General features: G+C 38.6%; 1 pseudogene; it reads left to right on the forward strand.

Moving 5' to 3' along the window:
• The first annotated feature begins 1,219 nt into the window (after window positions 1–1,219).
• Window positions 1,220–16,817, forward strand: LOC124992836 (phospholipid scramblase 1-like; annotated as a pseudogene).
• Window positions 16,818–72,089: the final 55,272 nt, after the last annotated feature.

The raw sequence follows: 72,089 nt of genomic DNA on the forward strand, positions 1-72,089 counted from the left end.
GCTTTTTAGTTTGAGTACATCCTATTTATTGATTCTTGCTTTGATTTCTTGTGCTTTGGGAGTCTCGTTAAGGAAGTCTGATCCTAACCCAACATGATGAAGATTCCTCATAGAAATAGAGAAAGCAATCATGAACTTCATCTGGAAGAATAAGAGACCTTGAATAACCAAAAAATCTGAATAGGAAAAGTGAAGCGGGAGGTATCAGAATACCAGGTCTTAAACTATACTACAGAGCAATAGTAACAAAAATGGCATGGCATTGGCACCAAAATAGACAGGCAGATCAATAGTACAGAATAGAAGACACAGAAACCCACATAAATACAGTTACCTCGTACTAGACAAAGGAGCCAAAAACATACAATGGAGAAGAGAAAGCCTGTTCAACAAATGGTGCTGGCAAAACTGGAAATCCATATGTAGTAAAATAAAATTAAACCTCTATCTCTCACCCTGCACACAAAACTCAACTTAAAATGGATCAAGGACTTAGGAATTAGACCACAGACCCTGCACCAAATAGAAAACAAAGTAGGCCTGAATCTTCATCATGTTGACTTAGCCTATGTTTTATTTTCTCTTCCTAGAAATTCTGTGCAAGAGAATAATCTCTGACCACAAGACACGTCAGTGCTGAATGTCTTAGTTGGTACTCATTAGACAAGGACTCGCACGCACAAAGTGTGTCCAGCCTTTCCATATTTGTTGCGCAAGTTGTGCAGAACAGACGATGGGATGTGGAACTTCTATCCGCAGTCACACAGGGTTCCCCAGGAGTTCCCCTTTCTTGCTCCCCTGCTGGTCTGTACCTGGATCCCAGCTCAGAGGCGGCACGCTGGACCACATACTTCCATTGGATGTGTAGGTCATGAAGGCTGCATTTTTTAGCTTGGTTCACAGTTGGGGTCATAGGCTCACAGTGTCCCTTCATAACTTTCGGCATCATCGGATCCTCTCCCCAAAGCCTTTTAGAAAGTGTCTGCCATTGTGGGTTACCCAACATCTTCTGAAGTTCTACTCAGAAGCAGCATGGGAAATAGGGTCAGACCCAAAGGTTTAAAGGACTGGAAGAGGCTAGATCACACTAATACAGAGGACAATGACATGAATGTCACTGTGTAGTTTTAGAGTACCTTGTTTCAACAGTCAGTTTTGAACTATAAACTTGTAGATATTGTGCTAACATCACATCTTCTTTTTCAGAACTGTGTAAACCATGGATAAGCAAAGTAAGTAATTGTGTTCTTTCCTCCCTATATTAAATCTATGGTTAACGTGTCTTCCTCATGCAGTTTTCTTTCTTTTTTTAAAATATTTCTGAAAGGTTGTCATTTGTATCTGTGTTTAGGGCCTAACGTTCAGCATTTCTAAAACCTTTGTGAGATGTATATGACAGATCTCACCTTCTTGCTCAGAATCCTCCAATACCTGCCAATCACACTTAGAAGAAAATACCAGCTCCTTCCTAAGGACCCCAGAGATGAATTGTTTCCTACTGTACTGCTGACAGTCATTCCTATTCTCTTGTTGATGCTTCTGTTTTCCTAACACACCACATTCATTCCCAAAGTCGGGGTTTTTGCATTTTTCTTTTCCTTCCTCCTGGAACTGTTCTCACTAGAGTTTGTCATCTTTTGGGTCACAACAGGAATTCTATCTGCCCAAAGTAACTGCCTCATACCCTGCAGACTACCTCATGTGTTTTTGCTCTCAGGTGAATCCAAAAGCTTTTTTGAAAATTTATTTTCTTTCTACCTGAGGATAACTGTCAGCTGCCAGAGAGCGATAACAATTTCTCCTCATTCTTCAACAGATCTTGTCACGTTACCAATCATCTGTAAACATTCTTTCATTTTAAAAAGGATGAAATCCAAAAGTGATATTGATAAGTTGCTAATATGATCTTTAATGTTTGTGAAATTTATTTTTTTTAGTGCTATGTGAATTCATTTTCAGTTTTCCATTCAATTTATTTTCTGTTCTAAGTATTTTGTATGACTCAGTGCTGTAATCTTGTGGACCACAGGCTTTTGAAATTATATTCTGTTCCTCAGGAGTTGTCACTCTGTGGACTATTATTCAGCCATAAAGAAGAGTAATATTATGGCATTTGCAGATAAATGGATGGAATTGGAGAATATTATGCTAAGTAAAATAAGCCAATCCCAAAAAACCAAAGGCCGAATGTTTTCCCTGATTAGTGGATGACAATATATAATGGGGGTGGGGGAATGAGGGGTGAGAGAAGAATGGAGGAACTTTAGATTATGTACAGGGAAATGAGGGGGAGGGGAGTATGAAAAATGGTGGACTGAGACAGACATTATTACCCTATGTAATGTATGATTACACGAATGTGAATCTACATTGTGCACAACCATAGAAATGAAATGATGTATCCCATTTGTGTTCAAAGAATCAAAATGCAGTCTGTAAAAATAAAAAAAGTAAAAAGAAAAAAAATAAGCCCGTGAAGAAGCACTGTCAACTCACATTTCCATGCAATATGAAGAATATACTTACCAAATTCCTTCCTCTATTCTGCTTCATAAATACTCACCAAATGCTGCTCCAGCTTTTTGCCTTTGTTGTTTTCCAAATTACATTTTTCAAATAACTGATAGCACAAAATTGTGAAATTTAAATTTCTAACCAAAATATTATAATTGGTTTTTTTTTTAAGTATTGAAAATAACATAGGAAGAGAATACTCTACAGACTGAAACCCCAGACAAATACTTGGAATGAACTAGCAGGAAGGATGTGCTTTTCTCTACATACTGGGCTTTCTATAATATTTGGACTGAACAATTCTCATTATCTGGGAAACGTTTTGGGTGTTTCCAAATGTATAGCAATATCCCTGGCTTCTACCTACCAGATGCCAGTCTTACCTTTCTGTCAAACTGTGACCAAAAGGAAAAAAAAAAAAAAAATGATTATAGACTTTGTCAAATATCCTTATGGAGGCAAACATTCCCTTGTTCTATACCAATAGAATACAACATTGGCTGTAATTCAGAATTATTCCTTTTCACAGGACACATAGTTGTGTTTGTGTGCAACAAGGAAGGGATTGAGTTAAACCAAACCAGAATGATCCTTTCCCTGAGACTTTGGATTCTGACTTCTATACTTCCCATTCCTGTACAGAAGTTCAAAGATATTTGCAAGTGCTGTATTGTGAACACTGCCAAACAGCTTTCCACACTGAAGGAAAGTCAGTAGAAATACTGACTCATAGTCTTTATTTGGGTTTCCCAATGGACAACTCCATTTTTCATGAAGACAAGCCAGAATCTTTTTTACAGCTTATTCTCTGCCGTTGTTGATGCTCTTTCACATTCTCAAGTATTAAAGCATATTTTCCACCTAAGATGGAAAGAGCAGAAGGGAAGCCTCTGGGTTAACTCTGTGCATAGCCACCGTCCTCAAAGTAGAGGAGGATGTGAAACCAAGTATATTTCATATAAAAAGCTCTGAAAAATAAAATCACACTTTACATTTCACAGACATAGGATTTCTGAGTGGAGAGTTTAATTTATAGCTAAGTAATTCGGAAAGGATTTGCAATTCCATTTTTCTGTGTAACTACAAATTATTCCCCTTGTCATATTTCAGGAACTTTAGAACAGTCTGCCAACCCAGAGCTGCAAGGTGGCTTCTCAGGCACCAAGAGTGGCCACCCAAGACCCCAGGCTGGCTTCCTACTCCCACCAGCTGGCTTTTCACAGCCCAGTGGACACCCTGGGTGCCTGTGCCACTTTTTCTACTGAACTGCCCACCTGGATTAGAATATTTAAGTCAGGTAATTTCAAATACATAAAATATTCATAAAGACAGAACTGGGCTTCTAGTTTACTTACCCAGATTAGTTATAATAATAATAAAATGATGAAAGTATAATGATAAAATGATTAGTTATAATGATAAAGCAATTATCTTCTCTTTATTAATTATCTTTGGAAATGGTAAACATCATGTTTGGTTAATAGATCACTCCAACCCTTCTAGATTCAGTTCACTTTGAAACAGAATATCCGTGTCTTTGCTAATTGTGCTTTCTATAACTTGGATATGATTTGTGATTAAAATCAAAAGCAGACATTTGTTTAGCACTATTTCCTAGGCTTTGTTCTAAGCATAATGCAGGCTTACACTCTGTGAATCCTTACACTCTGTGATGTGTGGAAGCTATAATTATTCTGTTTTACACAAGATGAAACTGAAGTCCAGAGACAATAAACAGCTTGCTCAGTGTTTAAAACCTAAGGAAGCAGGGCTGGCTTTTTTTATCCTGGTACCTTGATTCTGGATCCTATGCCTTTTAATATTAATACTGAATAATTTCCTTGCCATTTGAAAAAAACTTTTTATAAATCCTAGAGAGTTCAGCTTCAGTAAGTGGTATCAAAAAGAGAGTTAATGTTTCCTGCATAACATGGTGACCTTATTCTTATAATTATTAAATTATATTTTTTATCAATACTGTGTTTATTATTGGACTCATTTTTATAAATATCAACAACAAGGTAGAAAGAAATGTTGGATTTTGCAGTACTATATGATAGCTTACTCGGCAATGTGAGGTTTGCTTTGGGTTAGTAATCAGGTAAGTAAAATAGCACTATGAAGCTCTATATGTCTGATCTATACACAAAAAGATAATTCCATGATAAAAATCGAAGTTTGGGGAAATGAGTTTTCTCTTTTTTACCAGCTTAATTTCTCATAATGCACTTGAGTAGTGCAAAGAGTATTTAACCACTCACATTTCTCCATAAAATACCCTGAAAACATACGTATTTTTTTAAAATCAAGGTCATAAAATACTGCTGAAATCTTACCACAAATGATATCAAGTACACTTAAAAGAATAATTTTGAAACTTGCAGAAAAAGTTCTTTAAGTGGATTAAAAAGTATTCATATTTCATATACCTCATCTCAAAAGAGCACTTGCTCTAATTTTTATAGATTCCAGAGTAAGTGAATTTTAATTCTCCTAAATTTGTCTCCATTAATAGTGAATATTTTCAAATACATATTTTCAATTAAAAACATGTTAACTGTAATTTATACTAAAAAATAACAAACTATAATAGAAATTTGATATGAATAAATGTTAACATGTAGTATTAAACAATAAAATATGAATATTGATTGATTGGCTGAAACATTTGAATTCTTAATTTTCTTTTCACTATAGTAGATATAACTTGATTCATTAGCAAGTTGACCTTTTGGAAGGTATGTATTCACTGTATTCATCACATTTCTAGAAAGACAGAGGTTATGCAGAGAAAAGTATATGAGCTCCCACAAATACTTTAGATGACATGGGATTGTAAACCTAGTTCTGTGCAAATGTCTCTTCAGAATAATCAAACCGTGAATGTTATCAGCAATTCATTTCTAATCAAATAACATTTACAATAGGTGTTATTTACAGTACTAAATGTTGTTATGGTAAATGTTAAAATAGTAAATGTTATTATGACTGACATCTGTCCTTACAATGTAGAGACTAACAGAAGGAAACAATCAAGACTTAATTTTGCTCTTCTCTCTCTAAGTGACTCTAAAAGTTTTTATCACTTTACTGGTTTCTAAAAGCTCAGCTCTGTTCTCCCAGTTTGAGATCACTGAGAATGGCACATAATCACAAGCAGTAGTTCAGCTGCGTTAGTATATTTCCAAAGTGAGTGATCTTTGGAATTCAAATGGGGATGTCTTGGAAAAATTGTTGTGCATGCCCACAGTTTCTCTTGGGAGATGAAATGAACCCTGTGGAATGTGCGTTCCATGGGCTGAGGGTTGGCAGCGGGTATGGGGACCGTGCAGGATTGGCAGATGCTCACCACAGGTCTGAGCCCTCTTCCTGCAAGAGCGCCTCTGCTCCTGAGAGGGCCCAGTGCATCCAGATGCCTCCTGGGATCCAGGGCCCACAAGTTCAGGAAAAAACCTGGGAAGGCACAGGATGCTTCAGGATGTTTGCCAGGGAAAGAGACCCTGGTCGATGCATGAATGATGGTATCTTCCTTCTACATATTAGGACATAATAGAAACTCTGCTGGTTCATTAAACCCATATTCACCTTTTCCACTGGTGGAAATTAGAACACGAACTGTACAATCAGAGTAATGAATTTTTTCAAAATACATAATTGTCCTCCTTCACATTTAAATTGCTTATAATATGAATAATTCAACATTTGTAATGTTTTGCTGTGGTTACCATTCTCTAAAATACTTTTTTCTTTAGAAAAGGAACAACTTTTTAAGTAATTTGTATTTTGAATTTTTAGAAATATTCCATTCTATGGGATATATTATTGGGACTCTAAAACCCAAAAAACCAGTCACTATATTTTATATAGCACTCCAATTCTATTTTTTAGAAATATAAGCTTTATATATTTTTCAGTATATGTGTTCAATGTAGTTTTTAATTCTTTTTTTTTTTTTTTTTTTTTAACCAATAAAGGGATACAACTTTATTTGGACTAACAGTAGGGAGAACACTCACTAATGAGGAATGTATCAAAGGTGTAAGCAGGTTTTATGGATGCAGGTAAACAAGGCGGCTGTCCACAAGTCTTATGGGAGTCTTGAGAAAGTGTGAACAGCAAGTTATATCTGAGTCCTGTGAGGAAGAGTAGTTCTTTGCAGTTAGCTCTTCCCTTCCCAGAGCATAAGACAGTGAGAGAAGTTCGGAAAATTCAAAAGTGGCGGGGGTCGGGGGTGGTTGGGGGTTCTTAACATAGCTATTTCCTGATGAGCTCAGGTAAAGGTCACGAGTTGCTGGCAGTAATTCTCAGTGGAGGTGACTCTTCTCCATACAGTGTATCTTTCCAATTGGTGGGAGCAGGGAGTCAAGGAGTGGAGCACTCTTGGATAGCTATAGTAAAGAGAGGGCACTGCTAATATGTAGTGCTAAGAGTACTTCTGTAGTATGCAGGACAGTACTACACAGCAAAGAAATCCTCTGTCCCCAAAAAGATTTGAGTATATATTCTGAGATACAATATTTGCACATCTTTATGGTGTATAGTATAATAATTCTTTTACTTTTAAAAAGAGATGTCTTTAAGTTCATCTACTATGAGTAATAAGAAAAGAGAAGTGTATGTTTATTTTTTGGCACCTGAGACTATGACAGGCACTTATACCTTCGTCTAACTGAAAACTTAATAGATGCTAACAATAAAACTGGAGATTCTTTTGTTTCATTTTTTCATGTAACTGAAAGGAAACTTGAGATTTTGAAAGACTGTCGATCTCATTTTACAGATCCGGGTATAAAAGTTTTGAGATTAAGCTACATAATCAAGCAACACGTTGTTTAACAGATGCCCTCTCAGAAATAAATCTAATTTTTAAAATTAGTTTTAAGCCTTTTCGGAAACCTTAGATTGTGGCAGATGTTGAGACTAGGGATGGTTCTTTAAAGGCCAAGTCTAGGCCATTTTGAGTCTCCCCCAAATCCTTGAGGAAGTCTACAGTGAAAGGACTTGTGAAGGACAATTTCGACTCTTCATTGTCCCTTCTGGCTGCACATAAGGTTTCCACCCTGTGGACCCATGTGGAAAGTCCTTTGGTAAGGGGACATTTTGGTGTCAGCATCCATCACCCTCCTTTTCTCCCATGAAGTGACGGGTCACAGGAGGTGCAGAGGTCACCTCGGGATGCCCGTGGTCTAGATATTCTGAATTGAAGCCCTAGTTCCCCAGCCTGTTCCTGTCCCTTCCCTCCTGCCTAATACCCATCTCCCACTTCTCAACCATACTGCTGAGCTGACCAAGGGTGCCCTGCGCCTGATGGGACGCTCTATCCACCTTCCACTTTCACTCTCTGCCTTTTGACATGGGGACATGGAGAGCAACCCCCACCTGTTGCCTCTTTGCTCAAATACAAGGGCAAAAAAACAAGACATAAGCATGGTTTATGAAACAAATCTCAAACCCATTGATTTCATGTAGTATTTCACAGAATATAAATACAGCCCACATCTCAGAAACCCTCCATAGCGTGTGAAAACCACCACTATGTGGACACTTTATCTATGCAGCCAGTACTACTGTGCCCACCTACAGACACCAGGAGAGTGACATTTTTTTCTTTTCCATATTTCACATAATGACTCAAATTCTTTTTACATGAACATATCTTCTCCTCTTCCCGCCCCCCACCCCCCTTTTTTTTTCAGTGCTGGGGATTTGAACCCAGGGTCTTGTGCTTGCAAGGCAAACACTCTAGCAACCGAGCTATACCACCAACTCCTCTTTCCTGTTTGCCAGGGTCCAACCTTAGCAGCCATCGGGGGTCCTAGGGGGATGGGAGGCATTGGCGCAGTGGAGAAACAGCACACAGAGACACCAAGTGGTCTGAGGCTGAATCTCCATCTTTATTTTTCTGCCAGCATTTTTATACATGTTTTCTTTAGTAATGATTATATCATTTTATGGTTAGTTTAAAATAAGAAAAACCTTCAAAAGTACAATCTATGCTTCTTCTCAAAGTACACCTTCCCTCTGTACGACAGCCCAGACCAAAACAAACTATTTCCCAGCCAGAACAAAACAACCCCATCCCCCAGCCAAACCGAGGACACCACGATCTGCCAACCTCCAACCTCCAGAGCAAACACATCACTAGATTTTCTGAGAAACCACCCCCACCATGAACTCCAGTTTTAACAGTGAAAAGCTTTTACTATTATTAACAAAAGGCAAAGAAATCAACTTATAGTTAATATTTAGTCTATTCTATTTCATATAATGGTGGACTACAATCTTATTTGATTCTCAAAGAATTAGGCTAAACATAGGAAAAACACAAATTATATTTATGACTAACCTAAATGTTTTTATTCTGTAAAGTATCTCTAGAATCAACTATTAAAACTAGGGAAGCAACATAGGTTAAACATTGCATCCAAGCTCAGAGCAATGCCTCTTTATCCATCTATATTTAGAAATTATTATACTAAAGCAATCACAGGCTCTAAACTCGAGCAGAGCTACAATTATTTTCATATATTTTATCTATGTATTACTGCTAAATTTTTTGTGTACTATTTTGTGTCCCAATACAGTAAAACCTTCCCAATGTTTTTCCAATGTTTCTGATGATATATTGATTATTAATAGCAACTACACATGGAGACATGCCATGCCTATGGCCCCCAAGAGGGAGGATGATCAACAGAACCGTGTCAAGTGTTGGATCCTCTACTCCAACAGAGCTGTGTCAAGTGTTGGAGTGGCAGGAAATAGATGCGGCACTCTTTGCTTTGTTTTTCACTCTGAACATCTCTGAACAATTTCCCTTTGTCCTTTCTCCCCTTGTACTTGGAATATCATCCACAACGAATCTAGCTAGACATTACAATGTCTTAAGACAAATTCAATATTTTCAACATACTGGTGACTGATTTCTTCTTTTTCTCTTTAGCCATCACAAGTCTTGAAACTAATAACAAATATGAAATAAAGAACCACTTTAGAACAGGGGTCTATTTTGCGGAGGGAGAGACTGATGGCTGCACTTGTATTTGCTGTGGGTATTCCAGTGTTTTACCAAAAAAATTCTTGCTAATACAGCTCAAGAAGTTGTAATTCTGAAGAGACCACGACGATGTAACAGTTATTTCTTCCCGTGATGCCTACAAAAGTTCTGTAAGTGGTTATCAGGGAAGTCTGTAAAGTAGTTCAGTAAGAATTTTCACCCTTTTCATGAAACTTGTATAATCAAATGAGATCTAAAGGCAGAGTGATCCATGAGCTATATAGTTAGTCTCCAGTCAACTGCATAGGAAGGCATGTGATCAACAGTCCTCTGTCCCCAAATGGTTTGCCCTATAGGGTTGACCAACATCTCAGAGACAAGAGAATTCTTCATACCTTATATACCTGATGACTAGGACAGGCATGGTCAAAATTGATGGAGTTGTACCTTTGAGAATATTATGGAACACCAGCACAGGGAAGAATGAGTGGAGTCCCGCTGGCCTGCAGCTTAGCCATTACTGAGAAAGCATGACACAGAGATAACAGGCAAATAGTTATTCAGGGTCTCAACACTGTGTATACTTTGAGAGGATAGCTGAATTATTCCCATCAAGTTATTCCTATCATTAATTATTCATTAATTACTTTGCTTTCCACATCATTTGAGATAGGAATAATTTAATACAAATTTCAGAGTCAAAGAGTTTGGTGGGAAAGGCCCTGTGTTGAACAGTGCATTTACATGCATCACATTAGATATACAGGTGATTAATAAATATATGAAGAAGTGTTCAACATCTCTAGTAATTACAGAGATGCAAATTAAAACAACTCTAAGATTTCATCTTGCTCCAATTAGAATGACTATTATCAAGAACACAAACAATAATAGATGTTGGCAAAGATGTGGGGGAAAAGGCACACTTTTACATTGCTGGTGGAGTTGCAAATTGGTGCAGTCACTCTAGAAAGCAGTGTGGAGAATTCTCAGAAAACTTGAAATGGACCCACCTTTTGAACCAATTATCCCACTCCTTGGTTTATATCCAAAGGACTGCAGTAACACAGCCACATCAATGTTTATAGCAGCTCAATTCACAATAGTTAGATTGTGGAACCAACCTAGATGCTCTTCAACAGATGAATGGATAAAGAAACTGTGGTGGAATATTATTCAGCCATAAAGAAGAATAATATTATGGCATTTGCAGATAAATGGATGGACTTGGAAAATATCATGCTAAGTGAAATAATCCAATCCCAAAAAATCAAAGGCCGAGTGTTTTCCCCGATAAGTGGAGGATGATATATAATGGGAGTGGGAGTGGGGGGTGAGAGAAGAATGGAGGAACTTTAGAATACATAGAGGGAAATGAGAGGGAAGAGGGGGCGGGGGTATGAAAGATGGTGGACTGAGGCAGACATCATTACCCTATGTACATGTATGATTACACAAATGGTATAAACCTACATCATGCACAACCATAGAAATGAAAAAATGTACCCCATTTGTGTACAATGAATCAAAATGCAGTCTGTAAAAATTTTAAAAAAGAAATAAAATAAAATTAACTGTGTGGAAAAAAGAAATGCATCACCTTACCCGGAACTTTGGGAAAGGTCATTCCAGGTGAGCATAGTAAGGCATGGTCACGCTCACCCAGCTAATGAATGAGTCAAAATTCTTTTCATTACAGCAACATGGTCACTCATGTTTGAAAACTGCCCCAGTGAGCAGAGCTCTGTGCATACATATAAGCCACTGCTTTTAAAGGAGTTTAAGAAAACAGTTCCTTAATAATTTAGACAGTTTTTGTAAGTAGGGAACTTGAAAAACATAAGCAGAGATCAATGTGTTAGAGCACCAGGTATGTAGTCTGCCTCAATTTCTGCTCATCTCTTCCATGAACTGAGAAATCTGATGCAAATGTGTTTACCCCTGTCTTCCTCAGTTAGGTCCTCTGTAAAGGAGGGAAAGGAATAGTACTCACCTAGTAAGGCAGTACTCACCTGGCAAGAATGTGTTGTGAAGTGGAACAATATCTGGCATTGAAAAAGTGCTCAGTAAGTGAGAGTTACTAGTAGACATTATTGTTATGACAGTGATAATTACATTCACAAATATTCTTTTTTTTTTTTTTCCTTGGTACATAGAAGTTCAAGCTCCTCCGGGCATACCCATAGATTACGTTACTCAGAACTGGCACCCATATATTCCCAAGTTCAGTGCTCAAAATGAGAAGAGAGAGGAAGTATTGAAAATTACTGGTCCCCCTGTGGTGTGTAGCTGCGGTGCAGATGTTGATTTTGAGTTAACAGATGGGATGGTTTGCTTTCCTAATATAAAAAGAATATATTTTTTCACAAGACGAAACAAATACCTTAAAGAAGTATTTGTGTATAGATACTTCAAGAGAGAGATACTGTGCTCATATATTTATTTTGGGCCAGAGACGTATTTATTGATCCAGTTAAAGGTCAGTATTGATTATGCTAAATGAGGAAAAGAGAAGCAAAATCTTGTTAAACAAAACTAAGCCAGTGTCTAACACTTAAACATGTTTTCTGTGCAGTAACACTGGAATGGAGTGCCAAACTTGTCATCTCGGTCTGATTACCCAGGCCCAGCGATCTCTCCTTCATCTGCACTGCAGACTGGAATGTTCTAGACCATGTGCAGAAGCTTCCCGCAAAAGCCCACTTACAGAGACTGTTCTAACAAAGTCAGCACAGGCACAATGTGTGCTCCTTAATTATGCTTCTCTGGGGTCTTCCTCTATCCTTTTATTAAGTCAGGTTACTGGAGACATTTATTTCATAGGAGATTCAGTGTAGCAGTTCTTCAATAGGTGACCCAGCAGTGCCTTGTAATTCAATTACGGCGACTTGACATCTTCATGATCTGTTTTATATCACAGTTTCATAATTATTAACACGTTGCGTTTCACGTGCATGCTAAGGTCATTTCATTCAGTTTTCAAAGTCAGAATCCCATTGGTATTGGGTTAAGCTCATTAGCTAGTTTTTAATTGACATTTTTATAATGCTAAGCCTTTCACATCCCAGAAGCGTTATGACTCTTATTTATCCGCATCTTATTTTGGATCCTTTATAAGATTATATCGATTTATACATCTAGAACATGTGCCTTTTTTTGTTAAATTTATTCCAAAGTAACTTTTAGGTGTTTATTGATATTAAAGAGAAATGTTTATACTTTGGGTGTTTATTTTGAACATTGAGAAAAATTGTGTTTTTACTTTTCATTTAGTTACACGTCTGCTTTCCAGTGTGGGAGGTGTTTCTCTTTTGTTTACTTGGAGTTTCTATGTACAAAATCTCAATATAGATGGGATAATTGGTAGCTCTTCTATTGTATCCACACCGAACACCTCCTTTTCTTCCAGGCTATTTTCAATAGCAAAGCCATTGAATGAAATGGTAATAATGGAGATGCTGGTGAAATAGTGGTAAATGTTTTAAAATTCTAACTCTTTGCTATAGTGTTTCATAGCATTTTTCCGTTCCTATTTTACCTAGATGCATCAGTATATTTTTCTTTTTTGAAAAAGGCCCTGACAGAAGGTATTCAGAGTTTGTGGACCATATGATTATCATTGTGACAAGAATGTAGGTACAGATAATGTTTGTAGAATGGAAATAGCTGATACCTAAGAGAATTTCATTCCCCAAAACAGCTAGATTGGACTCATGAGCCATTCATTGTTCAATGATCTCAGACAGATTTTTATTGGGACTGATTACTTAATTTTCAAAAATACAATGTAATGGTTCAGAGTTCAGACTCTGATAGACTTTCTGGATTTGAAACACATCTCCACAAATTCTTGCCTGGGTGACCTTAAACAAATTACTTAACCCTTGTTCACTTCAATTTTTTCATATAAAAGTTGGGTATAATGGGGCTGGGGAGATAGCTCAGTTGGTAGAGTGCTCGCCTCGCAAGCAGAAGGCTCTGCGTTCGATCCCCAGCACCGCAAAAAAAAAAAAAAAAAAAAAAAAAAGTTGGGTATAATTATACTAAATGTCTTACAAGATTTTTAAGAGGATTATATCACCCAATAATTGAAAAGCCTTACATGCAATGCATATACTTAACATTATATAGAAACACTGAATTAGTAATTTAGAAATTGCCTTTTAAGCTACCATTTATATAATCAGATGTTTTGAATCACATAGATATTCTAGTATTTTATGCTATATTGTGGAACATTCCTTTGATACACACGTAGGTTCTCTGTTCCAGTGTTCTTTATGAATAATGATGTTCACATTGCATGTCGTTGATATTCTTTTTTAAATATCTTTATCTGTGGTATTAAGTTGATGGATTTACAAGTTTAGTACTACGTAATACACGGTTCTTTTTTATGACATTAAATGTATGCATTTTCTCCCCACAACAACCAATTCTCCAACTCTCCAGATACCAACTCAGTTCAAGATTGACATTAACTAGCTGACATTAACACAGACCCCTCAGGCTAAGGTCTTAGTCTCAAAAGACAGCCCGATTTCAGACGCTAATAATAAATATAAAACTTTCTGCTCTTTTGACCAGTTGTTGATAAAGTGGGATTTCCACAACCCCCTTTACAGATTTGAAAATTTGCTGAAACCACTCATAAGATCCAGGAGTCCCCTTCACGTGTGTTAACAGTTTATTTCAAAGGCTACTATAAAGAATGGAGATGAATATTCAGAAGAGGTGAGCAGAGCAAGAGCTCAGGGCACCCAGCCCTTGGAGTAGGGGAAGACCCTTCTGGAGAGTCTCTGAATCTGCCTTTAGAGCTTATAGGAATTTTCACTGAGCTGCCATGATTGACTAATCCATTCTCTGCTGGTGTGTAACTCAGTCTCCAGCCCCTGTCTCATCACTGGAGCTTAGGGTGGGACTGAAATCCAACATTCCAGTCACTACTAGATCTTTCTGGTGTCCAACCTCTATGCAGAAGAGAAGCTGTGAGAGATCCACACCTAATAACCATCTCATTAATGCACAAAAGACTTCACTCAGGAGAGTCCCGGATTTTGAAGCTATGTGCCAGGAACCTGGGACCAACACCAAAAAAACAATATTTCTCCTGTCATCCTTACCACTGGGGAAGTCACAGGGTTTTTAGCAGCCCTGTGTGTCAAGAAGCAGGGACAAAAACTTAATACCTTTCCCTTGGCATCACAAGCACCAATTTATTTCCAGAAGTTGAAAGACTGTTCTAGAGAATTTGAGGTTTTTAAATGTTATCTAGAATTTAGCAAAAAAAAAAAAAAAAAAAATTCATCAACCATCAATTGCTTATAATTGTTCAGTTATTTGTGTTCTTCTCCTCTATAAAAATTATATTTCCTATTTCTTGCATAAATTTTAGTAGAACTTTTAATTTTTTGCTGTAGGTATCAAAATGGGGAAATATTAAGTTTAGTAGTTAGTTGACAGGGTCTGGTAAATAAGTTATCTTCTGGATTGTTTTCATTTATAAAAATGTTTCAAAATTAAACTAAATTTAAAAAATAAAAGGGAAGATTTTCATTAGTTGCTCTAAATACTCAGATGACAGCCGCCAGCAGAGAGGACACCAAGGTATGCAAGATGGGATCTCATGAGTCCATTTTGCCTCACTAGTGCTGCATAACAAGTAACCCCTGAAACTCAGAGGTTACAAAATACCTCGTCACATGCTTATGGGTCTGCAGGTCAGCTGTTTTCTGGGGATATATCTGGGCTCAGAGAGTTGGCTCTGGTTTCAGCTGACCTCAGGTCTGATCCAGGAATGTTCACTCTGGATTTGTAGAAGAGAGGTCATCTGGGTCCTGTTTTGCTAGTGGCTCTTTATCTGATATGGAGTCAAACCACTTAGCCACATTTTAAGTTACTGCTCATGTCACATCTGTGAACATTCCTTATTCAAACAAGTGAGAAGGTAAAGCAAAGCTTCGCTGCCAAGGAGCAGTGGCATGCTTTGGACTTCAGAGGGAACATGAAATAAATACTCGGTGAACAATAATCTGAGTTTCCATGAAAAGTTTATTTCAGACTCTTAAGAACCCATTTCACCCAGTACTCAGAAAAAAGAGTCAAGTGGTTTCTAATTTCCCCATAGGTGTTTAGCTGGTCCCAACTTGAAGCACGACCTTCAGGGGATGTGTCCAGCACTTGGGGTGCTTTGCTCAGATTTGAAAAGGACTCATCCTCCGTGGGCAAAACTCCCAGTGTAGGAAGCTTGGTTAATGCTGGTGACATGCACACCCGCCTGTCCACCTGGCTGAATGCCTTTGTCTGGACACACTTGGATCCACTCTACATGAAGATCCTCAACTTTACTCAGTCATAATTTTTACAATTCTTCCTTTTACGAAAATAGGAGAATTTCACATTGGGGCTCTTTGATTCATACACCTTTCATTTTTCTTTTCCAACCCCCCCTCCCCACAAACACCTGATATTCAACTGTCCCACCCTTGACCTAAAGGACCTTACTCACCAAGGTGCTTACAGGTCACTTCCTTCACTCAAAACTGCCAGTTTTCTTTCCTTGGTTATTAGCAATCCATGTTTCCCAACAGTGGAAGGTAATAAATCCCCACAAATATTTAAACTTTCAGCCTATGTATACTCTCTGTGCCTCTTAAAGTAGAAATCCCATAGATGGTTTACTCGGTTACTTTCCAACAGCTTCTAGAATGTTCATCAAAGAGACATTTCCAAATTTTATCCACTTCTGCTTCAACTTTGTTGTGGATCAATTCAAATGATTTATTATTTTCTTAAAGTAAAACAAAATGTTAGATTTCAGCAAAACTTTATAATTATCCTTTTTCTGTATGATGATGTAATTTTTCACATATCTATAAATATGCACAGGGGCCTAGTGCATTCAATGAAGGATATAATGTTCATAATTATATATGTAGTACATAATTTTAATAAACTATTTACAATATTCTATACAATCTGGATTGTATAATTGTCTTATTTAACTCCAGAGTTGAAAGTAGGTTTGTTAATAGCTTTCTAGACTTAAGAGTACCTTTTTTGTTTTTTTTGTTCTGCAATTCAGATTCAATCTCTTGATGAACAAACTGTGATTGGCAAGATTTCCAAGCAGTGGGCTGGTTTTGTGAAAGAGCTTTTAACACACACTGATAACTTTGGGATCTAGTTTCCTATAGCCCTTGATGTGAAAATGAAAGTCGTGATACTTGGTGCCTGCTTCCTCATTGTGAGTCTGTCCTTAAAGGTCCTGGTTGTAGGTGGTTTCTTTAGTATCACTCTGAAGTGATTCAGTGAAGTGTGCATTTTAAGATGACCTTAAATGAGCAGGTTCTATTCAAGGATTCTCACTTAATCCTACCTCTGAAATTCTATTCAATCCTTAAACTTCAGATTCATAAATGCCTCTTTTTTTGTCCAAAGAGTTTGGGCACTTTCCAATGAGAAGAAAAGAACTTTATATACTGCAGTGGTCCTGGTTTGGGGGTTTTAATTAAAAATAAATAAATAAAGTTGATGCTTAGGAGAAGAATTTGAGTTTAGACTTACATGGAATAAAACAGTGAAACATGGGAATTTTATCTTGACTCCTTATTAAATGAAATGATCTACTACTGAAGTGTAATCCTGTAGTAAGAATGTACATCCAAACAAGCCTCTAGCTATAAACACCAAGTGAAAGGAAATACGTGGGACAGACAATGATTCTCAAAAAAAAAAACAAAAACAAAACAACAACAACAAAAAACCCAAACAAAAACAAACAATTTTGAAATTTGCAATGCTATTACTACTTATGATCTTGTGATGGGCTGACAGATCTGGTTCCATGAGAATATTATGGGCCAGACAGACTTCATTTTGCTCTGAGACTCCATGTTATGTAGGAAATAAGCTTCTCCCATGGGAACACCCTGCCTCTGTGCCCATCATCAGTTACTTAGTGTGACATGTTTAGCAATACAAAATGACAATTCTTATGTAACAAAAAATCGCTCTTTTTTGATTCCTATTGCTCCTAAACAATGTACCATGTGAACAGTGATTGTGTGGATGTTAGTAATCATTCTTTAGTTTGCGCCTAGGTAAGGGTCATTTTGACCCACTTCCCCCTCTGTTGATGATCTCATGATGTTAGTTTGTAATTTGGAATTATAGCAACAGACACTTATGATTGATGTGATTTTTGGTATAAGAACCCCTACAAACCTGCGGTCAGGTCTGTTCTCCCAATAGCCATTTTTTGGGGCATCGTGTGAGACAGTCAGCCACAGGCTTAATAAAGACTCTCAAATTTGAACTTCTCAGTGGTGATCGGTCTATTCTTAAGTTCCGCCCCATAACAGTCTCAGTGTTGGGCAACAGATCAGTAAAACATGTTCATCCTAAGCGAAGCGCATTTGGAAACTGATGCCTCACCCGTTTCCAGAGTCCACCTTCTCAGTCCCAGGTTCTGGGAACCACCATGCCACTCTCTACTTCTACAAGTTCAGCCTTTTTAGGTACTATACATAAGTGAGATTGTGAGAATTTTCTTTCTGTCCCTGGTTTATTTCACAAAGTGTGATGTTGCTCATGACAGAATTTCCTTTTTAAGGCTGTATAGTATCCATTTTGTATGCGAATTATATTTTCTTTATCTATTTTTTTCCTACTGGGGATTTCATCCAGGGGTACTTAATAATAGAGATACAAACCCAGCCCTTTTTAATTTTTTTTTTTTTTTTTTTAAATTTTGAGACAGGGTCTCACTAAGTTCCTGAGGTTGGCTTTGAATTTATAATCCTCCAGCTTCAGGCTTCTGAGCTGCTGGAATTATAGGCATGTGCCACCACACATAGTTCTTTATCTATTTTTTGAAGGGCACTTAGGTTGGGTCCCCATCTCTGTTACTGTGAATAATGCTACAATAACTGTTGGAGTCTAGATATTTCTTTGGCATATATCTTTGGCTATTCATTTGGATAAACATCTAAAATGGATTGGATTGTATGTCAATTATTTTTGAGCTGTTTTCCACAACTATACTAATTAATATCCCCACCAAAAGGAATATTCCTTTTGAATACACTTTTTTATAATAGCCATACCAACAAGGGTGAGGTAATATCTCATTGGGTTTTTAATTTGCATTTCTCTGATCATTAGTGATGTTGAGCCTTTTTTCATATATCCATTGGCCTTTCCTATGCCTTCCTTTGAAAAATGATCCTTTGCCTGTTTTTTGGGTGGGTGTGGGTGGGTGGGTGTGGTGCTGGTGATCCAAACCAGGGCCTTCTGCATAAGTAAGCATCTACCACCAAGGTATATATGCACAGCCCTGGCCAGTTTTAATCATTGTATGCGTTTCTTGCTCTTTAGTAGAGTTCTTTGTTCAATGTGGATCTTAGCCCCTTGTCAGATGTATGGTTTCAACCATTTTCTCTCAACTTGTGGGTTCTCTCTTCCCTCGTTGGTTGTTCACTTTGTGGGACAGGAGCTTATTGATTTGATGAAATCCCATTTGTCGCTTTTCCCACCAAATGCCTGTTCTTTTGGGATCATATCCAGGAAATGATTTCCCAGACCAATGTTATGGAACTCCCCTCCTACATTTTCTTCTAGTCTACATTTAAGTTTTGAATCCATTTTGCATTGGCTATTTTTAGTATCCTGTGGAGATAATGGCCTAGTTTCATTATTTTGCATGTGGCTATCCAGTTTCTTAGCACCAAGTTATAGTTTGGATGTGGAGTCCCCTGGAGACAATGCAAAAAAGGTTTAGAGATAAATGATTGGATTATGATAGCCTTAACCCAATCTGCATGAATCCCCCATGGGGATTAACCAAGTGATAACTGAAGGCCGGTAGGGTGTGGCTGGAGGAGGTGGGTCCCTGGGGCATGGCTGTAGGGTATATATTTTGTATCTAGCTAGTGGAGTTTCTCTGCCTCCTGATCATCACGTGAGCAGCTCCCCTCTGCCACACTCTTCCGCCATGATGTTCATCAGCCTCACCTCAAGGCCCAAGGAGTGGAGCCTGCTGTCTGTGGATTGAGCCCTCTGAAACATGAGCCCCCACATAAAATTTTCCTCCTCTAAAATTGTTCCTGTCAGGTCTTTTAGTCACAGGCCTAAAAAAGCTGACTCAAACACACCATTTCTTGACAGAACTGTCCTTTCCCCATTGTGTATTTATGATATCTTTGTCAAATATTAATTGATCATTGAAATATGGATTTCTTTCTGGGTTTTCTCACCTGTTCCATTGGTCAGTATGCCTGTGTTTATACGAGGATCATACTGTTTGGATTATTGTAGTTTTGCAACATGTGTTGAGATCAGGGTGAGAAACCTTCAGATTTGTGCTTCTTACTCAAGATTGTGTTACTTAGGTTCTTTTGTGATTCCATACAAATATTAGGATTGTTTGATCTATCTTTTGAAAAATGATATTGGGTTTTTGATAGGCATCACTGTGAATCTATATTTTATTCTGTGTCATATGAAATCTTAGCAGTACTGATCCCTCTAATCCATGCACACGTACAGGTTTCCGTTCATTTGCGTCATCTTCAATTTCTTTCATCAATGCCTCATAATTTTCAGTGTATGGATCTCTCGCATCCATGGTTGCTCCTGAGCATTTTATTCTTTTTTGATACAGTTATAAATGGCATTGTTTTCTTAATTCGTTACACCTACAACTCCAGTCATGATAAAAGTCATATTACTAGAGAAGGACTAAAAAACACTCAGGAAGAAATATTTAAATAGGAGGAATTCAAGGGGGATGAGAAAAAATGACCCTCACAGAAATTAACAGAGGATCAAATAAATTCATTCCGAGGCCAGTATGCAGATGGAAAGAGAGGATTAAACTGCTATGAAGTGGAGAGCTGTTCGCAGAGCTTGGGGGCCGCAGTCTTTCCTGGATACACTCTCCTCTGAATTTTTGCTGCTCAGCAGATGCTTCACCGTGTGTGATCAGTCCCCTGTGTTCCGCCTCTGAGAATCCATCCCTGCTTTACTGATGAAAACTCACATCTGCATTTTTCTTTTTTTCTAGGATTTCATGTTCCTTGAATCAGGTAGAGGCCGGCAATGAAAAGTAGGAGTGTGGTAGTGGATTAGTGAAAGTATCCTCAGAAAATTCAAAGGCTGCGTATTGATTGAGACCATCTAACTGGCCACCCAGTGCCTTCCTCTCTGTGGAAATCCCGCACATCTGAATGAAATGAACTGGAATATCTACACCTTTCATTGTGCGGTTTTGTTTTATTAGAGTTTGTTTTCTGTCTCACTGGCTTTTGAATGTTTGCATGTACCTGTGTGGAGTTTCACTAGGAATGTGGGAAAAGGACGTGGGGATTTTACATCTAGAAATGAAACTTTATATGCAAAACTGCTGTGAAGTTCAATCTCTTCTCTATAATTTGTAACAAAATAAAGTCTTACTAAAGCAATTTTAATAAAAATAACCATTAAATCCAGTTACGATTCATACAAAAAGCCTAATGCTGTGTTGCAAACAAATCTATTAAAATTTTTTAAGAAAAATACTTTGTTTCTTTTGCCATTATGATCAAATAAATACTACGTAACATGGATATTATTAAGAAAAAGTAAATTTTTTTCTCTTTATAAAATCACATTATATTTAAGTGCTCCAGTTAATCCATATGCTGCTGTAAGTATAGTTTTCATAATAACAAGACACTAAATTGCCAATTTTAAATGATTTTCATTAAACAAAGCATGATTCTCTGTCAAAGAAACACTTAGCTCAAAGTCTCACTTTCACCACATATGGTGGCCCATGCCTGTCTGTAATCCCAGCAGTTCAGGAGGCTGAGGCAAGAGGATGGTGAATTCAAAGCCAGTCTCAGCAATTTGGTGAGGCCCTAATCAATTTAGTGAAACCCTGCCTCTAAATAAAAATATTAAAAGGGCTGCAGAGTGACTCAGTGGTTGAGTGCCCTGGGTTCAATCCCCGGTACCAAAGAAAACACCCCAAAAACCCAAAAAACAAACATTCACTTTCTCTAAAATTTTACTATTGCTATAATGTTAGAAGTTGTTATTTCCACATGAAATGTTTAGCTCCTACATTCTAACAATTCCAGACCATGGTAAGTATGAGATTAATCATGTGTTAATTTTTTTTTTTTTTTTTTTTTTTTTTTTTTTTTTTTTTTGCAGTGCTGGGGATCGAACCCAGGGCTTTGTGCTTCCGAGGCAAGCACTCTACCACCTGAGCTACATCCCCAGCCCTCATGTGTTAATTAAACAGAAGAAATATATTCATTTACAGGTTATGAACTGCAACAGTGGTCAATCACATTATCTTTAAAAATAATCAGATGTCTGGAATAGAAACTCACTGATGGACGTTTGCATATGTGATTTTCTTTTTAAACACAGTGTGGTCCCTGGACTCGGGAGGTACTCGGCTCTCACCCGGTTACACGAGGACCCCCACACTCCACTTCCTGTTCAAACTCTCCCCTCTCCAGAGCCAGAGCACGTGATGCCTCGTGGTAGGACCTGCACCAGGGCACAAGCTGGGACCTGCGCCTATCAGAGAGGCCGGGATGGCTGCCCTGTGGGAAGCTTGCCTTGAGGAGGAGGTGAGCAGCCCACGATTTGCCTCGTGCCGGGCACAAGAGGGCTCAGGAAGTAAACCGTGGAGACCCCCGTCACCCTCAGCAGAGCTCCACCAGAGCCCCTGTCCTCGCCCCGGGCGTGAGCTGCAGCAGCGCCCCAACAACCCCAGGGCCTCCACTGGCAGATGAGGAGGCCAGGGCAGGGCAGGGAGGTGCAGGAGAGGCAGGTCTGGGTGAGCTCCCAAAGCCTCCAGCTCGCCAGCGGCCAAGTCCAGCCATGAGCTGTGACCGGGGCACTCACCGCAGCTCATGCTGGGACAGGCCGCCTGCCAAGGGGAGGGGGCACCTGCACAGCTGGGTGCCAGGGTTATTGGTCGTGCCAGTTAGAGAAGAGAAGAGGCATCCCAAGGTAGCGGTCAGGTGCCCGAAGCAACCCAAAACGAAGCTTCAAGGACCCGACATTTCTGTGGCGACTGAATGACTGTCTTCTTTCTTCCCCCGTCTCTCCTCTGCATGGGATTCAGGGTCTCTGGTGAAGCAGAGTGAAAAACTACAACTGGTCTACTCAGGCTTCTGACTTCCTGTTAGTTTGCTGCTCTCTGTATCCCAGATATTAAGGTTTTAACTGAGCTCGAGTCCCCGCCCCCCAAAAGCTAGTATAATTTTAAACTAGTTAGAAGGAACTCACTTGAGAACTCATACCATCACCTGGGAAATTATGATCTGAAATGCTGCTGAGCACAGTTACTCTCGGGGTGTCAAGTGCCAGAAGGGAAAACAAAGTTTCTGTGTCCTGCTCGACCCTGGCCCTGTCCCTCCCAGACAAAAACTGGCTTCCTGTTTATTTTAGGAGAATGTTCCTGCACATGACTCTGTCTCTCTGGAGCTCCATGTCCACCCTTCTGCTTTAATTTCCTCGCTGTCCATCATACGTTTGTCTGCTGATAACAGTATCCAACTCAGAAGGTCGCTGTTAGGACTGGGATCTGCTGCAGACCCAGGGACATGAGCATGTCCCCACAGGAGAACCAAAGTATAAAACAATAAAGGCCTTGGGTTGATAATGATCAGCGCTTTTCAAAACAGGGTGGTGGCTCCAGTCAATGCAAAATTTAGGGCCAGGCTGGACTTAGGTGTTATGACTTTGTATGACACGTAACACTCACTGTCAACCCTAAGATGAGCACTACTTCTTTCCTGTGGAGAGAAAGGAAGCCCACACACAAGATGGCAGCCTGGAGATGACTCCCTTCTCAAAGAAGGGTGGAATGCCAACTGGACAGAGACACATCGACTTTCCTTTCTTCACCTCACATCCTCCAAATGTGACAAGCCACTGAGGTGGGATTAAAATTCTTGATCATGAAACTAGAAGAGATGCAAGTGGACAATACAGGGTTTGAACTTGAGGCTCAGTTTATAAGCAGGGAGACACAGGATGTGCTCCACGGAGCCAATTAGCCACAGAAGTCTGAATTTTCCTCCCCACACCACACATTCAAGTAAAACTCCCCTCTACTTATAAGATTTCTTTGGTAGAAAATATCCTATTTATGCCAAATGATAGCTCATGTATTTTTCTAAGTTGGAACTTGACTAGATGTGGAAAACTCATGCTTAAATTCTGCCTGCCTACTAACAGCAGTTGGTTTCTGCCTGTGGATTCTGGTTTCCTGTCATTAGTATTGAGGTTACTCTGTCTGTCTATGATAGGGAACAAATAATGACCCAATTCTTTGCACAATAGAAATTTCTTTAGAGACTTAGTTGGTAGGAAACATTTTAACATTAGTCAAGTATTGCCAACAGACAGCATTTGTCTAGAAATGACTTACAGAAATTCTCCGTTGGATAGACTTTTTGGATTAAATTGAATCATGGTCTACTTTGTAACTACTAAACACATTTCCACTCATTCTACTGCCAGAATTCTCTCCCAGTATTGCTGATCACATGCAGAAGAGGATTTACTTACAAAATTCATTTTTTCAAAGCTATTTTTGTGTGCATGTGAAGATTCACTCATAATTCATATAAATCTATTTGTGACATTGAATCATTGAATTCCTTAGAATTGAAATGAAAACCTATTTAGATAGATCATGACAGCTCTTTACTATTATTATTAGGTTTTAATTTAACTTTTCCTTTTTGTTGTTTGGTCATCTTATCAGTCTTCTGGTTCATGATATGGATGTTATTATCCTCATCATCTTCAGCTGCTTCTGCCACCTCATCTGCATCTCCATCCTCACCATTCCAAACCTACGAAATTGATTTTAAGAAGCTAAAGTCAATCATCTGTCATTTAATAAATACATATAAAGCTCCTGCTCTGGACTATTGGTTCTGGTAGGCATGTTGGTCTCAATGACCTATTATATTCAAGATGCTTAAGCACAGGCATACAGGTCGAAAATGTTCTGGTGGGGCTCAAGGTGCCCCAGGAAGTGAACATAATGGACGTGACCCAGTTCTATGGTCAGGAAACACTTCCTGGAGGAAGTGAGTTTTAAACTAAGAACATCTGCTGGGCAAAAAGGAAGCAGGGAGAAGAATGTTTGCAGCCTGGGAAAGAACATTGGCAGAGGCCACACAAGGGATCTGTAGCGTGGCTAGACCACCAGCTTGGTGTTTCCGAGAGTGTTGTAGGTGATGGAAAGAGGGGGGATAAATGAAGGACAGGCAGAAATTCAGGCTGTATCCTGAGAGCAATAGCAGAGTCTGACCGGGCCCGGTTTGGGTCTCAGCTACACCTGAAGCTATGCAAGCTCTGTTCTGGGCTTGCATGTCGGCAAATGGGGCACCTGACACATGGACCAACTTTAATAAAGAAGACACATGCCATAAACACTGTAAGGACTATCGTCTCTGAGGCCCAGGTTATCTAACGGTGTTCATTTTTGTTTCCTTCTCCATTTGTGGCACTGTCCTGTTTCACTGTATGTGAGTCACAGACCTGTTACTGTGCAAGTTTTTAACTTCATGTTTCTGTGGATTATATGAATTGATACTTGTAGAATGATAGGCACTAAAATCAAGAGATTTAGAAGAGTAGACATAGACAGACTTACAAGTATCTATGGGGGAAAGGTCTTGAGAAAAAATTTTCAACAAATGAAGTGAGAGAGAGTAGAGAAAGATTTTGAGATATGTGAAGAACTTTGACCTGCATGGTCTCTGGAGTGTCCAAGTTTCCCATACTTCTCCCTTCTCCTGATGACTCAAGTCAGAATCAGTGCAAGTAGGGCTGGGGTTGTAGCTCAGTGGCAGAGTTCTTGCCTACCACATGGGGGGTTACTGGGTTCAATCCTCAGCACCACAAAAAATGAAAAAATAAAATGAAGGTACTGTGTCCATCTACAATTAAAAAAATTATTTAAGGGGGGTTTCAAGATGGCGGAATAGAGGGTGGCTGCATTTCATGTTGCTCCAGGACTCAGGATTCAAAAGAGGAGATATTGAGAGACTTGGGACCAACTCAAAGCAGCCAGGTGAGTCTCTCCCGTTGGGGAGGCGTCCCGGATGGGGCAGTAGTCCCGGAACGCAGGGAACTTTGTGAAGTAGAGTTGCCCAACGAGACATCCCTCCCCCCGCTGGAGCAGTAAACACGGACAACTGGGATCATCGTAGAGGAGGCCACCCAGCACAGCGCTTGGACTCGGAGCAACCACTGGGGCTCCTGACAGCTGCCCAGAGGAAGAGCTGCGCGGTGAGCTGTTTGGACTCAGAGCAACCTCCTGAACACCGGGGGGGGGCGCTGCCCGGAGGAGGAGGAGGAGCGTGGCGGGTCACTTGGACTTGGAGTGACTGCACCAGACCTACAGGTGGTTGCCAGAGGAGGAGCTGTGCGGTGAGCTGTTTGGACTCAGAGCGACCGCCCCTGAACACCGGGGCCTGCCTGGAGGAGGAGGAGGAGGAGCGCTGCAGGTCGCTTGGACTCAGAGTGACTGCATCAGAGCTCTGGGTGGCTGCTCAGAGGAGGAGGCGAATGGTGAGTTGTTTGGACTCAAAGCTAACGCTCCTGAACACCGGGGGGTTGCCCGGAGGAGGAGGAGGAACAGGGTGGGTCACTTGGACTCGCAGTGACTGCCCAGGGCTATGGGCGGTTGGCAGGAGGAGGAGGCGTGCAGTGAGTTGCTTGGACTCCTAGTGACCGCACCAGAACACCGGGCGGCTGTCTGGAGGAAGAGGCATGCGGCGGGTTGCTGGGACTTCGAGCGACTGTACGGGGCTCCAGGTGGCTGCTCAGAGGAGGGGCCACATAGCCAGGTGATTAGGTGCAGAGCAGGGTCACAGGACCTAGGAGGCTTCTTGGTGGAAGAGCCGCACACAGACATGCTTAGGGGCGGAGCGCAGGTTCCAGTACTCTGGGCAGATTCTCTCAGGAGAGGCAGCCTAAGGAGACTCGTCTGCAAAGGGTGAGGTTCCCAGGCCCAGGAGGTAGGTCCGGGACCCTGGGAACGTTGCAGAGGAAGGCAGCCCAGCCCAGGTGGTAGTTGTAGATTGAAGGGAACCTCTAGGAGGGGAACTGACCAGCGAGACCTCCCCACCGGGTGAGTCTTCCCTGCCGGGTGAGGTTTTTCCACAAGGACAGTAAAACCAGAGACACAGGCACAAACAGGCCTTGAGTCAGCCCGCTGCCTAGTTCCCCTTTGGATGACCATTGGTCAACAAGTGGAGGCACCTCTGCCCACTAGCAGGGTATATACCCCACCTGAAGGCCACCATCGCTAGAGAGGCAGCTTCCTTGTGGAGCACTGCATTATCAACTTCCTCTAAGACTTCAGGCTACTGAAGGATAAGAGGGGATATGCTAGAAATCTTCAGGGACATTATAAGTCAATAGAGGAAATCTGCAATATCTTAGCGGTCCACTGATACCTGAACGATATGAGAAAACAAGGGAAGAAAATGCCCCAAACAAATCTAAATGTTACATCAATAAAATCCAATGACAGCATGGCAGAAGAAATGACAGAAAGGGGGTTCAGAATGTACAAAATTAAAATGATCAGGGAAGCAAACAATGAGATGAAAGAGCAAATGCAGGCATTGAATGATGAGATGAAAGAGCAAATGCAGGCACTGAATGATCACACCAATCAACAGTTAAAAGAACAAATACAGGAAGCAAAAGATCATTTCGATAAAGAGTTAGAGATATTGAAAAAAAACCAAACAGAAATCCTTGAAATGAAGGAAACAATAAATCAAATTAAGAACTCCATAGAAAGCATAACCAATAGGATAGAACACCTGGAAGACAGAACCGCAGGTATTGAAGACAACATATTTAACCTTGAAAACAAAGTTGAACAAACAGAGAAGATGCTAAGAAATCATGAACAGAATCTCCAAGAACTATGGGATATCATGAAAAGGCCAAATTTGAGAATTATTGGGATTAAGGAAGGCTTAGAGAAACAAACCAAAGGAATGAACAATCTATTCAATGAAATAATATCATAAAATTTCCCAAATATGAAGAATGAAATGGAAAATCAAGTTCAAGAGGCTTATAGGACTCTAAATACACAAAATTTCAACAGACCCACACTAAAGCACATTATAATGAAAATACCGAACATACAAAATAAAGACAGAATTTTAAAGGCTGTGAGAGAAAAGAACCAAATTACATTCAGGGGGAAACCAATACGGATATCAGCAGATTTTTCAATCCAGACCCTAAAAGCTAGAAGGGCCTATAACAACATTTTTTAAGCCCTGAAAGAAAATGGATGCCAACCAAGAATCTTATACCCAGCAAAACTTACCTTCAAATTTGACGATGAAATAAAATCATTCCATGATAAACAAAAGCTAAAAAAATTTACAAAAAGAAAGCCAGCATTACAGAACATTCTCAGCAAAATATTCCATGAGGAAGAGATAAAAAACAAAGAAGCAAATCAGCAAAGGGAGGAATTATCCTAAAGGAACTGTCAAATAAAGGAGGAACCAAGTCGTGTCAAAAAAAAAAATAAATAAATAAAATAAAATAAATGAACCAAATGACCGGGAATACAAATCATATCTCAATAATAACCCTGAATGTTAATGGCCTGAATTCATCAATCAAAAGACATAGACTGGCAGATTGGATTAAAAAGCAAGATCTAACAATATGTTGCCTGCAAGAGACTCACCTCATAGAAAAAGATACCCATAGACTAAAGGTGAAAGGATGGGGAAAAACATACCATGCACATGGACTCAGCAAAAAAGCTGGAGTATTCATCCTCATTTCAGATAAAGTGGACTTCAAGCCAAAGTTAGTCAGAAGGGATAAAGAAGGACATTTCATACTGCTTAAGGGAACCATAAATCAGCAAGATATAACAATCATAAACATCTATGCCCCAAACAGTGGCTCATCAATGTATGTCAAACAAATCCTTCTCAATTTCAGAAACCAACTGGACCATAACACAATAATACTAGGTGATTTTAACATGCCTCTCTCACCACTGGACAGATCTTCCAAAAAAAAAAAAAAAAAAAAAAATTGAACAACGAAACCATAGAACTCAATAACACAATCAATAATTTAGACTTAACAGACATTTATAGAATATACCATCCAACCAAGAGCGAAAAGAGCGAATACACTTTCTTCTCAGCAGCACATGGATCCTTCTCTAAAATAGACCATATTTTATGCCACAAAGCTAATGTTAGCAAACACAAGAAGATAGAGATACTACCTTGTATTCTATCAGATCATAATGGATTGAAATTAGAAATAAATGACAGAATAAAAAACAGAAACTACTCCAACACCTGGAGATTAAACAATATGCTATTATATGATGAATGGATAACAGAAGATATTAGGAAGGAAATTAAAAAATTCTTAGAGGTAAATGAGAACAAAGAAACATCATATCAAAATCTTTGGGACACTATGAAAGCAGTACTTAGAGGAAAATTTATTTCATGGAGCGCATTCAATAAAAGAAGTAAAACTCAACAAATAAACGAACTAACACTACAGTTTAAAGCCCTAGAAAAAGAACAGACCAACACCAAAAGTAGTAGAAGACAGGAAATAGTTAAACTCAGAGCTGAAATCAACAAAATTGAAACAAAAGAAACAATACAAAAAATTGACAAAATAAATAGTTGGTTCTTCAAAAAAATAAACAAAATTGATAAACCTTTAGCCACACTAACAAAGAGAAGACGAGAGAAAACCCAAATCACTAAAATTCGGAATGAACAAGGAAATATCACAACAGACACGACTGAAATACAAAACATAATTAGAAGCTATTTTGAAAATCTATACTCCAACAAAATAGAAAATTTTGAAGACACCAACAGGTTTCTGGAGACATATGAATTGCCTAAACTGAACGAGGAGGACATACACAATTTAAATAGACCAATTTCAAGTAATGAAATAGAAGAAGTCATCAAAAGCCTACCAACAAAGAAAAGTCCAGGACCAGATGGGTTCTCAGCCAAGTTCTACAAAACCTTTAAAGAAGAGCTCATTCCAATACTTCTCAAAGTATTCCATAAAATAGAAGAGGAGGGAACCCTCCCAAACTCATTCTATGAAGCCAATATCACCCTGATACCTAATCCAGACAGAGACACATCAAGGAAAGAAAATTTAGACCAATATCCTTAATGAACATCGACGCAAAAATTCTCAACAAAATTTTAGCAAATTGCATACAAAAACATATTAAAAAGATAGTGCCCCATGATCAAGTGGGTTTCATCCCAGGGATGCAAGGTTGGTTCAACATCAAGAAATCAATAAATGTAATTCACCATATCAATAGACTTAAAGTCAAGAATCACAAGATTATTTCAATAGATGCAGAAAAAGCATTTGATAAAATACAGCACCCCTTCATGCTCAAAACACTAGAAAAAATAGGGATAGTGGGAACATTCCTTAACATTGTAAAGGCCATTTATGCTAAGCCCATGGCTAATATTATTCTAAATGGTGAAAAACTGAAAGCATTCCCCCTAAAAACTGGAACAAGGCAGGGATGTCCTCTTTCACCACTTCTTTTCAATATCATCCTTGAAACTCTAGCCAGAGCAATTAGACAGACCAAAGAAATTAAAGGGATACGAATAGGAAAAGAAGAACTCAAACTATCCCTATTTGCTGATGATATGATTATATACTTAGAGGAATCAGGAAATTCCACCAGAAAACTTTTAGAACTCATTAGTGAATTCAGTAAAGTAGCGGGATATAAATCAATGCACATAAATCTAATGTATTTTTATACTTAAATGATGAATCTTTGGAAAGAATAATTAGGAAAATTACCCCATTCACAATAGCCTCGAAAAAAATAAAATACTTGGGAATCAATCTCACAAAAGAGGTGAAAGACCTCTACAATGAGAACTACAGAACACTAAAGAAAGAAATTAAAGAAAACCTTAGAAGATGGAAAGATCTCCCATGTTCTTGGATAGGAAGAATTAATATTGTCAAAATGGCCATACTACCAAAAGTGCTATACAGAGTCAATGCAATTCCAATGAAAATCCCAATGGTGTACCTTACAGAAATAGAGCAAGCAATTATGAAATTCATCTGGAAGAATAAAAAATCCAGAATAGCTAAAGCAATCCTTGGCAGAAAGAGTGAAGCAGGGGGTATCGCAATACCAGATCTTCAACTCTACTACAAAGCAATAGTAACAAAAACGGCATGGTATTGGTACCAAAATAGAAAGGTGGATCAATGGTACAGAATAGAGGACACGGACACAAACCCAAATAAATACAATTTTCTCATACTAGACAAAGGTGCCAAAAATATGCAATGGAGAAAAGATAGCCTCTTCAACAAATGGTGCTGGGAGAATTGGAAATCCATATGCAACAGAATGAAACTAAACCCATATCTCTCACCATGCACGAAACTAAACTCAAAATGGATCAAGGACCTCGGAATCAGACCAGAGACCTTGCATCTTATAGAAGAAAAAGTAGGTCCAGAGCTTCAACATGTCGGCTTAGGACCAGACTTTCTCAACAGGACTCCCATAGCACAAGAAATAAAAGCAAGAATCAATAACTGGGACAGATTCAAACTAAAAAGCTTTCTCTCAGCAAAGGAAACTATCAGCAACGCGAAGAAAGAGCCTACAGAGTGGGAGAAAATCTTCGCCAATCATACTTCAGATAGAGCGCTAATCTCCAGAATCTATAAAGAACTCAAAAAACTCTACACCAAGAATGTAAATAATCCAATTGACAAATGGGCTAAAGAAATGAATAGACACTTCACAGAAGAAATCTACAAGCAATCAACAAACATATGGAAAAATGTTCAACATCTCTAGTAATAAGAGAAATGCAAATCAAAACCACCCTAAGATTCCATCTCACCCCAATTAGAATGGCGATTATCAAGAATACAAGCAACAACAGGTGTTGGCGAGGATGTGGGGAGAAAGGTACACTCATACATTGCTGGTGGGGCTGCAATTTAGTGCAGCCACTCTGGAAAGCAGTGTGGAGACTCCTTAGAAAACTTGGAATGGAACCACCATTTGACCCAGCTATCCCACTCCTTGGCCTATACCCAAAGGACTTAAAATCAGCATACTACAGAGATACAGCCACAACAATGTTCATAGCTGCTCAATTCACAATAGCCAGATTGTGGAACCAACCTAGATGTCCTTCAATTGGTGAATGAACAAAGAAACTGTGGTATATATATACAAGGGAATATTACTCAGCCATAATGTATGATAAAATTATGGCATTTGCAGGCAATTGGATGAAACTGGAGAATATCATGCTAAGTGAGATAAGCCAATCTCAAAAAACCAATGGACGAATGATATCGCTAATAAGTGGATGATGACACATAATGGGGGGTGGGTGGGGTTAGTGTTAGGGTTAGAGTTAGGGTTAGGGAGGGGGGCAAAAATGGAGGAAGGAAGGACTGTATAGAGGGAAAGGAGGGGTGGGAGGGGTGGGGGGAAGGGAAAAAATAACAGAATGAATCAACCAACATTACCCTATGTAAATTTATGATTACACAAATGGTATGCCTTTACGCCATGTACAAATAGAGAAACAACATGTATCCCATTTGTTTACAATAAATAAAATTTCATAAAAAAATCATTTTTTAAAAAGTCAGGGTAATTGGTGCATCATGTTAGGTTGTTCTATTAAATGGGAATATGTTGTCTATCCTGGGCCACCAAATGGGAAATCTGAAGACTAAGTAAGGAGAATTTTATCTCCTGGTGACTGTGATAACAGAAGTCATGGCTAGCTTCAATTAGATTGCTATCCGTGTTCTTCTTTCAGCCCCTTGTGGAATAGGTGAAAAGGAAGACTCAGTTTACACAGATAAATGACTCATTACATAAAAAACAACAAACAAATAACAACAACAAAAACCTTGCAAGATATTTGCATTAGGTCTATCAACTGTGTTTCTCAGCTCAGTCTCCAATCTGTGACTCACGTAGAAAGAACGTACCCTGGGGACCTGGATTCTCAAGCAACTCCTGCTGACTCCTGTTTGTTTTGGGGCTCACTGCTACTCATGCCAGATCACACTCTGCTTTCCTGAAGGAAAGACATGAAGTTTTCAAAGAGAAGCTCCTGGTGTGGGCAGAAGGAGCCGGAGCCCAGCAGAGTGACCCCAAGACCAACTGAAGAGTAAAGGAGAAATCTGGGTCGCGTTGGACTTGGAGAGTTTTGTTCTGGGCCTCTCATTTGCCTGCTGGGGCCGCTCAAGTGAGATAAATGCACAGTTCTGCAGGTGTTTAAGGCCTAGGGGAAGGAGTGGTGGTAGGGGGCTGAGGGCAGCCCAGGCTGATGTCTTTCAAAAACAAACAAGCACACCATGCTGCCCAAACCCTTGCCTGAAGCTTGTCTCCTGTTTGCACCCACCTCCCAATAGGTTGCCATATTCGTGAATTACTTTTCAGAAGCAAATGATTCACGAGCAAGTTTTAACTACTAAAAATATCTGACAAGTGTCATAATTTCTTCATAATTAGTAGTTGGGATAATGGAAGTTTTCAGTAAGTTATTCCAGCTCTACCACTTTTGAGCTCTGTGCCTGTTTCTTCCTGCCGATTCTGTCTTGGGGGCAAATTAGTTTACCTTTTCAGCCTCAGTCTCCCCATCTGTAAAATGGGCATACTGGCAGAGGAGAACAATTAGTCCACTTGTGGGTACACATTTAAATACTCTCAGTGCACCTCATAATAGGTTTTCATAAACATTAAGTAAGAAATTTTATAAATGGCTCTTAGCGACATCCCTGGCAGGTTGAACACCACAATGGTGTTACCTGAGTTAACTTACCAACTTTTTCTCTCTAAAGGGAGAATGGATTTTAACCTTTTATCTAAGATTTATTAACATACTTGCAAGGATGAGTTTCCCTGATATTATTTAATCATTATTCTTTTCAAAAATATTTTAAAATATTTTTAGTTCAATGTCAGAATAGGTATAACTACTACACCTAACCTGTTGGCTAAGGCTATTTTAGCTCAGTAGTTCTTGACAAACTTTAGCACAAATGTGAAGTACCTGGAGAGCTTGATAAAGTACAGATGGCTGGGCTCGTACAAGTTTCTGACTCAGTAGATCTAAGGTGTTGACTGAGAATTTGCATTCTGATACTTTCTAATGTAATACTGATGCAGCTGAGCTGGGGACAAGACTTGAGAACCTTTGTCTTAGCACATGAAATCTAATGTGTGTTGGGGAAAGAAGTTTGAAAATGCAAAAAGTAAGTTTATTTCTCTGTGTATATACATGCATGCATGCATCTACATATACTATTTAGCAGATACATAAGATTATTAATATTATTTACTATACAGTTAAAATGTAAGATATTAAATAAAGCATGATGTAGTATAAATATATAGGATATTTAGCATTCATGAAACAGTTCTCAGTAGGCTGCCATACTGAAATGTTTTTAAAAATATTTGATTTTAAAACCACCCTAAGATTCCATCTCACCCCAATTAGAATGGCGATTATCAAGAATACAAGCAACAACAGGTGTTGGCGAGGATGTGGGGAGAAAGGTACACTCATACATTGCTGGTGGGGCTGCAATTTAGTGCAGCCACTCTGGAAAGCAGTATGGAGACTCCTTAGAAAACTTGGAATGGAACCACCATTTGACCCAGCTATCCCACTCCTTGGCCTATACCCAAAGGATTTAAAATCAGCATATTACAGAGATACAGCCACATCAATGTTCATAGCTGCTCAGTTCACAATAGCCAGATTGTGGAACCAACCTAGATGCCCTTCAATTGATGAATGGATAAAGAAACTGTGGTATATATATACAATGGAATATTACTCTGCCATAAAGAATGATAAAATTATGGCATTTGCAGGCAAATGGATGAAACTGGAGAATATCATGCTAAGTGAGATAAGCCAATCTCAAAAAACCAAAGGAAGAATGATATCGCTAATAAGTGGATGAGGACACATAATGTGGGGTGGGAAGAGTTAGTGTTAGGGTTAAAGTTAGGTTTAGGGAGGGGGGCAAGAATGGAGGAAGGAAGGACTGTATAGAGGGAAAAGAGGGGTGGGAGGGGTGGGGGAAGGGAAAAAAATAACAGAATGAATCAAACATTACCCTATGTAAATTTATGATTACACAAATGGTATGCCTTTACGCCATGTACAAATAGAGAAACAACATGTATCCCATTGTCGGGGTTTCGGCCGGACCCCTGGCCCTAGGTGTGGCAAGGCTAAGATGGCGCCTGGCAGTGAGCCAGAGCAGTTAACTTTTGCACAAACAACTGACATTATTTTGAGGAAGTTCGAGGGATTGACTGAGCTCCCTGATGGACAGTACAGGTCCACTGTATGCCTGCCTTTGCTGCCTGTATCTGTTAATGCTCCCCCCTCGTGCGAAAATGCTGATTGGTTACAAGTACTGTATATATTGGAGTGTAAGTTCCTCAAAGGGAGAACAAAGAGAGAACTGAGAGGATGGGGGTGCGCGCAATAAAAGGGCTGAAAAGAACCAGGTGTCGTGTCTCTCTGCGGGCGGGGAGCGCGACATCCCATTTGTGTACAATAATAAAAAAAATAAATAAATAATTTTAAAAAAAAGTGAAAAAAAAATTATTTGATTTTACAAATACAGGATTTTTATTTTGTAAAACTTGTGACTAACCCACATGCCCTTGTCTGACAGATCTGCACATGATCACTGCTCATGTCGGGCAGGAAGGCTTTGTGGACATCTGCTTTTATGTCCATTCTCTGCTCCATCCTCTTGGTAATTCTCTGGTAAAAATTAACTAAGCAATGTACAGAAACTTCTTCTTACTTCCAGACAAGCAATTTATGGGTGTGGTGATATTTCCTGAGATTTATAGCATGTCATTCCTTTTTTTTTTTTTTTTTTTTTTGTATCAGGTACTGAACCTAAGAGCGTTTAACCACTAAATCACATCTCTAGCCCTTTTTATTTTGAGATGGGGTCTTACTAAGTTGCATAGGACCTTGCTAAGTCACTGAGGCTGAACTTGAACTTGTGATCCTCCTGCTTCAGCCTCCTGAGCTGCAGGGATTACAGGTGGGTGCCACTATGCCCAGATCCTTTTACCAAATCATGATTATGAAGTGTGTTAAGCTATGTGATGCTGAAGTTTTAATAAGCATTAGTTGCACTATAGTAGTAAACCATTTAAGTTAGAGTAAGGGCAATGAAAACACCATTGAACTTGTATATTGCAACTGACTTTTTCTTACGTGAAGTTTATGAGGTAAAATGCTGGGTTCCCTAGGAAAGATTCATTTGTCCTTCCCTCTGTTGAAAAACTGACAGGAGGGGACTCATCTCTGGGACCGATACTCTAGTTTTATCATACATGGTCTTTTTGTGACCTGTATTAATCATTGCTTTTATGAGTGTGGGAGGGTGCTAGGATCTGATGTGTGAGTCTGTGTGTGTCAAGAAATAGAAACAGGGCTGGAGCGCTGGGGATATAGCTCAGTTGGTAGGGTGCTTGCCTTGCAAGCGTAAGATCCTGCATTCAATACCCAGCACTGCAAAAAAAAAAAAAAAAAAAAAATAGAAAAACATTTAAACATGTTCTGATTTTACTGTATTTTCTTCTCTCATTGAAGATGTAGGTGTGTATTATTAAAGCAATCACATCCTCAAGAGAAATAAGTGATTCCCCTCACTACTTATTAATGTGTATCCTGTCTGAGAATGTAAAATAACGTGGATCTCAGGTGGTCAAATAGTGGGGGGAAATATGGAATTCCACCAAGTGATGAGACAATATTCCTGGTCAGTAGGCGCCACTCAAGACCCCAGCATCCCCGATGTAAAAGAAGTCAGCTTCCTGATGCCTGAGTATCTGAAGGATCCCGAACTTTGGTTTCCTTCCTACCATAGCTCTGTCCTCTTTGATTGTATAGGTCACACAATTGACATTGTGCTTCTAGGTTAGGTGGGAGTTGAAATCCAGAGAATTATTAGCCAGACCAATTTGCTAAAAGTCTCTTAAAAAGTTGGCTCCATCCATTCTTAGGCAGCTATAACTAAGAGGTAGATAATTAAATTCATTCATATCATCAAAAGTAAGAAATAGGTAAATGTATATTTTTTACTTCATAAATTCAATTATGGCCAGAATTTGATTTCAGGCTCCTGATCTTTGTACTTGTGAAGTTGGCCAAAATCCTTGATGAAGTATCTCTAAGCTTTACTTTTACTTTCCTGGTTTTAGGTTTCATTTTAACATTAAGTAAGCATATTACACTATTATTATTGTTACCTGTATAGCTAATATATGACTATTTTCCACTCTACTTAGATAAATGATATTTGATTATAAATACCGTTATAAATTCAAGGTGATACAGGTAGTATGATAACTGGGAAAATGTATTGTGGGGAGTGAAGAGTTCATTCTCCATATTAGATATTTCTAATGTAGCATATTCTACATTAAGGAGCTCAGTGCTTTCTTGTACTACCAGCCTATATCTGTGATTAATTTCAGGTTTTAGTATGTGATTCAAGTAAAATAATAGTGGCATGTTTTGGGGTTTATTTAATTAATTCACAAGTTCTCTAACTTTCTTATTTTAGTTTTTAAATTTTGTTGTAAATTGTGAACTTAATATCTGCATATCAAACCACAAACCCATGAACTTCCTTCAGAGTTCAAGAAGCCAGTATTCCAAAATATGCAAACCCATAGAGAATTCTGAAACTACAGGAAATTTTTATACAGTTTTTGCCTAAGAAAACAAACTGAGGATTTTAACACCACTAATTTAGTTAATGAGAAAGCTCATGGCATTAATGTTAATCTTTAACAGTTCTGGATTTGGGGATTTCCGGGTAACCTCATGATTCTGGCAAAAGCTGGAATCCTGGCGTATTCTTTCTTTCCAGTGCCTGATGGACCAGGAGGTTGAAAGGTGGATCCAGGTGAAGGGTTGTGTGAGGCAACAGGTCTCACTGTCAAAAATCTGGATACTCTAATTTTTAGGATGAGACCATGTCTCCATTTTTCTTCTAACCACTGGTTTCTGTCAGTTTTATACAACTTATGATCCGGGTTCTTGGAGGCCAAGAAGGGGCAGGTCTGGAAAGCCATGTATTCAAGGAGAGATTTCCAGTATGCGGGTCTGGATGAGGAGCTTATGGGGGAAGTTGGCTACCTGAGGGACATAGTTCCTTCTGGACAGGCAGATCTCATCTTTCACTGTGTGACTTTATCCTAGGCTTTTTCCCCACCTGATGCCAGTGGGCTTTGATCTGTCCTCAACCTCTGGTGCAGAACCTCTGTCCCTACTCACCGGCAACACCCGCAGTGCTGTGTTGACATCCGTAGGGGCAAGATGGAGGTTGCCTTCCACGTCCACATCCCCTCACAGGACTCCAAATTCCTTCCTTCAGCTCAGAGGGATCACAAATATCCAAAACTCTTGCACTGTCCATGACTGAAGTTGGCAAACAGTCCCACAGAAGAAAGCAGCTCACCCTACCACGCTCATTCCCAGTCTCAGTGTATTGAAGTGGCTCTTCCTTTCTTCCATCTTGAATATTTTTTGCTCCTGTGCTTAGATATCAAGTCTTCATGTTTTCCTTTGTCCAAAGCCTGTTACCAGATAGGTTTTTCTACTTCACATCCGACTTAGTCATTCTCTTTTTTATATTTGACTGAAAGGGGGACTTCTCAGTAAAACCATCTCCAAAAAAAATGGCAAAAAAGGAAACCGGCACAACAAGGTACAAGAGGCACGACTCCTCATTCTATGGACCACAATGTCGTTTTAAAAATCCTTCCTCTGTTCACTGGTCGACAAAGCAGTACGGCCTTTAGTGACCAGGATAGCAGTAAGAAAGGGGCCTCGATGCTGAATTTTTTGTATTTGAAGCATGAAGGCCTTGATACTCGTCTTGGAGTTCCTGCTCTCTTTCCAGCTCAGCAGGATCATGAGTTTTCTATACACGGGCTCAGGTGAGCATTCACAGAACTGTTTGCCTTCCAAGTTCTGAATGGAATGTTTATTCTGTGGCTGCTTGGATCTGCCAGTCTCAGACTCTCGAATAGTTACTTAGAGAGACTGTGGATTGTGGACCAGACAGAGGACCAAGTTTCTTCAAACTGACCTCTAAGGTAGTCATTTCACAGGTAGATTCCAGGGAGTCTCGTGCTCCAAATGCAGGCAGCCACAACTGGCCACTCCCTTCGGTCTATGCCTGTGGTCCTCTTCATGGACAATCTAATGGAGATTTGATAACTCACAGTACCACACTGTAGACTTCAGACAAAGGGGTGCATAAGGTTACTGATGTCTCATTGCTGCCAGTCTGCTAGAAGAGAAAATGTTACTGTCTTTTCTTACAGGACATCTGTAAACCTACAGGTTTAGTGCAAATGTCTGAGCATCCCACACAGGTGTGCAGTATCCAAAGTAGGAAGCAGACATTTATGTGACTATCTGGGGATCAGGGATACAAATGCCATGGTGGCAGAGAAACTGGTTTCTCTGACCCCTAGATAGGAAGCCTCTGACATCTTTCTTTCTGACTTAGAACTAACCAATTGAATAAATTTATCTGAACCCTCAGGGCTATTCTGTTCTGCCCTGAAACATTTTCTCCATCCTCCATCCCCATATCCATTCCATGATCCCCCTCGACTGCTCCTCCGTTTCTCTCTGGCGGATCCAGGTTCTATTTCAACCCTTCCATTAAGAAATCAAAGTGACAGCCCAACATCCCTGAGGTTCATAGTTGTTATCTCATCAAACTGGGAGTTCAGTTCAACTCTGAATGATCTGTAGGTTCCACACTGAACACACAGAATTTACCCTTCTAAGGGTAAGCTATTTTTATGTATGTGATCTCATGAAGAAAGCAGACATTTATTTCATAAATTATAAAACTATATATATATATATATATAATTTTTTTGTAGTTGTAGATGGACAGCAGACCTTTATTTTATTTGTTTTATTTTTATGTGGTGCTGAGGATCGAACCCCGTATCTCACGCATGGTAGGCAAACGCTCTGCCACTGAGCTACAGCCCCAGCCCCAAAACTATATATTTGATGAAAGATTAATGCATGTTGTATGTTCACTCTGAGGATAATGATGAACTATCCATTTTTATGTAATTGGTTATTACTGTTCTTTGAAGATCTATGACATGGAAAACACTTAAATTGTGAAAGCATTTAAAAACAGTAAATTTTAGGTATTGGTATTATTGATATATTGATTTATCAAACTAGAGAAAATCATTAATAGGTCAAATATTTAAAGTAAAGATTCTGGGTAAACATTTGAAGGATCACCAATTTATCCAACATGATTTCTTTATATTCTTCTGTATGGTGACGTGTTAAAAATCAACACATTTACACTAATTAAAAAACATGAAAAACGTGTATATTTACATGTATATATATAAATATTATATAAAACTATACTTATTGAGACATGTAAAATTAAAATGTAGGTAATTGGAGTACTTTAAATGTCTATTTATTGTTTATATATAAAACATTCCTGCACTTGCCAATGCAGATGAATGATATATTTTGATTGACTTTTAATTCCAAATTAATTGTCTCTGTATATTTTGATTATTTCACACACATGAGCACACACACAATTTAAAATACGGTTCTCTGGAATTTTGCTCCTCAACAAAATTTTCAGAACACTAGTAAAATAAAACCCAAAATGTCAGAATTCTGAAAATTAACCAAAGATTTGCAAAAATCTAAAGAGCATCTAATTAAGAAAAACAGGAAAGTCTTAGTAAGAAGAGCACGCTTTGTGGCATTTCTAGGTACCTTATTCCCATCTCCTCTCTCCAACTTCACAGAAGCCTCAAAAAGTGACAGCCTGGCAGTTATGGTGATCATAATGTGATTGACAGAATAATGTCCCCCAAGATGTGCATATTGAAACCCCTCCCCCACAAAGCTGGAATTATGTGTCCTTATGTAGCAAAAGGAACTTTGCAGATGTGATTAAGTTCAATCTTGCAGTAGGGGGATTTTCCTGGATTATCTGTGAATTTGATACAATCTCATGTGTCCCTGGGGGAGCAAGGCAAAAAGTAAGGAGATGCCACTCTGCCAACTTTGAAGACAAGGAACCTGAAGCCAAGGAAGACTGGCAGCCTCTGAAGCAGAAGGTAGACAAACATAGTTTCCCCAGAGCCTCCAAAAAGAACAGAGCACTGCTGGTCCAGTTTAGACTTCTGCCCTGCTAACTGCGATTTAATACATGTGTGCCGCTTCAGTCACTAGATATGGGGTGATGTTCCTGCAGCAAGAGAAAATTAATACAGATGCTGGTATCTGCAAGTGGGACCTTTCGTTACCAACTACTTAAAAAAATATGTCTGTGTTTCTGGAATGGAGAATGGGTGGGGGCTGGAAGAATTTAGAGAAGCACAATAAAAAGTGCCTGGATTACTTCAACCAACTGCGAGTAGCAACGTGATCATTTCCAAATACATTTCTCACACTGCTGCTTGTGAGAGCTGTAAAGAAAAACAATGTTACTAGAAACAAGAGGAAAGGTGGTTCTTCTTATGTAATCACAGAATTCTTAGCTTCATTGTGCCCTGAGGTAATTTGGAAAAAGGAATTTGTAAGAAAGGAACTTGGACTTTTAGTTAAAATTTCTAAACACAATGCTGAAGTCAGGCTCTGGTTTCTTTTTACTGCTCACAGTGCAATATGATACGACAGAGAAATCTTGAAAGAACTTCTAAGCATTGATGTGGAGCATTCTCAATCTACCCAAATTGCAGAAAACTCTAAAATTAGAACACTCAGTGTCAGGAAAAGAATGCTCTAGAGAGAAGGGAGCAGCTGAACAACCTTTTCCTGTTGCATTGAAGTATTAACATTTAAAACTATTCGGTCATGCAGAGGGCTCTTCAAAAAGCTTAGGCGAGTGACTTATGATCTAAGCAGAAGTGGAGAATGCAGGAGGCCTTGTCAAGGAAGCATGTGGGGGAGCAGCCTCCAGTTTAACACAGTGCATCTAGTGGCATGCACAGGAGACTCTCAGGGTTTGTAAGGACATTGTAAAAGCAGAAACAGTGCCATAGGGACTGAGAAAGACAGGGAAAGGAATAAATAAATGGTATTTTCTGGAATTGCAAAATTCTATGGGCAGGAAACTGTAAATCACTCTGCTGAAAGCTCATGCTTCCCTTAAAAAAATAAAATAAAATAAAGGGTGATTCTCAGGGCAGAGCTGCAGGACCCAAGCACCAAGTCCTGGACCAGAAGGTAAAATTGAGAGCCACAAGCGTTATCCCAAGGTCTTGAAATCTAGTGGAGTTGACATGCTGGACTTCAGAATTACTGGGGTTAATGATTCCTTTCCTCTATTTTTCCCTGTTTGAACAAGTATGTCTTCAACAGTGTCCTACACTTGTCCTACCACTGGGTTATAGAAACTGTAACATATTCTCCTGTTTCGTGGATCAAAGTTGAAGAGAAATTTTGATTCACAATGGATCATCTCAAAAGTCACAACCAACATATATAGTTTACATGAAGATATTTTGGACTTTTGAGCTGATTTTATTTATATGACATTTTGGACATGACTTGATAATATAATGTTTTGAGATTTTGGAGACTTTTGTGGATTGAATATATTTGGCATGTGGGATGGATATGAATCTTTGAAAAACAGAGGTAGGTGTGTAGTCAAAATAGTGGTCTCCCAAAATATCCATGTCATAATCCCTGGAGCAGATAAATATATTACATATGTGGGAAAAAGGTATTTTTCCAACATGATTACACTTAGGATCTTGAGATGGGGAGATTATCCTGGGCTATCCTTTTGGACTCAATACAATCACAAGGATCCTATGAAAGCTCACAGGAGGTCAAAATATGGAACAGGCATGTAAAAAGGATTCTTCCTACAACTTCCAGAGCAAATGCAGCCCTGAGGACCCACATCAGACTCCTGCCCTCCAGAAATGAGAAACAGTGCATCTGCGTTCATTTAAACAACTGCATTGGCAATTTGTCACAATCGCAAAGGAATTAGTAAAGCTGAAAACCAACAGCCCAGCAATCAATCACTAGATAAAAAAGTGTTCAAGTCTCCCAGGTCTCATTCTCAGAGAACTATCACTGATTGGTCTGGAAGTTCCATTGAAACCCACTGCCAAAGCTTGTCTACACTGGAACTAGTTGTAAGCCCCGTTAACGGGAAAGAACAGTGTTTTCCTACAGAGTGATTTTTGAAAATCATCAGTGATACTTATTAAAATAGCAGTTGAATGAAACAATGATGACAATTGGGAAATACAAAAATCTGAACAAAAGTCTCATGAAAAACTGGGGAATGAGTTACCTATTGAGGAATTTAAAAGTTTTTATATGATGCTAGAAATCCAGAATGAACAGTACCTGTGCAGAACTGCACAAACACCCCAAGATGACTTAGCAAGGAAATAACCTCACCTCCCGATGACTGTAGGGTCCTGTGCAAGCAGGAGACAAAGCTCAGCCCGAGTCGGAAGATGCATGATGGATCATGAAATAGGCTGCCCCTGAGCACACACAGCATCCCTCAGAGCCCGGGAAACATATTGGGCAGGTACTTCAGGAAAGCTCAGTCCACTCATGACATGAACACCAAGCCGTCAGTGAGCGGACGTCAGTGATCACTCACCAAAGAATATAGACTTTATGCAATTTAATGGAAGAAATTCAACAAACAACAAGAAAAGCAAACAACAATGAACCCTGGGAAGGAGACAAACATCAGTCCCAGATTGGTCATATTATTAAAAATACCTAGTTTTCAACAAAATTGTAATATATATAAAGAAATAGGAAAGTATGGCCCATGCACAGGAATAAAAACCAGGAGAAACCACGCTAGACAAAGAAGACTTGGCACTTAACTAAGGAAAAGCTTTAAGGTGATATATATATATATATATATATATATATATATATATATATATTTAAATTTATTTTTATTGTAAACAAATGGGATACATGTTGTTTCTCTGTTTGTACATGAAGTAAAGGTATATCATTTGTGTAATCATACATTTACATAGGGTAATAATGTTTGATTCATTCTGTTATTTTTTCCTTCCCCTCCACCCTCCCACCCCTTAAGGCAATATATTTTTAAAGAACTGAAGAAAAAACTTATCTCAAAACTATAGTATGAGAATGATGTCTCACTAAATATAAAATATGTACATAGATAAATAAAATGTATTCTGAATATATTTCATTTTGCATCTCTATTTTATACATGATTGAAAAGGCAGCAGCATAAAATAATAATAAGCCTATGCAAATAATCACATACTATGTAAAGTTATAGTAAAATAACTATTTTTAAAAGTATTTACATAAAGCTTTATGTTTCTATGTTTATAATATATTGTTGAGTTTATAATATATTGTTGAGTTTATAATATATAGGAAAGTAACATTTGGCAATAACAGCCCATAGGAGGTGGATTTGAGCAAACCTGTCCTGGGCTAAGGAAATGACTCCAGATGTAACAAGTCATAAGAATAAACAAAGAGAAGTAGAAATGAAGAAGAGATTAACTTAAAATGTCTGTTAATATATATTCAGTCTCCTCTCAGACTCTAAAAGACATAAAATTATATAAAGCTAAATCATATTATCCAAATTATATAAAATTATATAGTTTAACTTTAACAATGTATTGTTTGCTTTATAATAGCTAGTTAGGTAGATAGATACTATATATATATAAAAATAATGAAATTAAAAATGGGTTGGGGATGTTGCTTAGTGATTAAGTGACCCTGGGTTTAATTCCTGGTACCAAAATAAATGAATAAATAAACAATAAAAATAAGAGACCAAAAGGGGGAAAAAGGAAAAGAGTCAGGTAACATTTATACATCTTACTGGAATTAAGTTGCTACACCTCTACAGTATATTTGAAAAGTTATATGTCATATACACTGTGAAATTGATAGAGTGAAAATATTTAAATGAATTAATAAGCATGGTCAGACCATATTCACTGGATGCAGAAGAGATCAGCAAAGAAGAAATAAAAACAAAAACTATACATGAGGCCTATAGAAAACAAAGAAAAATGGCAAATATGAGTCAGGTTAAACGAATAATAACATTAAATATGAATTGATTAAACAATCCTCAAGAGGTAGAGATGGGCTAAATAGATATGGAAATTTCCTCTAATTCTGTGCTATTAAAAGATACACACTGTAGATTGAAAGGCACAAATAACTTGATCATCTAAGACTGGAAAAAGACCATGAAGTAATTACCCAAGAGAGCTGGAGGGGCAAAGCTGCTCTCAAACAAAATGGACTCTAAGACCAAAACTATGTTTCTACAGTGACTCGGGAATTTTATAATAATTAAAGAATTAATCCTTCAGTGGGTCTAGAAATAAAAACAAATATACTTAATAATAGATCCACAAATTCATGAAACAAACATTGGCAGAAATGAAAAGAGAAATATCAGTTTGACAATAAAGACCAGAAATTTCAATATCCAATTTTCTATACTCAATAGAACAAGACAGGAAATCAATGCAGAAATGGAAGAGTTATGCAGCACTATAAACCAACTAGATTTATCACACCTGTAGAACAGGCCATGCAGAAACAGTTGAATACACAGACTTCGCACGTGGACAAGAATCAGGGTCTAGAACACACCACTTATTTGGCCATAAAGCAATTCTCATTAAATTTAAAGGAGTTAAAAGTCAGAGAGTGGGTTTTCTGACCACAATGGAATGGAATTAGAAATTGATTAAAAAAGGAAATCAGGGAAATTTACAAAGTTGAGAAAAATTAAAAATATACTCCTAAATAATCAATGAGTCAAATAAATAATTATAAGAAAATTAGAAAATTCTCTCAGATAAATGAAAATGTGAAAGAGTTAAAACAGTGCTTAGACAGAAATGTGTAATCCTAGGTAGCTATTAAAATAAGCAAGATCTCAAATCAATAACCTACCCTTTCATTTCCAGATACCAGATAATGAGAAAATCAAACCCTTAAACAAACAGAAGGAAAATAATAATAAAGGCAAATGAGGAAATTACTGCAATAGGAAATGGCAGGAAAAAAAAAAAAAAAAACTTGGTAAACCCCAAAGTTTGTTCTTGAAAATTTCAACAAAATTGACTGATTGACTACAAAATCAATCAATAAACAAATAAATAAACAACTCAAATTACTTAAATTCATGAGTGAAATAAGGGATATTTCTACTAAACCTACAGAATATAAAAAAAGTATAAACAAAGAAGCTTAGGACAATTGGGTAACTTAAAACACAAACTACCAAAAGTGATGTAAGAAGAAAAACAAAAGCTTAATTGACCTATAACAAGATGTGGAATCAAAATAATTACCCACCAAGGAAGTCCAAAACCAAATAACTTAACTGATGAATAGTACCAAATATTTGAAGAATTACTAATTCTTCACAAACTTCCAAAAAATTGAAGAAGAAAAGCACTTTCCAACTCTTTAAGGCCACTTTTACCCTAATATCAAAACCAGACAAAGATACAATGAGAAAAGGATATAGACAAACAACTCTTCTGAATTTAAACAAAATAATAATGATTAATAATAATTATAATAATAAAAAGAAAAAAAAATCCTCAGCAAAATTCTGGCTAACCAAACCAAAAAACTGAAAAAGAATTACACACCTGGACAAGGGCAGATTTATTCCATGACTGAAAATTTCTTTTAGAATCTGAGGTCAGTTAACACAATACACCATAAAAATAGAATAAAATACAAAGGCATCATCATGATCATCGCATAAATCAGAGGAAAAGGCATTTAATAAAAATCACTTTTGTGATAAAAACTAAATAAAAATAAAAGGAAATTTCCTCAACCTGATGAATGGAATCTATGATAAAACAACAACAACAAACTCCCCAAAATAACATCATGGTTAATGGTAAAGGCAGCATGATTTTTTTCTTTAAGTAAGAACTTACTTTTTAAAGAAGTAAGTTATAAGCATGTTTCTGTGACTTCTATCTGACACTATACTAGTGGCTATTGCCAGAGCAATTAGGCAAGAAAATAAAAACATCTAGATTTGAAAAAAAAGGAAGTAAAGCTTTTTCTGGGTGTAGATGACTTGGTCGTGTATGTAGAAATCCTAAGTGCTCCACTAAAACATGATTGAAATTAAAAATCAAATTTCAGTCATCCTCAAGATCATGCAGTAGATCTGGGCAGCAATTCTCAATCCCTCTGCAGCTCAGAAGCAAGGTAGTAAAAGTACAAGTGATCTGAGAGGTGGGTGACAGTAAATACTCTGACACTTGACATTGGACAATTTGGGATTTGGAGAGACTTGGAGTTTGGTTACCAGAGCAGAAAATAAGGAAAGAATTCCTTGATCCTGAACCCTGACCAGGATAGGGTCAAGGGGAGAGGTAACAAAAAATCAAAGAGGGTGAGGAGAAGCCCACAAGCTTACTTCCTTAGCAGTAGATGGAAAGAAAGGGAGATCAAGATAAAACAAGACAAGAGCAGCAAAGAAAAAAGAGGGAATCACATGATTCAGTTAAAACTATCAGCAGAAAGATCTGAAGGGCAGGGCAGTCACTGTACAGAACCCACAGTTAATCAGTCTCCCAGAAGAAATAAAATCAATACAACTTCTCCCCACCAAAAGATAGTGACAAATAAAACCATAGGGAATATCTCTGAAATGGTTTTCTCACTAATCCATCTACAAGGAATTTGTAGATGGGTCACTGGTAGCTGTGGGCTCCTGAAGCCCCCTCCTCCTCACATGGGAAGGGGAGTGGAGTGGAGCTGGCCCAAGAGCTGATCACCCCTGTGAAGTGCTCCCTCAAGCCAGCACCCCTAACAGCCTCAGCAGGACCTCAGGTGAAGAGGAAGAGGCAGCCAGGGCTCAGCATTCCATAGTGGGTCAGCAACAGCTCTGAGTCCTGCACCCTATGCCCCAACCCCCAACAAAGACAGTCAGCAGACACAGTGTCCACCAAACATGCAGATTTGGATCACATCAAAATTCAGAACTTTTGTGCTTTGATCAAAATCATCAACAACACACACAAGGGCAGACAATGTTTGTATGTCTTACTATAAGGAAATCTTTAACAGTAGAAAGGCAACACAGATTAAGACATTGGAAAGGACTTGAATAGCTGATTCTCCAAAGAGGGCATACTAATGACCAATAAATAATACACAAAAAGATGTTCAGTGACACCAGTCATTAGAAGTGTATATCCAAACCTCAGTGAGACGTGACTTCACCCCATGAGGCTGCTTGTGATTAAAAAGATAGAAAGTACAAGTTTTGGGAGGACTGGAGAATCTGGTATCCCAGTCATTGTGGGTGGGAGTGTAAAATGCGGTAGTTACTTGAGAAAACATTATGTGATTCCTCAAAAATTTAAACATAGAGCTACCTCATGACCCATCTAAACTAAAATAACTTTTCAGCTGCTTATGTGCTCTTCTAGGATTCTGTCTTCACTTCTCCTTACACCATTTTCTATCCCATAGTCTATCTTTGGAATGGAAACTTGCCATTTAAATTTTACTCTTGATTTCTGTAGTGAGCGTTCTGTATGTCTTGTGTACATGTTTTGGTCTCTTAGCTACTTGTTGATTTTATTTTTGGATCTGTATGAAAGATCATATACATATATATATATACACATACACACACACATATATATGTGTGTATATATATATATATATATATACACACATGGTATATATATATAATGATATATATGGGTATATATATATATATATATATATATATATATATGTCTTAAAATAATGGGAATAAATTCTGCAATACCTCCAAAATCTTTATAGGCACTGTTAGAATCATCCTCTTAAACTTGGACCTGAGAGCAGGATTTGTAGATTTATTTCATAAGTCTAATTATGATCAACCTGAGGAAAATATAGAGAATAATAAGACCTAGCCAGGGTCAGTAAAAACATTCTGTTTCCATAGAGATTTGCTCTAAATCTGTTAGAACTGTGACCTGGAAGTAAATATTTTCCCAAATCATATTTTTAAGAATTTTATCTAGTCTTTGCTCAAAACAAAATTTTGCCACGTCCACCAAGATATATTCTTCAGTATCAGGGGCATTTGAAGGCTGAAGCTCATCTATTCATTTTCAAATAATTTCAAAACATACAGATTTAATTTTATTAAAATAGATTAAGGTCACATGGGAATATAGATAATAATTAACATTAGATTATCATGACGGCATTATCTGGGACTTCTTGTATTCCCAAGATTTTTTGTTTGTTTGTTTGTTTTAGTTGAGAGAAACTGTGTATATAAAACCATGAACATTTCCATTGAAAATACTTTTAAAAATAAAGTATGGATGATATTTCTGCTTTTAAAAGATAAAAAAAAAAATCAAACCCAAAGTTGAAGAGGATTTGTGATTCTAACCAAGTTTACATGTTTCACTGGTGGTAGATTTTAAAGCTTAAGAGCTAATTCAATTCAATTTGTCTCATTCCAGAGCATTTATATAATCCAGATTATGGCTTTTCATAATTTACTACCTACAATAAACTGGATGAAAACCTCAGAGACAACCCATTGGATAGATACATCAGAGATGACCACTGACTGTCCACCTGGATTGGAACATTTGGCTGAGGTATAATAATGTGTTTCTTCACTTGTTTGATCCATAATACCATGAATTTAGGTTCTGTCATATTTCATGCTACAAAATTTTGACTATACATTAATCTACTACAATGTTAACATTAAGATTTTTACATCTTATTTGAATATAAATGTCCATTTTTCATTGAGATAATAAACTTGCATTTTGAATGTTATAATATTGTTATTCACAAATTTATTCTCTAGGAAGTCCACTTAAGAATACATACCTACTTTTGCTGGGTGCAGTGGCACAAGCCTGTAATCCCAGCAGCTCAGGAGGCTGAGATAGGAGGATCAAGAGTTCAAAGCCAGCCTTAGTAACAGTGAGGCACGAAGCAACTCAGGGAGACCCTGTCTCTAAATCAAATGCAAAATAGGACTCAGTGGTTGAGTGTCCCTGAGTTCAATTCCTGGTACCAAAAAAAAAAAAAGATTAAATGCCTACTTTTAAAATATGGAAATGGATGTTGAATATGTAACTTAAAATTAACTCCTGGAATCCTCATTTCACCTAATGTTTTGGTATTAGGAACCTGGTATGTAAATGTGAAATATGGACAATATTATGACATTGTCTCTCATTTTGTACCAGATTGAGATTGAATTAGTTTGTTTATGCTCTCAGTTTGGATTCAATTTCCTGTGATACTGTCTCTGAATAATTAACTTTTGCAATTCAAATGTCTGTAATAACTGACCACATTTTATTTTGTAATACTTTAAAAATAAAATTGTATGCATCTTCCTTCTTGAAAAGATTGCTTACATTTTCAATTCTTAATTACAAACAGTCATGCTTTATTATAAATATGACTCACAAAATATTTTAGAATTTGGACAAAAGTTATGTTAAAATTTTTATTTCAAATTAACAGTATAGATATTTCTCCCTGAATTCCAAAACTATTTCCAATAACATTGCCAAAATATTGGTAAATAAATTTTTGTTGACCAAAATATTTGGTACATTAATAATAGATAAAAGTAAAACCTTTATAGATTAAGACTTTTGCATTGTCTGGTTTTTTTTTCACTAAAATAAATTTTAAAATTTAATTTTAGCCCGCCATATGGCAGAAGATACGTGACAGGAAAATTAGAGATATTGAAAATTGATTACTTCCTTTAAATGTCTTAGAAATATTAATTTATTGTGTTGGTGTGCACTTTCATTTAAGTCTGATTATTTTTGCTCCAATAGCTAAATCAATTGACAGTGTGCCATCGTTTTGATCTGGAAGGTATGTACCCAAACACATTGATGGATCTATTCATTCTTGAGAGTACAATGTGTCTTGCTATAGTTAGACCAGCCCCTAAAAATTAAATTGCCCTTTTGAAGCAAACAAGGCGCTGGAGACAAAGAGACTCCTCAGAAGGGCCTTAAGTGAAGTGAGTGCAGAGCAGTTTTCTCCTGGCAAAGGAAAAATATATTTGCCCCAGGATAGTGCCTGAAGGTGCTAGTCTGCAGTTTCAGCTTGAGATCTGCCTTCTCAAATTTTTTTTTTTTTTTTTTAATCCTGAATTCCTGAAATACAGGTATTCACAGAAACAGTGATTCTGGGTTATTTAGGAATTCTGCTTATAGAAGCAGAATCAGCTAAATTTCTACCAAGTCTGAGAAATTAAATTGTCCTTTAAGAAGCCAACTTATTTCCTTCATGTATATGAAGCTATAGCCCATGTAAACAAAATTTTCCATTTTAAACAGTAATAACATTATTTATGACTTTCTTGTATACATTTTCTGACTAAAATAGGCATTTACGTGTTTCCTAACTCATAAAAGTCTTTCTAGTTTGTTATTTAAAAAGCACTTCTTTGTTTTTCTCATGCTGCATTGCATGTTTCCTTTTCATGAAAGGTCACTTACTCCAGAAACAGACCTGTGTACTTGTCATGAACAAGGCATGTGCTAACCACATTGAGAGAAGTTTTGCTCTGAAGCCTGAGGAATGGATATGCTTAAAGAAAATATATATACTGCAGTCCCAAGCTCATGAGAGAATTTGTAAAGACTAGTTGGGGGAATACAAAAGAGAGAAATAACAGAAGTTGCTCATAATTTTAAAAGTCACAAAAATAGCAGGAAGACTAAGCATCCATGTATAAGGAGCTAGTTCTCCAAACCAGTGGTTCTTCAAGTATGGTCCGTGGAACAGCAGCCTCAACCTCTTCCAGGAACATGTTAGAAAAACACGTTCCCAGGTTCTATCATAGGCCCAAAGTAATTTAATATGTAATTTACACAAGTCTGCCATCAGTATTACTAACAAATGACCATGTTGTTTCCTTCTACAGTCCTCTGTTATTTGAAAGCTAATAAAACATACGAGGTTATGAATAATCAAGGACATAGAATTTATTTTGTAGAAGAGCAAAGTAATTGGTTCCTGCGGTACCTCTGTGGATTGGCCAGGCCGTTTACCATGACGATTTATGATAACACAGGTCAAGTCGTGATTACTGTGCATAAAGGTCTAGGATGCAGCTGTTGTTGCTGCATTGGCTCGTGCCGTGGCTGCTGCCCACAACAGGTCAGTAACTGCTTCTTACCCCACGTGACTGACAATGTATTTGACATCTTTCACAAGGGCTTCAATGCAAGGCAGTATGATAAAAATTAGACCTTGGCTCTGATTACAAAAAATTATCTGGAACGAAATGTCAGAAAGAGAACTAAATTTTTGTACCACATGTCCACAGGCTGAGAATTACTAATAACACGGTAAACTTTTTCTCAGGCAAGGAAGATTACAAGATCTTTAGGTTGTGTTTGTTTGATATATTTTTTTTAATTCTAAAATACCTAGGTATCCATCTATTTTGACTGTGGTCATTTGTAATCCAGATAAGTGACAGTTTTGAGTTTCTCAGTTTTATAGTTCCTGCCATGCTTCCAACTATGGTTTTGTAGTGTTTCATGAGATGGAGAGTCAAGCACAGCCCCAAAAGAAGGCACAGAAGTGACACAGGAAAGCAAAGTTAATTATACTCACAGGTCCTAGAGATAGTCATCACGAGGCACTAGGGGTATCAGGGGAGGCACCTGGGGAGTGACCTCGCCAAGCAGGTGGGAGCAGGCAAGGAGAGCTGGGACTTACCAGCAAGTGTCTTTATTGTATTTGTGATGCTTTCTTCCATCTATCCATCTGTCTATTTATCTATCTAAACAACGTGACATGTGTGTTGGTAGAAGAATGGAAGAGAGAGACTTCAGCAATAGGAGAACTTATTGGCAGAAAATCTGCCCAGACAAGTCAATGGAAAAGGAAACTTCTGCTTGATGATTGTATTTCTCCTTGTATTTAAAAGTTCCTCCTTAATAATTCCCAATAATGATTAGTTATTGAAAGTGCTTAGGTCTTGAAAATATTCTATTAGGGATAATGTAGTTATTTCAAGTTTCTTAGATGCAATTATAACAGGATTTTTAATTGAAATCTTCCTTGATGTTACCCAATATGTAAAACATGCATCTGTGTATATTGACCCTTTACTCTTTGACCTTTACAAATCCAAGAAGCTTTCTTTGTAGTTTTTAAAATTTATTTTCTATTTTGTGATATGAAAGCACAAAGTTTTACTTCTTTAATTGTATTTTTATTTTTATATGTGAATAGATGAATGTATATACTTATTTACTGCCTTTTCATGCTAGTTAACAAATGTAATATAATGTTGAATAGAAGCAGAGGAGAAGATAGCCTTGAATTTTGTCCTGTTTTAGAGGAAAGGATTCAGTCTTTAGGTATGATGCTATCTGTAACTTTTTGAAGAATAACCATTATTCAGTTGAGAAAGACCCCATCTGATTCTCATTTTCTGATTTTATTAGTACTTAGTTTTATACTTTGTCAAACTTTTCTATATATGTTAAATATATGATTTTTCTCTTATTCTTTAAGTATAGTAGAAATATCAAATAATCTTTTTTAAAGTCAATTCCTTTCTGGAATAAATCTGATTTGAACATGTTTCTTCTTTTATGTATTTCTGGGTTTAATCTGCTAAACCTCTGGGTCTCTATTTATAGTATATCATTCTGTAGTTTTCCTTTAAATCTTTGTGTGGTTTTAGAATACAAAAGGTTTGCATTTATTCTTTATTCCTTTCCTTTTCTGAAAAACTTGTGTAGGATTAGAATTACACATTTTTTTTCAATATTTGATTGTATTTCACAGTGAAGCCATTTCACCCTTGAAATGTCTCTGTGCAAAGGACTTTCATATTAAATTCAAAACTTCCTTAAGAGACATATGGATATCTGTTTTTCTATTCTCAAGTTCATTTTTATAATTTGTTTTTTTCAAATACTTTGCTGATCTCAGTTGTTGAATTTATTGGCATAAAGTTTACACATAACAATAACTGCTTTTGCATTTCTGATATTTGTCATTTGTAATTGCTTTTTTTCATGCTTACTTTATGAATTGTATTGATCTTTTCAAAGAATCATCTTTTCCTCTCATCTATTTTCTCTGTTTTTGTCTTCACTCTTTTCATTGATTTGTTTCCTCTAATGTTTATTGATTCCTTTCTTCTATGACTTTTCTGGCTTATGACATTGAAAACTTTCAATTCTGGTTTTAAATCTTTTTCTGCCTTTCACATGAGCATTTAAAACCATATTTATTTATTTTTTTATTTATATGTATTTATTTGTGTATATTTAGAACTGTACATGTCCTATATATAAATGTTTAGAATTGTTTATGTCCTTCTGCAAGCATTAGGTTAGGGGTAAGTTTGATAGGCTCTATTTAATTATTACTCATTTCAAATATTTTCTGATTTTCCTACACTTTTCACTTCATCTAAGTGTTGTGTCCACAGTCTTCCCCAACAGGACACAGAAACCTCACAGTCATCTAAAAAAGGAAGTTGATAATAAAGAATTACAAAAATGTGGTAGGCAAGCATCCTGAAGTCATAAAGAAAAGGCAAAGGGGCACACCTGAGCTGAGAGAGCCAGTACCCAAGGCAGGGCAGGGCGGGAGAAGGTATGCAGCAGTCAACAGCTGGAGAGTACAGAAGCTGCCTGGACCAGAGCTGGTGTCCAGCAGCATGAGGGAAACACGTCTCTGTGGTGCAGGCAAGCTGTGGCGGGAGACCGGCATGCAGGTGGCTGCGCGCCCCCCTCGGATGTGGTGAGCCAGAGCTGGTAGGCAGGCAGCAGAGGCAACTGGAGCGATACTCAGGGTCTGAACCCTAGGATGCGCTGTGTCCATGCAGGGAGATGAATGGAAAACAAACCAGGAACACAGGTGAGAAGCAGCTAGTAGGTGGACATCGGAGGGAGGGGTCTTGGGGATGCAGTCCTAGAATGTACAGTAACTACCACATCAGGAATACCAGGTCTGGTGAGGTCGCTGGCCAGGGCTACAGGTTTGCAGAGGTAATATACAAGCTTGATATGCTGCAAAGGCAGAACACCAGTGAATGTCCTCAGACACCTGGACAGCTAAGCGACAGCGAGGAAGGCCGAGGAGGCCGGGTGGAGGGCAAGGTCACCGCAGCTAGAGGTAGGAAAAGAATCCCTCTGCCTCCTGCCATGTCCCTCCAGCGCCCTCTACTGACAAGGCTTACCCTCAAGTTCACCTTAGAGGAGAGTTGCTTAAAGGTTCAGAGCAAGGAGAGGAGGCTCCATTGGGAGGTGAGAGTTAGTAAGTTGGTAAATGACACCATTATTTAGAAGTCTATTTGTAAATTTCTAAATTTTGAGGTGTATTTATGTCTTCGCATTATTTACTTCTCATTCAATTTTGTTGTAGTTAGGGCACATGTTGTGTATTATTTCAATCTTTCAAAAGTGACTGAATTATTGACTGGGTCAGCATAAGATCTACTTCGGGGAATGTTCCATGTGGAGCTGAGAAACTGAGTATGCTGCTTGTGGATGGAATGTTTTACAGTGTCAATTCATTCAAAATTGCTATTAGATCAATCTTATTTTCTATCTCTTTACTGACCTTCTCCCATCACTGTGGTGTGATTAAATATGTTTTATGCACACACTGTTTTAGTCAACTTTTTCACTGCTGTGACTAAAAGACCTGACAAGAACAATTTTAGAAGAAGAAAAGTTCATGTGGGGGCTCACAGTTTCAGAGGTCTCAGGAAGGCAGCTCCATTCCTAGGGCCTGGAGCTGAGGCTGATCATGGCAGAAGAGTGTGGCAGACGAAAGCAGCTCACATGATCAGGAAGTAGAGAGAGAGAGAGAGAGAGAGAGAGAGAGAGAGAGACAGAGAGAGAGAGAGAGAGAGACTCTGTAAGGAAAAATGCAGCTCCGCTCGGGACCCACGGTGGCTCCGGCTCTTATATCCAACGAGGCGGGCGCTCCATACACCCAGTATGAGTTGCGGTCCACAAACAGCACCCAGAAATCCACAATGGACACAGGACCTCACGCAAGAGACTTTATTATGCGGACGACTAGCACGTCTGCTCCGGGGATGAAAAGAAGGGAAAGAGAAAGATGGCGTGGACGCTTCTCCCAGATATTGGAATCTCCCGGACTGGAAGGAACCAATAGCGGAGGAGAATACTTGCAAGCTGACTGATGAACCAATAGCTAGCTAGCATGTTCAGACTGACAAGCTAGGATGTAACGTGGGAAGCAGGAAATGGCTGTAGCGTAGGCTGGAAATTCCTGCAACGTAAGGCGTGGGCAGAGCAGCTTTCAGACTGGCAAGTTAGGTTGTGGTGCAACAGAAGGGGCAGGAGATCGGCTTTGTATTACATTCCCCCATTTTTGATTTTATAAGAAAATCTCTTTTGGGTACGTGGATGAAGGTCCATCTTCTGTAATTGCTTCCTGCTGAGTGTGGACATACAGCCGCCTCAGGGGAGAGATGTTGTCATGGCAGGAAGGAGTTGGGGACTCGATAGGATAGTTCCTCTGGGGAGTACACCTGTAGCCAGGCTCCGGTTCCTGTAAGATCCTGATATTCCTGTAATACAAGCTGATTGGTTGACATAGAAGTTGCACTCCTCCTATAAAAAGGACAGGGGGCTCCCCCCCACTTTTTTTTTTCGGCTGGCATTCTATTGGGAAAAAGAATACAGTGGTTAGGAAAATAATAAACAGGAGTCCAGTCCTCATGGCTGGGCGTGGTTGTCTGGTGTCTCAGTTGTCTGGTCCCCAGTCTCTGGAATGGGAGAAAGGGTGGAGGGCTTGATGGCCTTCAGTCTGAAATGGAGGGGTCCCACAGGAGTGGCCAAGTATCGGTTGGAAGAAGCCTGTGGATTAGGAGCTGCAGAGGGGTTAGTGGATCGAGAATAGAGCTTAACCCGAGAAATGTGTACCCATCTTGGTATATCTTGTACCTTGACAGCCGTTGGCATGGCCAGGATCACCATATGGGGTCCCTGCCACTTGGGAGAGAGAGGGGCTGTAGCCTTCTGAGGAGGAGAGATAAGAACTTGGTCTCCTATTTGAAGACGTTGGGCAAGGAGGCCAGATAAAGATTTAGGCAGGGTGGAGTCAGCATAACCCCATAGAAATGCTCGAATGTGATCTAGGAGAGGAATGGATATCTGAGAAGGAAGAAGGGAAGGAAGAGGCATTATCCCAGGGGGCAGGATGGGACGACCGTACGTTAGCTCGAAAGGGGAAATATTAGCTGGTTTCTTTGGGAGTGAGTGAAGATGCAGAAGAGCAAGGGGCAGGAGTTTAACCCAGTCAAGGTGAATTTCTAAAGAGAGCTTGGTTAAGACATTTTTAAGAGTTCGATTTGCTCTTTCTACTTTGCCTGATGACTTTGGGTGAAAGGGAATGTGGAAATGCCAAGGGACCCCAAGAGCCTTGGCAAGTTGTTGGGTAACTTGGGAAATGAATTCAGGTCCATTATCTGACTGAAGGAGGTAGGCACTCCAAAGTGAGGAATGATTTCATGAAGGATGAAGGTGGAGACAGTTAGTGCCCTTTTGTTGGAGGTGGGGATGGTTTCAACCCATCCCGAGAAGTCTACCATAACCAAAAGGTATTTAGAGTTTCTTACTGTGGGCATTTGAGTGAAGTCAAGTTGCCAGTCTACCCCTGGAATGGAGTCACCGGCTTGGTGAGTCAGAAAAGTGGGGGGTCTGACAGCTGTAGGATTGGTTAGTAGGCAAACTTCACATGTGGAGGAGAGTTCCTTCAGAAATGAGATGTCAGAGGAGGACAGTTGCAGATGAGTCTTAGTGAATTGTAAGAGTGAAGAAAGGTTGGGGTGAAACAGACGATGGAGGTAGGAAAGTATTTCCCTGTTGAGGGGTGGTGGAGGTAAGGGATCGTGGAGAGTCATAATGCGGGCTGGCATGGCCAACAGGGCAGCCCTTTTAGCCTCCTTCATCTGCCTTGTTATTGCCTGAAGAGATGAATGATTGGTCTGTCTGATGGGCTCTGCAATGTACAAAGCCTATAGTTGCTGGGAGGCGAACAGCCTCAAGGAGGTTTAGAATGTAACTAGAGTTGGTGATGGAGTTTCCTTTTGTTGTAAGAAGTCCCCTCTCTTTACAAATAGCAGCATGGGAGAGGATAATGTGAAAAGCATATTTGGAGTCGGTGTAGATTGTGAGGGATTCTCCCTTTGCGAGGGTGAATACGCCGGTGAGGGCAATTAGTTCTACCTGTTGGTTGGTGGTGTTGTTAGGTAGTGGTCCTGACTCTACCACCTTTTCAAGAGAGACAATGGCATATCCAGCTCGTTGGATCCCTACATGGAGAAAAGAACTTCCATCAGTAGAGCCCCTTCCTGGACTTTGGAGGGGCAGGGGAGTAACTCCTCCAGGGTCTCAAGGCAGCTATGGGTTGCTGAAGCATGTATGTCGGAAGGCAGGGGTAAGAGGGTGGCTGGATTAAAGGAGAGCATGTCTTAAAGGAAATGGAATAGTCCTCAATAAGAGTAGTTTGCAAGGCTAACACCCGACAGGGTGGTAGAATTTGCAGACCCTTATAAGTAAGAAGTTCGGACAGATGATGAGGTGAGAGCACTTCAGTGGGAGCCCCAAAGGAAAGTTTCTTTGATTCCTGGATTAAGAGAAATGCTGTAGCTAATATTCTAAGACATGGCGCCCAGCCTCTTATGGTGGGGTCTAACCTCTTTGACAGGTATGCTACTGGTCCAAAGGTGGGACTAAACATGTGTCCTAAGACCCCCAGGGCAAACCCACTTTTCTCAGAGACAAACAGGTAGAATGGTCTAGTTAAGTCAGGGAGGTGTAGGGCTGGGGCTTGAAGAAGGGCTTTCCTTAGGGTCTGGAAAGGGGCTTTCACTTTGTTGAGGAGACTTTCAGTGGGAGTACCTTTGAAGCCTCATATAAGGGAGCTGCCAGGAAGGAAAAATTGGGGATCTAGGATTGTAAATATCCTGCTAATCCCAAAAAGGAAAGCATTTCTTCCTTAGTGGATGGAGTGGACATGTTCTTCAGCAATGCTTTTCTCTCTACAGTGATGACCTTAAATCCAGGTGAGAGTCTAACTCCTAAGTAAATGACCTGAGGCTGGGAAAGTTGCACCTTTGCTGGAGAGACCCTGTAACCCCTGTCAGCCAGAAAATTTAAAAGCTTAACTGTGTCTCTTTGGGAATCCTCAAGAGAGGGACTACATAGAAGAAGATCATCAACATACTGTAAGAGAAAAGAGGAAATGAATGTGAGAGAGGCAAGATCCTGAGATAATGTTTGGCCAAAGAGATGAGGGCTGTCTCGGAATCCCTGTGGGAGAACTGTCCAGGTCAGCTGAGAAGAAACTGGAGTGAAAGGGTCAGTTCAAGTAAAAGCAAAGAGATCCTGTGAATCAGGGTGAAGTGGGACAGTAAAAAATGCATCCTTCAAATCTAGCACTGAAAAGTATGTGGTGGAAGAAGGGATAGAGGAAAGCAGGGTGTAAGAATTGGACACAATGGGAAATATGGGGACCACTGCTGAGTTAATGATGCTGAGGTTTTGCACTAAATGGTAAAATCCATTAGGCTTCCTAACGGCCAGGATGGGAGTGTTATAAAGGTGAGGTGGTAGGGCATAGGAAGCCTTTCTGCCTTAAATCCTGGATGACTGGTTGAAATCCTACAAGGCTCTTTTGGGGAAGGGGATATTGGGCCTGGGCTGGGTAGGATGTTGGGTCCTTTAGATGAATGAGTACAGGTGAGCATTTGGCTATAGGGGGTGTATGGGTGTCCCAGATCTTGGGGTCAACCAGGGAGGGAAGAAGGGGATATGAAGACTCTGTTTGAGCTGTATATTCCTGCAGAGTCATAAGGAGGAATAGCAGAGGAGTCTTGGCTGATGCGCATGGTGGGTTAGAAGGAAAGAGAGGCACCCAATTTGGTTAGGATGTCCCTAGCTGGCTGAAAGGTTTGGCCAGCATTTGGTATTTTAATTTTTGTTTTTTTTCTTCCCTTCCATCATAAACCTTGAGTGCCACTGCTAGAACCTCTGGCTGTGGAGTAAGGGGCCCCCTATCCAACTGCCTCAATTTAGCCCTTATGTCAGGGTAACTTTGGGAAAAATAATAAGTCATAAGTAGTTGCCTTCCCTCCAGAGTCTCAGGATCCTGGTTAGTATATCTGAGCATGGCCTCTGTGAGGCGACTTAGAAACGTTGATGGGTTTTCAGTTCTGTCCTGTATTATTTCCTGAAGTTTATCATAGTTAATGGGTTTAATGGCAGTTTTTCAGAGACCTGCAAGGACACAGGTTTGAAATTCATCCCACCACAGACACCCGGTCCCGGTATTATAGTCCCATTGGGACTCCCTATCTGGTACTGCTTCAGCCCCAATGGAGTGGATTGGGGTTGACTGGTGAATCTCATCTGCATAATTGCATGCACCTGTTCCCAGACTCTCCTGTGCTCCTCAGGGGTTAGGGTGTTGGACATGATCATGTCAATGTCATGCCAGGTAAGGTTATAAGACTGGGTAAGGTACTGAAATTCCTTAATGAAGTTTGCAGGGTTGGAGGTGAAGGAGCCTAGCCGCTTCTCTGTTTGGGACAGATTGGACAGTGAAAAGGGGACATGAACTCTGATTACTCCCTCTGCACCAGCCACCTCCTGTAAAGGGGCTAAAACATGTGCATGGGACCGTGTGGTGGGAGGACTTGGTGGGCTGAGTGGAGAAGTAGAAGCAGAAACGGAATGAGGCAAAGGAGAGGAATGAACAGGGGTTTCTGCAGCAGGAGACCTGTAAGGGGATGATTCATCAGCCGGATCAAAGTCAGAGGAGAAGGAGGGGTTAAAAGGGGGAGGAGAAGCCAAGAGAACGTGTTCAGGTTTTTGAGGAGAGCAAAGATCAGGTTTAGCATGAAAGAAAGGAAAAACTCGAAGGAAAAAAGTCTCTTTCCATTCACCAGCTTGCCCACATATGTACTTAATTATGCCCAGTATAATTATACATATAACTATACCTAGTATAATGCTGGGATCTAGGATGCCATAAATAGACCATTCTGACTTACTATCTAAAGGATAGGTTGGCTCTAATTCAAAGAACAGGTGGAGGTGCTTGAGATTGTCTAATAAACATCCCAAGGGCGAGTTTGCCAGGGGGGAGGTCCTGGATCCCATGGCGAAGACTGAGAGACACCTAAGTCAGTGATTGAGGCGTTCCAGGAATACGGGTTAGGTAACTACGAGAAGGTAGCACAAAGATGTGGTCGTCACACAGCACCAATGCATACCGGGCAATAGCCATGAGGGTTTGAGGACCTGATGTCAGGATTTTCGGGGGAAAAAAAGTGTGCGAAGTTGAGCCTCAACCCTGAGAGAGAGAATCTCCACCATAAAATCAGGAATCCACCCGGTAGATAAGACCAACTATGGGGACCAGCTGTAACTATGAAAGTTGTGTCTGGGGGTACCCCCACATCTCAGCACCCTTGAGAGCCCTGGACACTCGACAGTTACTTCTCAGGTCAGCAGAGGTGTGTTTCAGTCAGTCTAGGGGGACCTGCCTAAGGGAACTCACCAATTTGAAGTCCGATGTTGCATGCAGAAAGCTGGGTGTCCGGGTGAATGGAATGTGAGGCTGTGTCCGTGGGTCACTGGGGTGGCAGATGGGTTTCCACTTGCCTAAGAGGCAGCGGAAGGACCCATCCGAGTCACGGCACCAGATGTAAGGAAAAATGCAGCTCAGCTTGGGACCCACAGTGACTTCGGCTCTTAAATCCAACTGAGCGGGTGCTCCGTATGCCCGGTCTGAGTTGCGGTCCAACAACAGCACCCAGAAATCCACAACGGACACAGGACCTCACGCAAGAGACTTTATTATGCGGACGACTAGAGTGTCCGCTCCAGGACTGAAAAGAAGGGAAAGAGAAAGATGGCGTGGATGCTTCTCCCAGATATTGGAATCTCCCGGGCTGGGAGGAACTAATAGCGGAGGAGAATACTTGCAAGCTGACTGATGAACCAATAGCTAGCTAGGATGTTCAGACTGACAAGCTAGGATGTAACGTGGGAAGCAGGAAATGGCTGTAGCGTAGGCTGGAAATTCCTGCAACTTAAGGGGCGGGCAGAGCAGCTTTCAGACTGGCAAGTTAGGTTGTGGTGCAACGGAAAGGGCAGGAGATCAGCTTTGTATTACAAACTCCACTCACCAGATACAGAATACACATTTCAAAGCCAAGCACCCCAATGCCCCACCTCTTCCAGTCACACTGTACCTGCTTTCAGTCAAAATTTAAAGAGTGCTACATGTTCTTGGCTCAGAGGTTCTTCTCAGGACGTGATGAAGAGGCAGACTGGGCTGCGGCTATTCTAGTGTTGGGCTGAGGTTTGAAGATCTTCCAAGACAGACCACTCATGTGACTGTTGGAAGGTGGTTTCATTTCTTTGTTGACCAGTGTCAGGAAGCCTTGATTTTTTGCCATGATTTGATTTTCAGTCATTTTATTATGATGTGCCAAGGGGACATTGTCCTTGTCTTCACTCTGTTCAGAATTTGATGACCTTCTGGAATCCGCAAATGTGGGAATTTTAACCAAATTTAGAATTCTGTTATGACTTTTTTCAAATGTATTTGTTCTCCCCATTCTCTTCTCTCCTTCTTTGACTCTAGTTACAGATGTCAAATGGTTTTATATTTTTTGATGATTTGCTGAATCATTGCTCACTTTTTCTATCTTTTGTTTATTCAATTGCATAATACTGATTAATCTATCCTAAATTTCACTCATTTACATTACTGAACCCATCCATTAAATGTTTTTGTTCCAGATACTGTAGTTTTCTGTCTTCAGAATCACCTCCAAAAATGGAACTCCACTCCTCTCTATTGCTACCACATGTAATCATTCCATATTCTTATGCCACCATTTTCTTTAACATTTATCTACACATTTTGGATAGCGACACTATTGTGCATTACTAGTGCATATAATCGCTGTATAATCTTCTGTTCATTTTATATCCCTCGTTAATTGCCAAAACCCACCAATGAATTGTTTTTCTGTACTTTCCACTTCTAGATTGATTTTCCAGAAAGGGCTCAGAGTAACAATATTCCCAGAGTCCCTTGTTTAACAGCAATTAGAGGACATTTGTATGTCAAATCCATTTTGCTGGACATAAATTCCTTGGTTGAGATGTTCATTCCTTGAGTATTTAATATGCTAACCCATTGTAGGACAAGGAAACACTTGTTAGACGCCTTCCTAGTGGCTTGGATGGTTTTGACTACCTTTCCAAAGGAAGTTTTGTCTTTTTCTTTGCATTCTCATAGTGGTTAAGGCAGGTCTTACCGTTAAGTATTTAAGGTTTCTTCAAAGCAGTCCTTTCAATTGATAGAATCACTTTTTTTCTTTTATTTAAAGAAGTTTCAGATTGATTTATAGTTTTTAGTATTTATCTCATTTTATCACATTGTCTTCTTTGGGGGCTCTTATTATACATGTGCTGGACCTTATATTCACATTGTCTATATCATTATAATAATGTCTGTAGTGTATCTACACAATGCTCATTCTAATTTTTCAATTCTGAACTATTTTTTTTTTCCTAATTTCCTCTGAGTTCTGCCAACTCTCATAAGATCTTCAATTTCTGTCTCATCTCCTTGTTAACACATGCCAGGTTTCTGATTCTTATTTATACTGATTTTTCATATATTCTATTATGTTTTAAAATTTTTATTTTATTTTGAATTGAACATTAAGTAGGGGTTCTCTCCCTTCCTTTCTTCCTCCCTTCTCCCACTCTGTCTTGTCCGTTCTCTCTCTCTCTCTCTCTTTCTTTGCTTCTTTCTGCTGAGTACTAGGGATTGAACCCATGGGCACTCTACCACTGAGCCACATCTCCTGTCCTTTTTATTTTTTTAAATTTTCTGACACGGTCTCACTAAGTTGCTGAGGTTGGCCACAGATTCGCCATGCTCCTGCCTCCCCTCCTGGTTACTGGGATTACAGGCCTGCAGAGTGTCCATTTCTCCAGGGCAGGCTCCAGGGCAAGCTCCCTCTCTGTAAGAGCATTGTTTGGTTGTCATTATTTTTATTATGACACTGGATGTCCACATCAGTATCGGCTCAACATTAATTTCTAGCACATCTCTCAAGCATTTCTATTTGCTTATAGAACATTTTGCATTTTTATGGTGGTCCCATAGAAGGGTGCAGCTCTGTGATTACTTTTCTAGTTTACTGCAAGATATTAGATGGATAGCACTTTAGTTCCTTCTGAATCTGTCTTCTCTGTTGATTTCCTCCACCTTTACTTGAACTTCTTTCTTTCACCCCAGAACTCCCTGTCTTGCTCAGTTCAGTTGAAGTTGCTCTAAACATTTCTTGTCAGTACAAGTAAGGTTTTGTCATGAAAGGACATGACAAAAAGCTGACATGACAAAGCTCCTGCTTTGAAAAGATGATTTAAAGAATTTTTGTGACTGTGAGTGATATCACCAGTCACACTTCCCACAGCAGGCAGCAAAGCAGGAGCAAGGTAGTTCTATCCCATTTTCAGCTGTTCTCAGACTAATGGTTTGAACTTTTACTTGGACTAATGAATACTTGTTAGCAATGTCTGGATTTACTGGATTTGGGGAATAGCCTGCTTCTTTTGTTTCATTACATCTACTTGCATTTTGTAATTTGATGCTATATTTTTCCATTTACATTTATAAAGAATTTGTGGTCTCATTTTGTTTCCTGATCTTGTTTGCTCTGTCCTTTTTTGTGGGAGACTTAGGGAGAGTGCCACCATCTTGACTTAGGAGGTATCATTTTTTTTTTTTTTTAATGAATAATACTGGTATACGGTACAAATACAATCAGAAAAGGGAAGGCAGGGAGGAAGGAAATGGAAGTTTATTTAAGAGAAACATCTCTCAAATATTTCTTCCTAGGCCTTCTCTCTCTTTCTTTAGATGCAACTAGTATTTCTTTATTCTTTCAGTTATTCTATGAATATTTGTGTAATATATGTATATTTATGCTGTATTCTTATGATAATAGGGTAACAAATTATTTATAATTTTGTTCTACCAAGTTACAATATAACTTGAAGACTGTCAGTTTCTATGGGGCTTCTTCAATTTTTTAAATGTCTACAGAATGACCTGTTGTATGGATATACCATAGTATATTCAACAGTGTCTAATGTATTCTGATGAACAGGGCTTTGCATAACAATGGGGACATAGAATTCTAATGAATGCACACTTGCATTGTCAAAAATGTACAGAAATACCTGAGATACTGTGTAAATAAGCAGTTTTTGTTGTTATTGGAATTTAGGCTTATCTCATGGGAGTGGTGGCAATTTTTAAAATGATCCTCATAAGTACCTAAAGAAGGAGAGTGTTATTGTGCCTCTTTTGCAAATGGAAAGTGAATTTCAAAGATGTAGTCACTTGTCCACATTTCACACAACTAGTAAGCAGCAGAATCAACATCTAAATCTTGGGTCTTCTCAATTCTATGTCCATTCCCCAATATAAGCTTCCTTAACCACAAAAGTTTTGTACACATATAGTGTAGTTAGCAGGTGACAAATAACTAAGTATAGTGTCACTTGCAAATCTAACATCTCATTGGATTAATATTATGTCTTTCAATCTTTTGTAGCTAATAGTTGAAGCTCCACCTGGCCAAACAATTGGCTATATTTACCAAAATTTTCAAACTATTTGGCCAAAGTTTCAAATAAAAAATCAGAATAAAGAAGATGTAATGAAAATAAGAGGACCATGTTTGGTTTCTGGTTGTCTCAGGGATCTAAATTTTAAGGTGAGCAATTCATAATTTTTTAAGATTATCATTGTCAAATTAGTAATTATTTGATTATTTTCTAATATTTAAAAAAATTTATGTGATTTAAAAAATAAAACATTATTTACATTGTTACTAGACTTACTGTTTTCTTCTCAAATGAATTACTAATTCACAATATCCTTGTTTAATTAAGCCCTAGCAGTTCATGTAATTTATAAAGCATTTTATGAAGCTATCTTTTTTGTATACTTATCAAAAAACTAGGTTTGTATTTAATATTTCAAATAATATTAAAAGAAAAAAGTTATACTTTATTGCAATGGACAATGACATAATCTGAAAATAATTACAGATTATAATTAATGTTAATTAATATATCTTTTACTTTTTATAAAATTCTGAAATTCATGATACAGTTTTTAAAAAATTTTTATGTGCTTACAAATTTACTTCACAGATGATAACCAATATCTGAAAAATAATCTTGGAAACTACTAACTATGCAAAATACAGTTAATAAATTAATTGGGTGCATTTATTTAAATCTTAAAATTTCTAAACAACAAAAAATAATGCATTATTTGATGAGTTATTACATATGCAAAAGCAGTGATTTCTGAAGTTCCATCAGGGACATTGTTTATTGGTTGGTTGTTTTTTTTTTTTTTTTTTTTTTGGGGTGCTGGGGATCGAACCCAGGGACTTGTGCTTACAAAGCAAGCACTCTACCAACTGAGCTATCTCCCCAGCCCCCTGGTTGGTTGGTTTTTAATATCAAAAATGACTAGTCAGAATTGCTTCCTGATTTTCTTTCCTTCCCTAGAATCATGTAAATTCATTTTAGTGATATAGATGCTGATCGGTACCTGCACAAAATGATTAAGGAAAGCAAGCTTAAGCAAATTAGTGGTTACCATATTTTTAATTTGGAAAATAGTAAAACGAGCACACAGAACTCTATTTTAAGTTGGAAACCAAAGTCATGGAGGGATCAATAAATAAAACTGTGGACGCTGAAGCCACCTTGGCTTATTTTTATGGACATCAAATAACAAAATGCTTTCTCTACATTGTTCTATTTCTCACAGTGAATCCAACAAGTCCTACTTTATTCTAACATCTCCAAGACTTTCTCTAAGACATCCCCTATTCTGGGTTTGAGCAAAACAATTTTAAAACTGGCACTCTTGGTAAGCCCCCAGAACAAAGGACAGGAAGGGAGGCCTTGGTTCTGTAGGAAGCCTTCCTGTGGGTGACTATGACAATGTTTTGGCACTGAAGAAGAGGAGAGAGAAAACGTAGCAGCCAGGACTGTGGTTAAGCAAGTGCAGCACATTTAGTACAGATATAAAACTTAAGGCATGCTAAAAGAAAACCTCAGTAATTAAGGTGATACCTGAATGTGATATTTTAAAAAATCAAAATTAATTCAGAAAACTCCAGTAAGCAAATATCCAGCACTTAAGCACTGCATAACTTGCTTCCTGATTTGCTCTGCTCTTGTGTCTGACTGGATGGGCTCACGGAAGGGTAGGTACTTTGAAAAGTAAGTCCTTTGCAAGTTCTGATTTTAAAGTATAAAGAAACCAAAGGAGAGAGACATTGTGGAGGCACCCAGAGGTTGAATAGCTGGTGAACTCAGTCTCTTGTTGGGAATGAGATTTAAGACACATATAGGAAATTAGCCTTAAATAGGCATGGAGAGGGCCCATTCATCCTAGTGGGAAGGAAGCAGGGAATGCTGGTAGATACAAAGACTTTGTAGGGCCAGAGCCTGGGACAGTAGTGAGTTTCTGAGTAGCCTCTACTTTCTCCATAATGTAGGAGATGAGATGTTTTGCTGAGGTTTCTGAAAAGAGTGCAGAAGTTTGGACATGGTTAGTAAAAACTCTTCCATACTTCTCTTTCCCCAATTTCCTTAACGCTACTCACGGGGTGTGCGTGACTTCGCCCTGCACACCTCTCTTGCTTGTCCATTCCTGCAACTAGCTCCCTCACTCACTCCGGTTCCACTCCCGCCCAACTCCCAACATGCTATTGTCTCTCTCTGGGATGCTCCCTTAATTCCTTCTGGTCCTCCAAGCCTCTGCTTAAATGATGCTATCCCTAAGTCCCCGCTCTAAAGTCATCCCCGCGTTTGGTTAGTCTGCTTATTACCCACCTCTCCATTGGATTCCATCACATCGCTTCGCCTCTCCCTGTATGACACTATTACAAGAAGAGTAGGATTTTCCCCAGATTTGTTCTTTTATATTTGCCTGAGTATCTCTTATGAAGAAGGAAGGGAGTCTGTTTTGTGTAAGAAGTGATGCTCCAGGGAATCTAGACGGTTTAAGGTAGGGTGAGGAAAAGATGGAGGGATCTAGACAATTGAGATCACTGATAGAAGTGCTGAGCTAACTGTGAAAGAGCTGAGAAGCTACTTGTTGGGGGCTGTGCCAGCCAGAACGGTGCCTGATCACATGGGCAGTGGGGAGGTTAATTAACATAAGCACACTCAGGTGACTTATCACTGGCTGTATTCAGTTAAGTCCACACGCACAACGTGTGCACAGGTGTTCCCGAGCATGCCTGCTTGGGCCTGCTCGTTTTAACACTTGCCGTGATTGGGCAGCTGGCTCCTCGCCTGATTGCAACTGGCGTGGCCCACCCTCCGCCTCCTGGACGGAATATAAGCGATCAGTGGGTGGGGCGGGAGAGTAAGGAGCAGCAGCTAGCAGCAAGAGGCGGAGAGAAGCCACTAGCAGAAAGGAAGAAGAAGCAGCAGCAAGCAGATAGAAAGCACCTCAGATAGACGCACCCTTAGTTCACAGGATGCAGGACGCACCTTTAAGAAGAAGAAGCAGAACTAAGAAGAAATAGATCTCTGATAAGCGTAGAAGCCTCTCTTCCTCTAAGCAATTCTCTTTCTCTAAGCAAAGTTTCTCTTCCTCTAAGCAAAGTCTCTCTTCCTCTAAGCAAAGTCTCTCTTCCTGATAAGCAACGTTTCTCTTCCTATAAGCAAAGCCTATCTTTCTCTCAGGGTCTCTCTTCCTCCATGAATTAGTGAATATAGGAAAAATAGTTTATTTCCAGGCCCTTCCGATAAATACCTGCGCAATTGTTGCCGTGGGCGGCGACAGCTACTGTTTTTCATTTTGTAATTAAAGTGATTTTCATATCAAATTTAAGCAAATAATCAAATTAAGCATATGTGTTGGTGTGGGGGAGGTGTGTGTGTATGTATGTATTATCAGTTATATATAATTTGTAAAGTTGATCTTAGGTAGAAGTTGTCTACGGATGTTTCCCCAGGCAAGTTTGTGCCCATGTTGCACAATATTTTAATGGTGGGATAAAATCAGTATTATTATAATTCCTAAGGTTCATAGTAATTAAAATAGGTACAAGAGAATACCTTTGCATTTCAGAGATTTTTCTCTTAATGACATATTTTTCCTTTTAGTTATTGTCTGTGGATGATGAAATCGTTATTGGAAATATTTCAAAACATTGCCCTGGATTTGTGAAAGGATTATTAAGAGATGCTGATACATTTAAAATCCAGTTTCCATTTGATCTTGATGTTAAAATCAAAGCATTAATGCTTGGAGCAAGTTTGCTCATTGTGAGTCTATTTTCATTATGTTTAGCTGAAAATTACATTTTCTCATATTGCCATAACCTGTGCTAATATTTTCCTCAAATCATCTGAATCAGCTGCAAATTTGCTTTTATAGTCCAGTCATGAGTCCCCAGGTCACATCAGAGATTCAGTATTCACACAGCAAAGAAGCAAAAACCAGTGTTCTACAACCACGATCACTGAAGTCCTTTGTCTTTGTAAAAACTCACGCTAAGCTAGTTGAAAATAGGAACAAAATGGTTCATTCGATATGAATTACTGGTATTTCAGACAATTTGAAATTTTGCTAGTAAAATTTTTGTTTTATTTAGGAAGAAATGTATTATTAATTAGGAAAATTGTCTTAATCTACCATGGTTGCTATAACAAAATACTTGAGACTGGGTAACAGTATCAACCTCCAGATGCAGAGATCAATGCTAAAAAGTTAGACTGGCAAAACCATCATCAAAATGGGAACTTTATTCACACCTCCAAATTGTTACTAGACATGAGACATAATCTTAGTTATTTACAATTTGAATAAAGTTAACAAGACTGATATTGTGCACTTATGTAGAACTTTTTACCCAATAATTACTTAGCACACATTGTTCTCAAACAAACATTGTTTACTAAAATTCATTTTATAGAGAGCACAGAATTAAGTCCCAACAAATTTTAGGGATTCAGTGTCACTGAGATCTTGGTTGTTGGAGAAATTGAGACTAAATTAGAAATTATTAAAGTTAAATATTTTTACATATATATTTTACATGTAGGAAAAATGTAAATAATTCAAGAATAAGAAGATACAATGTAAAATTTAGGCATCAATATATAATAAATTATTACATGTCAAAATTATTTGTTTCATCCATCATTTAAAGAAAGGTGTATGACTATGAATACTAATTAAAGAAAAGGGGAAAAGTAGTGAGCTAATAGCCATTAACTAAAACCGACAAACTAGTAAAAGAACAGATTAAACCCAAAGGAAGCATAATGAAGGAGATACTGAATCATGGAGCAAAGATAAAAGAACAAACAACACCCATACTCAGACTCTAAATTGAAAAGATTTTTCAAATCAGGGAAGCCACAAAGTTATATACTGCTAAATTCCACTATCTGTAACTTGCATACCTCAAAACAAATCATAATGTTAAATATTTAAAAGCAAACAAGGAAGGAAAATATGTACTACAAATATGAATAAGGAATAATCTTCTCATTTTAATAAAAAGTCCATATAAATGAGAGGAAAAACAAGTTCCCAATAATAATGCAGAAGGACTATGAAAAAAATTCAAACAACCATCAAAGATGGAATAAAAATCACCAATAAACATAAGGAAACATTTTCAAAAACGCAAACAGAGGCAAAAAGAAAAGAAAAAACAAGTGATGGAATGCCCCTTTTCATTGATGACATGGAGATATTTTTGTTTCCAATGATGAAATGCAAATGAAGGATGGAGAAACCAGGTGCTCACGAGCTACAGGTACAACTTTTAGGGAGTAAACTGCAAAGATTTATCAACATTTCATATTCATATTATTTCAGATGCAGATTAATAATTGTGTATAATCTTTATATTAAGTAGCAGTCTATAATCTATCTAGTAAACTTCAAATAACTGAAAGTTAAAACACAAAACATAAAAGCATGAGATACCTCCAAATTATCATGGTAAAGGATGTTAAAACAAACTAACAAAAACACAAAATAAATAGTCCAAGAATTTTAGTGACATGAACCTCCTAAGAGGTACAGCTGGGTACAGCTGGGTATTCCTATAATCCCAGTCACTTGGGAGGCTGAGGCAGAAGGACCACAAGTTCAAGGCCAGCCTGGGTAACTTGGCAAGACCCTGTCTCAATATAAAAAGTAAAAAAAGGCTGGTTTGTAACTTGGGTAGACCATCTCGAGTCAATCCCCAGTATCAGAAAAAGAAAAAAAAACAGAAAAGCATAGCAGGATATAAGCATATTATAATACCAGTAATGTGTGTCTAGAAGGAACTTGAACAAAATTAATAATGATAAATTCTTAGTAGAGGGAGAATATATAACTTTTTCCTTTCTCTTTTCTAATTTTCTATAATGTATAAATATATATAAATGAAATTTTTATATATAGATTCATATTTTGGGGATTCAGATACATGTGCGTAATCTTTATAGTAGCTAGCAATATAAAATTTTATAATTTGTATATATGTGTAGATAAACATGTAAAACAAAGTAGAACTAGTTGCTTCTCCTCTAAGGGACTTTGTACTCAAATTTGTTAATTTGATGTTTTTCAGAGCAGTCAATAATTCTTTTTTTTTTTCCTGTGGTGCTGGGGATTGAACGCAGGACCTTGTGCTTTCAAGGCAAACACTCTACCAACTGAGATATACCCCCAGCCCCAGTCAATAATTCTTATGCCCTTAGAATTCAGTGCCTCAGAGGTCTGATCCTGAGAATTCTATTGTATAATACATTTTATAATCATGATATTATAGCACAAGACCTAAAAAACATTCTCAGATCTAGCCCCTCTAGCTCTTTCTACATTTAAGCCAACATAGTTGAATTTATTTTTCATGTTTATTCTAGGATTACATGTATTTTGAACTCTGGCCCTAAGAGTCAACCTGAAAGACTATGGCAGAGATTACTGCCATTAAGTTTTGCCAGCCCAGACCTCAGCAAAATTAAACAACTTGCCCTGAAATTACCTAAATAAAGTTTATTTTGCAAAAACTACTTGTACATTTCTTCTCTATATTAAACCATACTAAAATTTAGTAACTTAAAATAATTATTGTATTTAGCTCAGGATTCTGATGCTAAACAAACACAAATTCTCCTGGCAAGGACCTACTCCTTCATGTACCCACAGTCAATTAACAGATTGGCCAGGGACCAACTCTT

Source organism: Sciurus carolinensis, chromosome 9 (assembly GCF_902686445.1).
Source record: "Sciurus carolinensis chromosome 9, mSciCar1.2, whole genome shotgun sequence".
NCBI lineage: Eukaryota > Metazoa > Chordata > Mammalia > Rodentia > Sciuridae > Sciurus > Sciurus carolinensis.